At 38.1% G+C, this 72,089-nt stretch overlaps 1 protein-coding gene and 1 pseudogene across 1 annotated transcript; one reads left to right on the plus strand and one right to left on the minus strand.

Moving 5' to 3' along the window:
• The first annotated feature begins 31,861 nt into the window (after positions 1–31,861).
• Positions 31,862–33,532, plus strand: LOC132904248 (myb-related transcription factor, partner of profilin-like; annotated as a pseudogene).
• A 68-nt stretch (positions 33,533–33,600) lies between these two features.
• LOC132904246 (putative nuclease HARBI1) lies at positions 33,601–35,839 on the minus strand. Its single transcript, XM_060954170.1, has 5 exons — positions 35,329–35,839; positions 35,000–35,190; positions 34,775–34,907; positions 34,409–34,550; positions 33,601–33,988 (listed from the first exon to the last, which is right to left on the minus strand). The coding sequence occupies exons 1-5, from the start codon at positions 35,551–35,553 to the stop codon at positions 33,828–33,830; spliced, it is 852 nt and encodes a 283-aa protein (XP_060810153.1). The 5' UTR covers positions 35,554–35,839; the 3' UTR covers positions 33,601–33,827.
• Between the last annotated feature and the right edge of the window lie 36,250 nt (positions 35,840–72,089).

Here is a 72,089-nt window from a genome sequence, read left to right on the forward strand (position 1 = left end):
TAATGAGAAATAGTCCATCCATCCATATAATCACGTCTACATCCCTGGCGGGGTAGACAGAGCCAACAACCTTGAAAGGCTGACAGACCACGCTGAAGCCTATTTCTTACTCGCTTCTTGCGACATCCATGGGAAAGCGATGAAGAGGTCCTATTTTTCATTGGTGCCAGGAACCACACGGCGGATGAGAGATCGGTTTAAACAAAATAATTATGTATTTTGTTACAAAACTTACTTTGATATTCGATTACCGTCATTCTACAAAGCACATCCGCTAATGCTTAGGCATAATTTTTATTATATTGCATTTGCATGTCTGCATATTGTTATTAGGACGACTACACACTTAATTTACTTACAAACTCAATGTATGGTATTGATATTCTGTGTTACATACATACCTATGAAATCCTTAAGTAGGCAGCGGTTGTCCAATTACATCTACAAGTTTCAATAGGGATTCATGTTATTCTCTAATAATAATATCTCCATCCTACCACTGTTATCTAAAATCCTAGAACACCATGTTCAGCGGCAATTCTCTAGTCACTTGATAAGGCATAGATTGCTGAGTCCTGACCAATCTGGTTTTAGAGCAGGCCATAGTACAACCACAGCTCTCCTAATAATTACAGAGGACTTGCGTTTAAACATTGATAATAAGAGCCTCACAGCCCTAGTTCTCCTAGACTTTTCTAATGCTTTCAACTCAGTCGATTTTGATATCCTGCTGGCTGTTCTGGGTTCTTTAAAAGTTTCTTCATCTTGTCTTCTGTGGTTCCGCTCCTATCTTCAGGGTCGCCATCAGAAAGTTTACGCCAACCAGATTAGTTCTGACTGGTGTGGGCTCACTGCTGGTGTACCACAAGGAGGAGTTCTTTCTCCCATACTTTTTTCTATTTTTATAGATGAAATAACGGCCCTATTATCCTCCTCTTTTCATCTTTACGCTGATGATGATCTCCAAATTTATGCAGCTGCCCCACTTGATGAATTCCACAATGCTGTCGGCGTTATCAACGCAGATCTTATTTCAATTGCGAATTGGGCTCGGAATTTTGGACTTACGATAAACGCGAACAAATCTCAGGCAATTATTATCGGTAGCCCTCATTTTATTAGTAGATTAAATTTATCCTTGGTACCCAACATTTCACTCAATGGTGAAATTATCCCTTTTACTAATAAAGTTAAAAATTTGGGTATCATATTTGATCAGACTTTATCGTGGGCCCCTCAAATCAATGACGTAAGTCGAAAGATTTTCTACTCACTACACGTCTTGAAACGACTTCAAAACTTCTTGCCTCTTAAAACTAAAATTATGTTGGCCAGCTCACTCTTGCTACCTCATCTTGATTACGCTGACATAGTCTATTTGGATCCGTCTGAAGAACTTCTCAATAAACTCGACCGTTTACAAAATGTTTGTATAAGATATATTTTCGGTCTCCGGAAATACGATCATATTTCGAAATTTCGTGATCAACTGAACTGGTTGCCTATCAGAGCTCGCCGAAATCTCCATATTCTTTCTCTGCTCTTTAATGTTCTTTTCAATCGATCTTTCCCCTCGTATCTTCACGAAAAATTCTCTTTTCGCGAACCGGAAAATCGTCTAAGATCCTACAATCAACTTCTTCTATGTGTTCCTTTACACTCTTCCCATTCCTACTCTAAATCTTTCTCCGTAAAGGCTGCAAAGCTTTGGAATTCTCTCCCCTTGGACACTAAAAAAGCACAGACCCTCAACATATTTAAAAATAATGTATTTAAGTTCCTGTCCAGTTGAGCACCTAGATCGAATGTCAGGCAATTTATCTTAGTTTATGTATGTTTATTTATTAATAAGTTTATACATATATATTTATTGGATAGGTATATGTCTATTATATGTATTTCTGTTAGTATATTATTATATTGTTGCTAAAAACACAGTGACTTGCCGCTTTTTACTGAATTATCTAGTTCCTTTATTGTTTTGCCGGTTGACTGGAAGAGATCCCTTTATGGGATAAGTCCGCCATTGCTAGTGATTTGTTTATTTTATAACTTTGTACTTTTTTTCTTGTTACTGTGTAAATTTCTATGCAATAAAGATATTACAAACAATATTGATTACGTAGACTTAACTAACACGGTGCTTGATATAGCAATAGTACATAACCATAAGAAAGCTGGAATGTAGCCCAAATTCTAGTACATATACCTATGAGTACATACCTGAAAGTGCTTTTGTCTTAAAAAAAAATTACAATTGATATAAAAGTGTTTACTCAGTAAGTGTGTAAACACCCTTAATTACTGTGTATCTGCTTACTTAAGTTGTGATGTTGTGTTGTGTATGATAATTTATTAAGATTATTATGTCGGTCTGTTTATATATCATTTAAAGTTTCTGGCTATTATTGTTAACCAAAGTGAATTAGGAAGTGTGGTTGGTGCGTGATCTTACCACGGGCTCGCAGGGAGTTTACTTGCCACGGTACTTCCAGCCAATCATCAGTTAGGAATTAGGAAGTTTAGTCGGTGCGTGATCTTACCACGGGCTCGCAGAAAGTTACTTACTACGGTACTTTCAACCGATCATCAGTTAGGAATTAGAAAGTGTGGTCGGTGCGTGATCTTACCAAGGGCTCGCAGGAAGTTACTTACCACGGTGCTTTCAACCGAGCATCAGTTAGGAATTAGGAAGTGTGGTCGGTGCGTGATCTTACCACGGGCTCGCAGGAAGTTACTTACCATGGTGCTTCCAACCGATCATCAGCTAGGAATTAGGAAGTGTTATCGGTGTGTGATCTTACCAAGGGCTCGCAGGAAGTTACTTACCACGGTGCTTCCAACCGGTGAACAGTTATGTGTAAAAAGTGTGTTCGGTGTGTGATCTTTCCACAAGCTCGCGGGTGATTCTTATCAATTTTATAATGGAGTCAGGTAAGTGCATTCGACTAATGTTTTGTGGTTAGAATGAATCGAATTCCCAATAAACATCTACTTCCATCTCTCTGAGAGGTAGTCCTGGATAACCCGACGCAGGTAGGTCGGCACCCCATGATATCGGATAGCCTCCACAATACAAGACCAGGGGAGGGAGTTAAAGGCGTTGGCGATGTCCAAAGATACTGCCACGACCACCTCACCCTGGGCAACCGCATCCTGCGCCAAGGACTTCACCCTCAGCACGGCGTGAATCGTCGTCCGCCTCGGAACCCATATTGGCGATCCGCCAGGTCCGGCCCGACTCTCTCCAGGTGCTCGATGAGAAGGTCACCAATGACCCTTTCCAGCAATTTGCCGGCCTCATCGAGCACGACGAGGGGACAAAACCCGATTGGAGAATCCGCCGGACGTCCCTCCTTCTGCAGTAGGACTAGTCGGCCCACTTTTCACGCCGCGGGAAACCTTCCCAATTCGAAACAGGCTGTGAACAGCCACCTCGGCCTTTCCCCCAGAACGTCCAAAGCGAGAATTAGGACACTACCCGGAACTCCATCAGGACCCGGGGCGACGTTCTTCGCACGCAGCCGTGTCACAGCCGCAGCAAACTCATCCCGGGTCACCTTTGGGATTGCCTCCTCGCTCTCGCTTCTTTCCGCCAGTGGCGGTGTCATACTGGGGAGCTGAAAGGCCGCTCCTTACGGGAACAGAGTGGCAACCACCTTACCGAGGAACTGCGAATCCAAGGTCCGCGTCAGGGGGGCCCGCATACAGCCGGAGCTTATTCCGGACCAGCCGATATGGACGCCCCTAGGGATCGCGGACCATGGTACCCAGCAGCTCCTCGCGTGCTGCCTCTTTGGCTGAAGCTATCGCTGTCCTCAGCGATCTCTTCGCCTCCACTAGTGTCACGCACAAGGCGGCCTCTTCGGTCTCGTCCCTGCGCCTTCTCCTTCGGTATCGGGCGTACTAGCGTCTAGCTCTGAAACAAACTTCTCGCAGACGCGAGAGCTCGGGCGACCACCAGTACACCCACCTTCTAGGAGGAAGAGTACTTGCCCGGGACATCGAAGCGTCGCAGATTTCTGTCAACGCGCCCCGGAACCACTCGGTCTCCCGGTCCCGGTCCCGTGCGCCAGTGAATGTGGTGGTTTCCTCAACCACCACATTCACTGGCGCACGGGACCAACCTTTGACAATGGCCGCCTCGCGGAGAAACTTCTTGTCGAGGCGCTTCAGCTGCCACTTCGGGCCAGCCTCGTTCGGAGTTCGGCTTGGGCCGCTCGGAGCGACCGAGGACGCGGAGAGATCAAACCGTATGTAACGGTGATCAGAGAGCGTCTCCTCGATAAGTGCACCCCGCGCATCTGTTGCGGGGGATCCCCATGCCGTTGATTTGGCATTGAGACCAGAAACCAGAACGGGGAGAGGGTGACTCCTCAGGACCAGCGCACTGTGGAAAATATGGGTCCGTTTCGGATCAAAAATCTGTAGAACCATCAATTCAAAAGATAAACATGAACATGAACATGAACATGAACATTGGTACCACACCCAGCCAAGCAAAGCCTGACCCAGTCTAGCTGGATACACCAGCTGCTTTCTCTTTTTTCCGCATTGTTTTCAATATGAGTTCTTCCAGTTTGAGGTATTGATTCAGCTTGTAGTGTTGTTTCTAATGTGTCGTGTCTCTTTTACGTGCACTTCTAGTTGCAGCATTGGATGCGTCGTGTTTCTCCAGTTAGTAGCATTGATTCCGATGTTATTTTCTCTAGTTCGCCGCCCTAGTTTCAATGCCATCTGTATATTCTCTTGCCGTATTTTTCCAGATCTCATTTTCGCCTCCAATGCCCGTGTTTTCTCAGGTTCTTAGCATTGATTCCAATATGATATCCATCAGTTCGCAGCATTAACTCTAGTAGGTACATCATGTCTTCTCGAATTCGTACTCTTGATTCCGATACGTTGTGGGTGCTCAGGTTTGCAGCCTTAATTCCAAAATGACCTCTATTAGTTCGCACAATTAATTCCAATACATAATGTTTTCTCGAATTCGCCGTCTTGATTCCAATACGTCATGTTTCCTCGGATTCAATCCTTTGATTCCCTAACGTTGCGTTTTTCAGGTTCGCAGCATTGATTCCAGTATGACCTCTATCAGTTCGCAGCATTTATTCCAATAAGTCATATGTCCTCACGTTCGCAGCATTGATTCCAATATGACCTCTATCAGTTTACAGCATTAGTTCCAATACATCATTTTTCTCGAATTCATAGTCTTTTTACCTACCAATACGTTGTGTGTCCTCACGTTCGCAGCATTGATTCCAATATGACCTCTATCAGTTTACAGCATTAGTTCCAATACATCATTTTTCTCGAATTCATAGTCTTTATACCTACCAATACGTTGTGTGTCCTCACGTTCGCAGCATTGATTCCAATGTGACCTCTATCAGTTTACAGCATTAGTTCCAATACATCATTTTTCTCGAATTCATAGTCTTTATACCTACCAATACGTTGTGTGTCCTCACGTTCGCAGCATTGATTCCAATATGACCTCTATCAGTTTACAGCATTAGTTCCAATACATCATTTTTCTCGAATTCGTAGTCTTGATACCAATACGTTGTATGTCCTCAGGTTCACAGCATTGATTCCAGTACCTCTATCAGTTCGTAGCATTAATAATAATACATGATGATATGTCGAATTCACAGCCTTGATTCCAATTCGTCGAGTTTTCTCAAATTCGCGGCATTAATTTTAATAAGTCATGTTTTCTGAAGTTCGCAGAATTCGTTCAAATACATCGGTTTTCAATATTTCCTCCAGGTCATAGATCATAGCGTTGATTCTAATCTGACTTCTCCAGTTCTTAGCATTGATTTCAATACTCAATTTTTCCTACGTTTTCTTCAGCACTCAATTTCGATTCTAATAATGTCGTATTTCCTCCAGGTCCCAGCATTGATTTTGATGTGTTGATTTTCTTCAGCTCGCGCTACTTTTGCTTGCTGCGTGAGCTTGCGGCATTGCTCCCAATTAGGCATTGTTAGTTATGTCTTCTAGCTTCATCTCGGCAATAGAGGCCGTATTTTTGTGACGTGGTTCTGTTCTATTGCATTGTGTTTGCACTATTATAATCTGAGGTTATCGGTGAGATTGACGCGATCTGCCTTTTTGTGTTTTCTGTCGCGTTTTGCTAGGATTATACCTAACCATTTTGATATGTCTTTATCTTTTTGTTTTTCTAAGTAGTGGTTCTTTATTTCATTTGCTTTATCATCATATTCCAGATTATATATTACGTATGGTATGTCATGTTTCCATCCGCTACGGAGCGAACGTTGGTTTTGAATTTATGTAAAGGATCCATGCAGCAGATGGTCCAGATTAATTATTATTTTACTCGATGATGATGATGTGTGTGCGTTGTTAGTTTTATTTTATATGATGTGTTCTTTAAGGGTTGGTCAGATCTGTGGAAGGAAGGAACATAAGCCATGTTCAACGTTGTCTGAAAATATAAATGCATTAGTATCATTAATATTGTGCAACCTGAAAAACAATATTTATGTTAAACGCAATGTAGTGAACGGTCTAAGAGCTGATTTTTTGTAATGATCCCAGCTTCTATTGTTTTTGCCAGATGTGAATTTTTCGTCCCTTGGCATTGTGGAGCAGGTAGCTGGAATGGGATAGGAGAAACTTTATTTTTGACCAATTGCCCAAGCGCCCTTGTTTTTTAGTATTGTTTTGGATTTAGCAATGATTTTTAAATATGTAGATTTTAGGTTAATGAAGCCCACGTGGTAAAGGTATCAAGGAATTGGACATACAGAATTGTTTTTTTAAAGCTTAGTTAGTCTTAGTAATAATATACCCGTTAAGTGTCTTCAAGATAGAATAATAGAAGCGTATATGTATAGAAAAAGTATTTCTTATAAGTCCTTGAGTAGAATTACTTACACCCGTATATAATATATATCAGTGGTGATAATATTCATTTGCTTTATGCAGTTACAGATACATTTTAGATATTGTTAACATCTAACGCTTGGTTTTTGGCCGATTTGTACGACGAAAGCCAATAGAAAAAGGAAAGATCTCACCGGGTTTTCTGCAACACGAACGCACATATAGCTAATCTCACACATCACAACACAACACTTCACAATAGAGTTTATGCAAACCTTTATAGAATATTTTGAGGTTTGTAATTTCCCGCCAAAGTGGCCTAATTGCAACCGGCACTGCAAGTGGCCAACAGATGTGACAGTCTATTGTGCTGGACACGACCGCGTTCGTCCGATGTCCAAACAAGACTCCACCGTCAATTCAAAAGATAAAGCTATGAAATTTTGCACATATATAAAGTGATATACATGGTATTATATATGTAACTTCCATTAAAATAGAATAACGCATTAGTTTTTTATTTTTTAATTAAAAGTCGCGTCAATTAATATGTGGTATATATTTGATGATAAATTTTTTTAAACATTTATATGAGTGTATATTTCTTAAAACTAGTTAGGCTAACTGTTAAGCCTAGTATCTTATAATGATAAAAATTAAAAAAATGCAAGTTATTGCACGTATAGGAATAATAATATAAATAATTATTAGCTTAGAAAAAGTTTACATAAATATCAATGTCTAAATTTTAATAACAAATTCTGCACTTCCTTTTTATACCTGGCGAGCTTCAGGATCTATTATAAGCTCGTGAACTTTGAGAAGATGTAGAGTATCTTCATCTAACTTCTTTACATTTTTTACATATGGCTTTCTTATGCTCGTTATATACGGATCAGATGTATATAGCAGTGTATGAAACACATCTTCATATGTTTATATTTATATCCTATTATGCTCTTCGGAAACATTTTCGTGAATGATGAAGAAGAAATTTTTTATAGCCCTTATTACGGGACTCTTGGGCATCTTCAGAAAGCTGTCCGATAGGTAATACTGCAGAATTGTTTATAATACTTTTCCGTAAATTAAAATTTTGTGAACAGATGATGGCATATAATACCAACTATATTTACTCACATATATTTTTGCAGTTTCCAATGCATACTCACCAAATTTCTTAGTAGATGCTAAGAAATTTGGTGAGTATGCATTACACCAGGGGGGTCAGGGGAGAACGGAACTAACATCTTATCCGGCCCAACTGTCAACCTCACCTGCACGCACCGGATGGTGGCGGCGTCCAACTGGCTGCCGTGGTGCCCCCTGCTAGATAACAGACGAGGCAATGGCGACCGAGTCAGTGGCGGTATAACCATTCACCTAGGTAATTTTACTTAGAAGAAGCTCATCACCAGCCTTGGGACTTAAATCCCCTCTAAAAATGTGACCATGTCGTTATCGATTGGGTAAGCGTCATGTGTAACCCACCCATTCAAATTAATGCAATGAAAGCGAGATCTAAAACAGAACCCCAGGAGGGTACCGGCGGTGCCGGAGAATCCCTCACCGGGCATGTCCCGGACAGCCCCACCGTATCTGGGGGGGGCAAAATTTCGCTGCGCATGCAAGAAGATCCATTTGCAAGGAGAAGCTCAATTAATAGAACACCACCGAGAAAAGATGAGCAGAATACAGAGTCAGGAATAAATGCAACTCATTCCAATAACTGCACAGGGGTGGGTGACTAGGCCTCTGTGTCAGTGAATACTACTGGCAACAAAGTATTGGTACAACAAGCCTTCCATCCTAGCCTATTTACCTCCAGACCAAGATCTAACTCTTTAGGCAGCAACCCCAAAGGAGTTAATACAAAAAGCATCGAAGAAGTGACTGCATCTCAGTCAGTAAACCCACCTTGCCCACCAATATGGCAGAGAGTACCTTCTCACAGGAACAAAAAGAGGAAGCTTTCAACGAGTCCACCTAATGAAAATATTGCCTCTTCTAATCGGTTTACTGGACTTCCGATTGACTTAACAGATGACGATCCACTACCCAAAATTATAAAGCCACCACCAATTATCCTCTATGGAATTGAAGATGTTAATAAACTCACTGAGCTTCTAGAAACAGTAGCTGACAAAAAAAGTTTCTCATATAAAATTATTAACAAAAACCAATTAAGAATAAGTACCATAGATACAGACAAACATTAAAAACTCATTACCTTAGTTAGAAACAATGGCCTTATCGGACACACCTTCAACCCAAAAGACAATAGATCATTTAGAATTGTTATCAAGAACCTCCGTCCAACCACGCCTATAAGTATAATAAAAGAGGAACTGGATGCAACGGGTAACCAAGTAGCAGGAGAGATTATAAATGCTAGGTATGGTCCCGAAAGGAGACCTACCTCAACATTCTTTGCTAACCTTACTGCTGGACCAAACCACAAGGCCGTGAAGGACCTCAAATATATCTACCACCAATCTATCACTATATAAGAACCGAAAAAAAGGAAAACAATTGTACAGTGTCAGAGGTGTCAGCAGTATGGGCATACCAAAAATTACTGTATGCGCCCTTTTCGTTGCGTGAAATGTGGACAGTCCCACAGAACATCAGATTGCCAGAAAAGAGACCGCAATACGCCAGCAATGTGTGTTTTGCGTGATGGACCACATCCAGCCAACTATAAGGGGTGTGAAGGTTATAAAGAAATATTGGCAAGAAAATTAAATTCTATACCAAGTTCCAGAAAAATGCAAATGAAATCAATTAAGGAAAAGGGGGTACAAACAAATTATGTGATAACAAATACCATTGAAAAAAATAACACCAACGAAACATATGCGGAAAAATTAAAACGACCACCCAAAAATACAGAGATACCTGATACTAACCTGAAATTAGAACAACTATTAATAGCACAGTCTGAAAAATTTGATTTAATCCTCCAACAGATGAGTTCCCTCATGGTTCTCATAGTTAAACTAGTTGAGAAACTGACAAAATGACCTCATTAAGGTTAGCAACGTGGAACATCAATGGACTTGCTCCTAATGTCCAGGAAGTAGAGTTACTGCTGACTCAACACAAACTAGATATATTGCTTGTCTCAGAATCGCACTGCACTGCCAGAACATCTATATAATTCCCAAACTATCAATGCTACACAACTAACCATCCCGACGGCACAGCACATGGTAGTACTGCAGTGATTGTTAAGAACAGCCTAAAACATCACCAAATGCCACCTTATAGAACTGATCACATCCAAGCTTCCTCCATAGCTATTGAAGACAAAACTGGTAAAATTATTGTTTCAGCAGTGTATTGCCCGCCGAAACACAAAATCAGCGAAACAAACTTTTACTCATTTCTTGAACACTTTCAAGCATTTGATCCAAAATGGCATGACGATACACTCCAAGCAAAACTTGAGGCGCTTACGGCAACGGAAGCTACGGACTACTCACTGTGGAAGATCACTAAGGATTACGAAAGACCGCCTATTGCAAAACCTCCGATACGAAGTGGCAATGGCTGGGCAAGGACATCACAGGAAAAAGCAGACACATTTGCTAAGCACCTAGCAGGGGTGTTTACACCTAATCACACGGAGGATACAGAGTTTGAGTCAGAACACATTGACACGGTCCTTAATCAAGACCTGCAGATGGATAAACCACCGAAACCAGTTACTGCTCGCGAAGTATGGAGCGTTGTGTCGGAGCTGAAAGCCCGAAAAGCTCCTGGTTTTGACTTAATCACCAAACAGGTCCTAAAACAACTGCCAAAAAAGGCTATAATCTTTTTAACCTCCATTTACATTGGTATGCTTAGAGTCCAGTATTTCCCCAGATTGTGGAAAGTGTCACAGATAATCCTTGTTCATAAAGATGGCAAACCTCCAGATAAAGTTACTTCATATAGACCAATAAGCTTGCTTCTTATACTATCAAAAGTTTTCGAGAAACTTCTGCTCAGGAGAATTCTACCTCTACTTGAAAGTAGCAACACAATTCCAAGTCATCAATTTGGCTTCAGACAACAACACTCAACAATAGAGCAAGTCCATAGAGTCTGCGATAAAATCAGAAAAAGCCTGGAAGAAAAAGAGTACTGCTCTGCAGCATTTTTAGATATACAGCAAGCTTTTGACAAAGTGTGGCACAAGGGCTTGCTGTACAAAATAAAAAGTAATCTTCCACACAGCTACTACCTTATATTAAGATCTTATCTTACAGAGCGCATCTTTCAAGTTAAGGAACAAGAAGCGACCTCCGGTTTTTATGAGATACAGGCCGGTGTTCCACAGGGCTCGGTCCTGGGACCAGCACTATATACAATCTTTACTAGTGATTTACATGAGACAAAGGACACCACAATAGCTACTTTTGCTGACGACACCGCTATTTTAGCAAGTAACAAAGATCCGTCCATGGCGACACAAGTACTTCAAAAAGGCTTAGATGAGACAACAATTTAGTTGCAAAAGTGGCGCATTAAAGCTAGTGCTTCGAAGTCTTCCCATGTCACCTTCACACTACGAAAAGGCAACTGTCCTCAGGTGAAACTGGAAAATATTTTACTCCCACAACACAACAGTGTACGGTATCTGGGACTGCACCTAGACAGACGACTGACATGGAAAGATCATATAAAAAAAGAGGGATGCAGTAAACATTCGCTATGGAAGTTTCCACTGGCTGTTGGGGCGAAATAGCAAGCTATCAGTAGACAACAAACTCCTAGTGTATAAAACAATTCTCAAACCAATCTGGACTTATGTACTACAACTGTGGGGTAGTGCTTCTGACTCCAATATCTCATGTCTGCAAAGAGTGCAAAATAAAATACTCAGAAACATCAGTGGCGTGCCCTGGTATGTTACGAACGCAGATATCCATGAACACCTGGAAATTACTACAATAAAGGAAGAACTCCTAAATGTCGGCCTGAGGTACCGGAAGAGGCTCGTAAAGCACCCAAACATACTTGCACAGCAACTCACAAACCGCAGCTATACAAAGCGATTAAAGAGGAAAGACATCCTATAAATCGGAATGAGTAGATATCCTCACTGGGGGATACACTCTAATGTCAAGAGCTTAAAACACATTTGCTAAAAGTGGATGCACTGATCGCAAATATATACATATATAAAAAAAAATCATTACACTAGATGATAAAGCTTGCAAAATGATGTTTAACCGTACTATCAAATCAACGTCTACTCCTGTGATTTCGGCAGAACATGATGCATTGTGAAAAAATCTTCTGGCTGTATTTCCGTCATTGCTGTTTTCCGTTCCCTGACGTGGTTTAACAATGTTCAATCCCAGCTCTTCGCGAAATCGCTTTTGAACTTGAATTTTCTTTTCCTGCTTCATTTTTTTTTTCTTCACTTGTGGCGGACCACAGAAAGAAAGATAGATTATTATACATGTAATATCATTTCCATGCAACGATTCCAGGCATGTAAAGTGGATAGTCCGTATTGATAGGCATTTTTATGTTCAATCTTGGCTTTTACTTCAAACCTGATTTTTCGGTTTTGTTTCTTTTAAATATATTGATAGTGCCGCAATTGTTTTTCCGCCTTCTATGTAAGATATAATTAGCTCTCGTCTAGAACATTTAAAAGTAGACATCCATACATACATATAATAAAACTGTAACTGAACTTTGTCTGTACATTGAAGACATTTAAGAAAAAAAATTATAAGGGGTCTTTTTAGGGTCAGTAGTAGCCAAAACAATTTTTTTTAGAATTTTTGTCTGTCTGTCTGTCTGTCCGTCTGTCTGTCTGTATGTTTGTACGCGCATCACGCAAAATCTACCGAACGGATCTGAACGAAATTCGGCACAGATATAGTTAGTAACCTGGATTAGAATATAGGCTACTTTTTATTCCATATTCCATACTTCCATATATACATATAATAAAACTGTAAATGAACTTTGTCTGTACATTGAAGATATTTAAGAAAAAAATTTAAAAGGGGTCTTTTAGGGTCAGTAGTAGCCAAAACAAATTTTTTTAGAATTTTTGTCTGTCTGTCTGTCTGTCCGCCTGTCTGTCTGTATGTTTGTACGCGCATCACGCAAAATCTACCGAACGGATCTGAACGAAATTCGGCACAGATATAGTTAGTAACCTGGATTAGAATATAGGCTACTTTTTATCCTGAAATTCTATCCCAAGGGGATGAAATAGGGGGTGCAAGTTTGTATGGAATTTCGTCATTTTTGAATCGATATAAAAAGCTATAAATAATTATATATGTAATATGTATGGATAATGATTAAAAAAAATTATAAAAAAATAGCATTTTATTTATTTAATTCAATTTGCTTTGTTTATTTAGTTCCCGTGGTTTAGATATTTATTTTTTGACCACCCGATACGAGATGGCGCCTCATGAGAATTTAAGAAATAACACGATTGTAGCCGCTGGCAAATTTTTTAATTAATTAAAAATTCTTATGGAGATAATGTAACTGTATCTGATGAAAGAGTTATCAATCATTGCCTTTGTTCGCTTCAAGATGTTGTCTTATCAATTGATGGCCATTCTTTGAGTCACTACGGTCTTCCGGAACCACAGGAAACCTCTGACAATCCACAAGTGAGTCGCAAATATTCAGCAGATACAAGTTATGACGCTGTTGCAATGGCTGAGATCGTAAATAATGGTATTGGGATGATTTCCGATGAGCAAAAGTCTGTGTTTGACAACGTATTGAGAAGTGTTAACGAAGAGCAGGGTGAAACATTTTTCCTTGACGCGCCTGGTGGTACAGGCAAAACCTTTTTGACTCGCTTATTACTGGCTGAGGTCAGAAGGCAAGGAAAGATAGCGTTAGCTGTTGCGTCTTCGGGGATAGCTGCCACCTTATTACCTAGAGGGAAAAAATCGCACACTATGTTCAAGATCCCTTTGGACCTGGATATAAATGAGACTCCAGTTTGTGCAGTGCAGTGTCGCGGAACAGCGACAAAGCAAAAATACTAGCAGAATGTAGCCTAATCGTTTGGGACGAATGCACCATGGCTCATAAAAAAGCAGTGGAAGCAGTCGACCGTACGCTTAAAAATATCCGGCGAAACAATCACATTATGAGAGGTACCACTGTATTATTTTGTGGTGATTTCCACCAGACTCTACCCGTCATAAGCCGAGGTACTAGAGCTGATGAAGTAAGCGCATGTCTCAAACGTTCCATACTCTGGCCTCAGGTTAGGAAATTAAGTCTAACACGTAATATGGGAGAATATGGGTGGTAATCCTCGAGCGCAAGAATTCTCAGATGTGTTATTAAAAATCGGTTATGGTACGTTGCCTGAATCGAACGGATTGGTGACTCTGCCATTTGTTATTCATTTCGTTTATATCTCAAACCTATCCATCCATATCCATACATATAATAAAACTGTAACTGAACTTTGTCTGTACATTGAAGAAATTTAAGAAAAAAAATTATAAGGGGTCTTTTTAGGGTCAGTAGTAGCCAAAACAATTTTTTTTAGAATTTTTGTCTGTCTGTCTGTCTGTCCGTCTGTCTGTCTGTATGTTTGTACGCGCATCACGCAAAATCTACCGAACGGATCTGAACGAAATTCGGCACAGATATAGTTAGTAACCTGGATTAGAATATAGGCTACTTTTTATTCCATACTAGCTTTTGCCCGCGGCTTCGCCTGCGTTAATTTCGCTTCCATAAAAAGATTGCTTAAATAAAGAGCCTTGCATTGACATAAACTAATATTATGCAAAAAAAAAATAGATGTACCTACGTGAGTGCGTGTTTGAGGATGCTATTCAATCACGCAAATTCTACTGGATGGATTTTGATGAAACTTACGTACCCGGGAAGAATAATGCCTGGAATAGAACATAGTTTATTTTTCCTACAAAAGCTAAGTCCCGGGGCGGAGGTGTTAAAAAACTAATAAATTCTACAGACAAAAAAAGGAAATTAATTCCAATTTAATTCTTAAAGCCAAACAGCTAAACGTGGCCTGTTAGTCTTTACAAGACTGTTGGCTCTGTCTACCCCGCAAGGGATATAGACGTGATTATATGTACTATGTACTACAATATCTAATACAAGAAGAACAGCATCCGATGACCTCTCCCTTAATCACCTCTTATAATGCCCGCAGGCAGATATTGGGTGGTGTTATTCTACTCTGTCAGCACCACACGATTCCTGATATAAAATACTAGCTTTTGCCCGCGGCTTCGCCTGCGTTAATTTCGCTTTCATAAAAAGATTGCTTAGATAAAGAGCCTTACATTGACATAAACTAATATTATGCAAAAAAATAGATGTACCGACGTGAGTGCGTGTTTGAGGATGCTATTCAATCACGCAAATTCTACTGGAAGGATTTTGATGAAACTTACGTACACGGGAAGAAAAAAAAAGTCAAAAAACGCAGCTGTTAAAAAACGAATAAATTCTAAAGACAAAAAAGGAAATTACAATAATGGAAAGTTAAAGTATCTCTTTGTATACAACATTTGCTGTCTTGCCCATTGGAGACATCACAAATAAACTGTCACAGCTAGTGACCCGCGAGCAAGCGACGTAGAACTGTCCGTGTGAGAAGCAATTCGTCCTGAGGTCGACTCCGGCTGCTCCAAGCGTTTGATCTTGCGATTTGTTAATTGTCATCGCGAAACATAAAGCCACTGGAAACTGCACACGCTTAAATTGAAATGGAAAGTTGTTGGGAATGAGGGGAATGCGCAGTATAAAAACAATTTCACCAGCTGCACAACCAGTAAGTATTTCAGCTTCTATAATATTGTTCTGAAGCGACATCACTTTAAGACGAATCTCATTACAAAGTTTCGGCGGGGTTAAGTTGCGTAGCAACGTAATTGGAATGCCTACTTTTAGTGCAATTGTATACGCGGGCAGTCCAGATGCCGAAAGTGAATAAAGGAACTCTTCCGGATAAGTTGTAGCATCGGTACTATCTAAAACTGTATTTATGGATTGATATACCACCTCTCTCCCATCAATTTTTTCCAAAATACTTAAATTAATAGCAGCTGCTTGCTCATTTTTGGGTGTTAGGATTGCTCGCTCGCATATCCAAGAATCCTCGTGATGAATTATTTGAGATATAAACGAAATGAATAAGTTCCTCCACCGAAGTAACTACTTGACAGAGGTTCTCTGGCAGAGTCACCAATCCGTTCGATTCAGGCATCGTACCATAACCGATTTTTAATAACACATCTGAGAATTCTTGCGCTCGAGGATTACCACCCATATTCTCCCATATTACGTGTTAGACTTAATTTCCTAACCTGAGGCCAGAGTATGGAACGTTTGAGACATGCGCTTACTTCATCAGCTCTAGTACCTCGGCTTATGACGGGTAGAGTCTGGTGGAAATCACCACAAAATAATACAGTGGTACCTCTCATAATGTGATTGTTTCGCCGGATATTTTTAAGCGTACGGTCGACTGCTTCCACTGCTTTTTTATGAGCCATGGTGCATTCGTCCCAAACGATTAGGCTACATTCTGCTAGTATTTTTGCTTTGTCGCTGTTCCGCGACACTGCACTGCACAAACTGGAGTCTCATTTATATTCAGGTCCAAAGGGATCTTGAACATAGTGTGCGCTGTTTTCCCTCTAGGTAATAAGGTGGCAGCTATCCCCGAAGACGCAACAGCTAACGCTATCTTTCCTTGCCCTCTGACCTCAGCCAGTAATAAGAGAGTCAAAAAGGTTTTGCCTGTACCACCAGGCGCGTCAAGGAAAAATGTTTCACCCTGCTCTTCGTTAACACTTCTCAATACGTTGTTAAACACAGACTTTTGCTCATCGGAAATCATCCCAATACCATTATTTACGATCTCAGCCATTGCAACAGCGTCATAACTTGTATCTGCTGAATATTTGCGACTCACTTGTGGATTGTCAGAGGTTTCCTGTGGTTCCGGAAGACCGTAGTGACTCAAAGAATGGCCATCAATTGATAAGACAACATCTTGAAGCGAACAAAGGCAATGATTGATAACTCTTTCATCAGATACAGTTACATTATCTCCATAAGAATTTTTAATTAATTAAAAAATTTGCCAGCGGCTACAAGCGTGTTATTTCTTAAATTCTCATGAGGCGCCATCTCGTATCGGGTGGTCAAAAAATAAATATCTAAACCACGAGAACTAAATAAACAAAGCAAATTGAATTTTTTGAATTAAATAAATAAAATGCTATTTTTTTATAATTTTTTTTAATCATTATCTATATATATAAAACTCTTCCGTTACTGAGTGACTGACTGACAGACAACGCACAGTCGAAACTACTGGTCGTAGACAGCTGAAATTTGGAATGTAGGTTCCTTGGGATATGTAGGGGAGCACTAAGAAAGGATTTTTGGAAATTCAACCCCCAAGGGGGGGAAAAGGGGTAAAAACGTTTCTATGAAAAATCTTATTCCTTGGGTTTATAAACTTGAAACTAGGCATGAACACTTACATAGGCAAGTAAATATGTTTACTTGCCTACATTCCAAATTTCAGCTGTCTACGACCAGTAGTTTCGACTGTGCGTTGTCTGTCAGTCAGTCACTCAGTAACGGAAGAGTTTTATATATATAGATAGATTGATTGTAAAGTTGACGTTGTTGAAGAAAATGCTGCAGTGCAGTTTGTTACCGCTTCTTCTGCACTGACGCCTTGGAAGCGGCAGTAAACTTAGTTTTTAAGTAATTTATTTGACGTCAACCAATGTTGTTAAACCATACGACAATTATTAAGCGATATATAGTATCCTATAATAATGAATAAAAATTTTGAATTTGAATTTGAAATTGAATTCAACCACGCGTTCGACGCTGTTTTGTCGACGTTAGGGTTGGTGAGGTCGTGACGGTGTCTCCCGTGTAGGGATTTTTGCTGCCATGTCTCAATCTTTTCTTGCGGGGTAGTAATATTTTCGTCAGGTTGCTTGGATGAATCTCGAAGATTAAGGGGTGTGTATTTATCGTTTGCTTGAACTATGGCTTTGTGTAATGGTGAAATTTGAGAATAAAAGAATGAACGGAGTGTGGTTATTTGTTTGTTGTGCAAGTTTTGTATATCTATAATACCGCGGCCTCCTTCCTGCCTGGGGAGTGTTAGGCGTTGGATGCATGATTTCGGGTGATGTTTTCTGTATTTCGTTTATTGAGTATTAATTGTACGTTGGTGCTTTTTTAAATCAGATTGTGACCAGTGAATAATCTCGTATCGGGTGGTCAAAAAATAAATATCTAAACCACGGGAACTAAATAAACAAAGCAAATTGAATTAAATAAATAAAATGCTATTTTTTTATAATTTTTTTTAATCATTATCCATACATATAATAATTAATTATTTATAGCTTTTTATATCGATTCAAATTCAAAAAAATTCAAATGACGAAGTTCCATACAAACTTGCACCCCCTATTTCATCCCCTTGGGATAGAATTTCAGGATAAAAAGTAGCCTATATTCTAATCCAGGTTACTAACTATATCTGTGCCGAATTTCGTTCAGATCCGTTCGGTAGATTTTGCGTGATGCGCGTACAAACATACAGACAGACAGACGGACAGACAGACAGATAGACAAAAATTCTAAAAAAAATTGTTTTGGCTTCTACTGACCCTAAAAAGACACCTTATAATTTTTTTTCTTAAATATCTTCAATGTACAGACAAAGTTCAGTTACAGTTTTATTATATGTATGGATTTGGGAAAAGGAGTGAGAGTGGGACAGGAATAGGATTGAGTGCGTGCGTGAAAGAGTGCGTGTATGTAGTGTTTCGTTTATAAAAAATATATTCAAAAAAAATAATTGGCGAAGACACTATCCATCAACCATGGAGCAGGAAAATGCCTAACCTTAACAAGTTGAATACGAGCGTGTTTGTTGTAAATCCCTATAACTAGGTCATTAAATTTATTGACTTGATCATTGACGGAGTCGGTTTCAAACACTGAATCCCAATTACTTTCCATGGCATCTTGACGCAACATATCAAAGTTAATGGCATTAAAATTACGCTGCAGAAGAATTTTGGATTTTGGTTTCGGAAGTTTAATTTTGAAAGAAAGATATATGTCTTGGTAGGAGAATATATCCGCATTGCATTGACCATGTTGGATACAAGATCAGGAGAGGACACAAGAATGAGATCGAGAAGAGAAGGAACGCGACCGGGAAAATGATGCGTAGGAAGGAGTGGAAATATGGTCAAATTACAAGCATCAGTAATTGATGATAAGGAATTTGCACGGTTATTACGCTTGACTAAGCATGTGTTAAAGTCACCCAATATAATTGTGTGAATATAGGAGGGCATGATGTTTTCTAAGATAAAGGCTTGAGAAATAATTAATATTTGAAGAAGAACTATAGAAAACACAAAGAAGAACAAGAGTGTGTGAAAAAGTGATTTCAACAAAGAGATACTCGGCTTCAAGGGAGGAGTCAGTAACTTGAGATGCACGAATAATATTAAAAGGGGGTATAAGATCTTAAGTAGATGGTAACACCACCACCACCCTTATCAGGGCGATCATTGCGAATGAGTTGAAATCCCGGTAAGTAGTAAGAGGTGGAAGAATGACAAGATTTAAACCAAGATTCAGAAACTAATATGGCATGTACATGTTTACTGTCAAAACAGGTCAATAGATCAGGATAATGACCTGGCATGCTTTGTGCGTTAATATGAATTACGTTAAAGTTTTTAGGGACATCAGAAAAATACCCATCAATAGTCTCGTTAAGTGGAAGAGGGAAAGAATTAATACTATCATTTGTACTACACATCATAATTATTTCTATATATACCTATGAAATAATAATAAAGTGATAAGTATGATCCATCCATACATATAATAAAACTGTAACTGAACTTTGTCTGTACATTGAAGATATTTAAGAAAAAAATTTATAAGGGGTCTTTTTAGGGTCAGTAGAAGCCAAAACAATTTTTTTTAGAATTTTTGTCTGTCTGTCTGTCTGTCTGGCTGTCTGTCTGTCCGTCTGTCTGTCTATATGTTTGTACGCGCATCACGCAAAATCTACCGAACGGATCTGAACGAAATTCGGCACAGATATAGTTAGTAACCTGGATTAGAATATAGGCTACTTTTATCCTGAAATTCTATCCCAAGGGAATGAATTAGGGGGTGTAAGTTTGTATGGAACTTCGTCATTTTTGAATCGATATAAAAAGCTATAAATAATTAATTATCATATTTATTATGATTGAAAAAATAACATTTTATTGATTAAATTAATTATGCTTTGTTTATTTATTTAGTTCCCGTGGTTTAGATATTTATTTTTTACCCACCCGATACGAGATGGCGCCTCATGAGAATTTAAGAAATAACACAATTGTAGCCGCTGGCAAATTTTTTTATTAATTATATAATTAAAACTTCTTTTATTCATTGATTTAGTTTCGCCAGCACTTACCGTTTCACCACATCTTTGAGAAGATTTTTTTTTATGTAGGTAGTTTGACGCGCCCCGCATCGGCGACGGTTGCCATGCTCCTCAAGATTAGCAGGAATAACACACATGTAGTAACGCCGGTACTTACCATTTCACCATTGATTTTGTTCCCGTGGTTTAGATATTTATTTTTTGACCATCCGATATGAGATGGCGCCACGAGAATTTAAGAAATAACGCGATTGTAGCCGCTGGCAAAATTAGATAGTACCGATGCTTGCAGCATCGGTACTTATTCGGTAGAGTTCCTTAATTCACTTTCGGCATCTGGACTGCCCGCGCATACAATTGCTCTAAAAGTAGACATTCCATTTTGTAATGGGACTGCCTTAAAGTGGTGTCGCTTCATAACATTATAATAGAAGCTAAAATTCTTACTGGTTGTGCAGCTGGTGAAATTGTTTTTATACCGCGCATTCCCCTCATTCCCAACAACTTTCCATTTCAAATTAAGCGTGTACAGTTTCCAATGGCTATATGTTTCGCGATGACAATTAACAAATCGCAAGGTCAAACACTTGGAGCAGCCGGAGTCGACCTCAGGACGATTTGCTTCTCACACGGACAGCTCTACGTCGCTTGCTCGCGGATCACCAGCTGTGACAGTTAATTTGTGATGTCTCCAATGGGCAAGACAGCAAATGTTGTATACAAAGAGATACTTTAACTTTCCATTATTGTAATTTCCTTTTTTGTCTTTAGAATTTATTCGTTTTTTAACAGCTGCGTTTTTTGACTTTTTTTTTCTTCCCGTGTACGTAAGTTTTATCAAAATCCATCCAGTAGAATTTGCGTGATTGAATAGCATCCTCAAACACGCACTCACGTCGGTACATCTATTTTTTTGCATAATATTAGTTTATGTCAATGTAAGGCTCTTTATCTAAGCAATCTTTTTATGAAAGCGAAATTAACGCAGGCGAAGCCGCGGGCAAAAGCTAGTAAATTTATAAAATAAATCCGTGAAAATAAATATGGCGGCGATGTCGATAAATAATTTGACGCAAATTCGTAACAAAAAAATATCAAATTATCTCGAAAAATACAATTGAACGAATAGTTGTTATGCGTAATATATATTCTATTGTGAATATATAAGATAATAAATTATTATATATAAGGGAACCATATGAGTTGATGAGTTTTTAAGCGAATGAAAGTGTAACGTAATGTAGGTAGTTAAGTATGTAGTAATGAGATGCGTTGCGTGGTGCGTTGGAATTAAGTAAAATATACGATATTAATAGCGTGTGAGAAGTATTGCGTTGAAGAAGACTAATGTGAGGATAGCAGATAGGGATACGGCTCGTGAGGAACACTTGGTCTCGCGGAAGGATATGGACAAGGATTACCTTTGATCCGTAACTCGAGCTCTCGTCCAGCGCCGGTATCTTCCACGATCCAAAGGGTAGTTTTTGGGAAACACAAATCACTGCACTTCACAAATTAACCCCGGGGTGCGTAGTTAATAAAGTTTTAGCGTCTTTGATGAATTTTGCGAATATTCACAACCGATGCAGAGAGCGGTGCAGTTGCGCGCGGAGAGACGAATGGAACGTTTTTTTTAAAATTATTTTGACATTTGTGAAAGGAGTGAGAGTGGGACAGGAATAGGATTGAGTGCGTGCGTGAAAGAGTGCGTGTATGTAGTGTTGCGTTTATAAAAAATATATTAAAAAATAAATAATTGGCGAAGACAAGATATAAAATGTCATGGTAGGAGAAAATATCCGCATTGCATTGACCATGTTTGGATACAAGATCAGGAGAGAACACAAGAATGAGATCGAGAAGAGAAGGAACGCGACCGGGAAAATGATGCGTAGGAAAGGAGTGGAAGAATGGTCAAATTACAAGCATCAGTAATAGATGATAAGGAATTTGCACACCTTTGACTAAGCATGTGTTGAAGTCACCCAGTATAATTGTGTGCATATTGGAGGGCATGATGTCTTCTAGAAATAGGGAAGGTAGTTTCAAGGCTTGAGAAATAATTAATATTTGAAGAAGAACTATAGAAAACACCAAGAAGAATAGGAGTGTGTGAAAGAGTGATTTCAACAAAGAGATATTCGACTTCAAGAGAGGAGTCAGTAACTTGAGACGCACGAATAATATTAAAAGGGATATAAGATCTTAAGTAGATGGCAACACCACCACCACCCTTATCAGGGCGATCATTGCGAATGAGTTGGAATCCCGGTAAGGAGTAAGAGGTGGAAGGATGACAAGATTTAAACCAAGATTCAGAAACTAATATGGCATGTACATGTTTGCTGTCAAAACAGGTGAACAGATCAGGATAATGACCTGGTATGCTTTGTGCGTTAATATGAATTACGTTAAAGTTTTTAGGCAAATCAGAAAAATACCCATCAATAGTCTCGTTAAGTGGAAGAGGGATAGAATTAATACTATCATTTGTACTACACATAATAAATTATTTGTATATATACCTATATATATGAAAATAAAATAATAATAAGGTGCTTTATATAATATATAGTTATTTGCTAAATGAGCAATAACCAATTTTGAGCCACCCGCCAGCAGACTAGTCTTAGAGAAGAAAGAACACAATTAATAAATGAGACAAAATATCATAAGTAACATCTCGAACAGATGTTATTTAAAAAAAAAAAGAAAAATAAAAGAGTTACTGTCAATGTCAAGTGACGACAGATGACAGACTCATGACAGTTAGACAAAACAAGCAAAAGCAAACAAATCTGACATAAATTCCAACAACTACCGCATTTCACCTATAAATTATAAAAAGTAAATTAAAAAAGTAAGAAGGTAGTTATTAAACTACTTACAAATCACTTCGTAAAAACGTTACCGATGTTACATTCCGACGGAAACTACTTCTTGACAACGACCCGTTTCGGACGTGACGACGAGCCCCCGACGACCGCCGAAGCTGCAGGCACCACCGCAGGCTTTGTCGCTGGTATTCCACCCGCCGCCGGCACCACTTCTGCAGCAGGCTTCACGCTCAAGACCTCTGTTTGGAAGTAAGCTCGAAGCCTGTTGATATCCTCAATTGTGCAAACGCGATGTCTGGAACCATCATGCCCGATAATCAACACGCAACCATCTCGTGTCCAACATTTATTTACATCAAAGTGTTGACGAGCTGCCATGAATGCCTGGTGCCTGATCTTGGTCAAGTATTCCGAGAGGGCCAATTCAGAGCCTTTAAGTACTGTCTTAGCATGCCAGAATGTATCCTTATCTACACTAATATTATAAAGAGGAAAACTTTGTTTGTTTGGTTGTAATGAATAGGCTCAAAAACTACTGGACCGATTTTAAAAATTCTTTCACCATTCGAAAGCTACATTATCCACAAGTAACATAGACTATATTTTATTTTGGAAAAAAATAGGGTTCCGTAATATATTTGGATTTTTCGGACACAAACTGAAAAAAATCAACCAAAAAGTTACTTATTTTGCGTACGCTGCCTAAACTACAAAAGATAGAACCATAAAGTGTTTTAATTAATTGTAGATCTTATAAATATCTACAAAAAAGTCCGCGACACACTATACCTATCCATGTCGAGTGAGGCACAACAACCACATTTTTATTTAAAAATCTTGAATTTTTTTTTGTCTTCATTTAAACGTATTTTTTTTAATCATGCTATTAATCCTTATCAAAATAAATAATTTCATCAATAAGTACAGTTTATGTAGATAATATTTGGTCTTTGAATGATTAAAATTGGACGTTTAGTTTTGAAGTTGTGGTGAAATTATATTACGATTTCTGCTGCACGGCCCGGGACTGCAGGCAGAAGTGACACTTTTGCCGGGAGCAAGACTTAGCCGCTTTGCGGGCGGTCCTTTAGTTAGTTCTAATAGAGATATATTTAGTACCTATCGGCTGTGCATCCGTGCGAAGCCGGGGCGCGTCGTATGAAATATATGGATAAATTAATAATAAAATCCATACATATAATAAAACTGTAACTGAACATTGTCTGTACATTGAAGATATTTAAGAAAAAATATTGTAAGGGGTCTTTTTAGGGTCAATAGAAGCCAAAACAATTTTTTTTGAATTTTTGTCTGTCTGTCTGTCTGTCTGTGTGTTTGTACGCGCATCACGCAAAATCTACCGAACGGATCTGAACGAAATTCGGCACAGATATAGTTAGTAACCTGGATTAGAATATAGGCTACTTTTATCCTGAAATTCTATCCCAAGGGAATGAAATAGGGGGTGCAAGTTTGTATGGAACTTCGTCATTTTTGAATCGATATAAAAAGCTATAAATAATTAATTATCATATTTATTATGATTGAAAAAATAGCATTTTATTGATTAAATTAATTATGCTTTGTTTATTTATTTAGTTCCCGTGGTTTAGATATTTATTTTTTGCCCACCCGATACGAGATGGCGCCTCATGAGAATTTAAGAAATAACACAATTGTAGCCGCTGGCAAATTTTTTAATTAATTATATAATTAAAACTTCTTTTATTCATTGATTTAGTTTCGCCAGCACTTACCGTTTCACCACATCTTTGAGAAGAATTTTTTTTTATGTAGGTAGTTTGACGCGCCCCGCATCGGCGACGGTTGCCATGCTCCTCAAGATTAGCAGGAATAACACACATGTAGTAACGCCAGTACTTACCATTTCACCATTGATTTAGTTCCCGTGGTTTAGATATTTATTTTTTGACCATCCGATACGAGATGGCGCCACGAGAATTTAAGAAATAACGCGATTGTAGCCGCTGGCAAAATTAGATAGTAATTGCTCTAAAAGTAGACATTCCATTTTGTAATGGGACTGCCTTAAAGTGGTGTCGCTTCATAACATTATAATAGAAGCTAAAATTCTTACTGGTTGTGCAGCTGGTGAAATTGTTTTTATACCGCGCATTCCCCTCATTCCCAACAACTTTCCATTTCAAATTAAGCGTGTACAGTTTCCAATGGCTATATGTTTCGCGATGACAATTAACAAATCGCAAGGTTAAACACTTGGAGCAGCCGGAGTCGACCTCAGGACGATTTGCTTCTCACACGGACAGCTCTACGTCGCTTGCTCGCGGGTCACCAGCTGTGACAGTTAATTTGTGATGTCTCCAATGGGCAAGACAGCAAATGTTGTATACAAAGAGATACTTTAACTTTCCATTATTATAATTTCCTTTTTTGTCTTTAGAATTTATTCGTTTTTTAACAGCTACCTTTACAGCATCTACCGCGCACCGCGCTCAATCAGTTGACATCTGTTTAGCTTCCCTCGGTGATTTTTAATCGTAATACCTTGTATAAAGCTATTGTTTGGCATCGATTTGTATATCAGTAAATAGAAGAGTAATTGGGCTCCACGCTGGTGTCTCAGTGTGCAGTGAAGGATATTGCAATTGTGAGTAACAACAACAATTCATTTTAAAATATTTGCGGGCACTCATCAACGCACCGCGGTACCGGCCGTCGTCGAGCGGTGACTCGGTGACTCACTTTCGCCTCAAGGACACGCTCGCGTGCATCGCATCTTACGCTTACCTATTTAGCTTGAACCGCCCGATATTTATCAATATCTAATATTAGGGAGTATGGCAAATGCAAATAAAAAAATATGCGCTGGTTGTCGCAATGTCATTTCCACAAGACAATACCTAGTTTGTTCACATTGTGACCTAACTTACGATTTGGAATGTGCTAATGTCCCGGAAAAGCGATTTTTTATTATGACGTCGGACCATAAAAATCAATGGAAATGTCCAGAGTGTTGTAGTAAACAACCGAAGAATAATAACTCAAATACGCCGGTGCGATCAGCAGCATCAGACATCGCCACAAAATCATCGGCCAACCCCCCGTCATCCAGTCGTCATGATGATCATGTAAATGTAGCTAAACGCGGGAAGAAAACTGATGATTCAGGCCCTCCGTTGTCGTCCCCTATTTTAACAGAGGATAACTTACGAAATATATTAAAACAAGAATTTTTAACTATAATGCGAACGGAGTTAAGGAGCATTCGCGAAAAAATGGATAATTTTCAAACTGCTGCTGAATTTTTTAATAAACAATATGAGGATCTCAAAGCTGTGGTTGAAGAAAAATCAGTCTTAATTGATAATCTCAAGGAAGAAAATACTGCTCTTAAGTCTTCGGTTGTCAATCTTGCTACGAGATTGGAGTTGGTGGAGCAACAACAACGTGATTGTAATGTTGAGATCAATGGAATTCCCGAAAGTAGAACCGGCAATCATCTCACTGACACAATTATAAGAATTGCTAACACCGTGAAGTTCTCTATGGCGGATACTGATATATTACATGTTACGAGGGTAGCAAAAATGGACAAAACCAGTGCTCGTCCACGCACCGTGATCGCGAAGTTCCAGAGCATTCGTCATCGGGATGGCTTCCTTGCGTCTGTGGCATACTACAACAAAAAGAACCCCAAGGACAAACTGAACACCCGGCACTTGGGCCTTGAGGGAGCGAGCAGTCCGGTCTTCGTATCCGAGCACCTCACACCTGGAAATAAGTCTTTGCACGCACAAGCGCGAAAAGCGGCGAAGGAGGGAAACTATAAATTTGTGTGGGTTCGTAATGGGCGTATATTTGTGAGAAAAGATGAATATTCACAACCTATTCTTGTTAAGTGCGCTACTAGCCTGGCAAAAATTGTGTAACTTTTTTTTTGTTTATTGTGCCACATTGTAAAGTTTGTCACGCCTAATTGTCTAATTAATGGATTTAAGTATTTATTACCAGAATACCGGAGGTCTTAGGACCAAAACCACTGAAGTATATAATAATATAGCAATATGTAATTATAGCGTAATAGTTTTTACGGAAACGTGGTTCAATGACTGTATAAATAATAGGGAGTTTATAAATGATAGATACGTAGTATATCGCAGAGATCGTGATTTCTCTAAGAGTAATAAATTGGATGGCGGTGGAGTTCTAGTGGCAGTTTTAAGGAGTATTAAGTCTGCTCGTATGTACGCATGGGAAAGTGAATGTGAGGACTTGTGGGTTACAGTAGAAACGATTATGAATAACAGGTCAAAAACTATAGCAATATGTGCTGTTTATTTGCCGCCACCAATTAAATTGGATAACATTTCGATATTTTTTGAGAAATCAAGCTTAGTCTGTGAAACTTGTAAAGACGTTATTATCCTGGGTGATTTTAATATGAGGTTCATTGATTGGTCTCTTGTTGAAAAAGATGAGGGCGTTATACCAAGTAGTTTTCGCGCAGAAGGTTATTCCTTATTAAACTTCATATCGGTAAACAATTTGATCCAGGCTAATGGCGTCTGTAACGAGGAGGGGAAAATGCTTGATTTGGTCCTAAGTTCTACCCCAGATGTAAAAGTGTCGAAATCAATTGATCACCTTAGCAATATTGTGCCAAGGCATCCTCCGTTGGTTTTGTGTTTGACGACTCATACATTCAATAATTTGTCGCCTCTTAAACGAGTTGAATTTAAATTTTTCAAAGCAGATTATGCTGGTATAATTCATGACTTGAGCGATATTGATTGGTACACTAAATTGAATAACAAAGATGTGAACGCAAAAGTTTCAGCATTTTATAATATTTTGAGGCATTGCGTTGAAAAATATGTTCCAAAGCGTAAAACAGCGACTAAAAAAGCCCCTCAGTGGATAGATAAAAATTTAAAAAAATTACTAACAGAGAAGGAGAAAATTAGGAATAAATACTCAAAATATAAAAATCCACGAGACAAAATAGAGTATGAGATCCTGAGAGGTAGGTGTCAAAGATTGCAGCAATATAATGCAAAAAAGTACTAATTAAAAATAGAAGAAGAAATAGCTCATAACTCGGGAGCCTTCTGGCGTTTTGTAAATAATAGAAGAAAGGCCGATTCAGGCTTTCCAACTCAAATGAATCTTGATGGTGAAGTGGCAGAAAATGGTCAAGACATAGCGGATTTATTCGCTAAATTATTTAGTACCAACTTTACAGGGAGCTCCAGCGCTTCAGCTCACTTCCCTCCCAAAATGTGTCCAACTTTGTCTGGTATAACCATTACTCCAAGGTGCATCTTACAAAAGATACGTAAGTTAAGTATTCATAAAAGTGCCGGTCCAGATGGTTTCCCCCCCATTTTTGTTAAGAGTTGTGCTGCTGTTCTGAACTTGCCTCTTACTATCATATTCAACTTTTCCTTACAGACAGGGCAGTTTCCAGACGAATGGAAGAAAGCTAGAATAGTACCTATATACAAAAAAGGTGATCGAGGTGATATACGGAACTTTAGGGCAGTCTCCATTCTTTCTATAATTCCGAAGCTGTTCGAATCTCTTGTGGAACCCGTCATATCCATGCATCTTTCTGATCTGATAAGTCGGAATCAGCATGGCTTCATGAGCAAGCGATCAACGGAGACTAACTTAGTTTCGTTGGTTTCTAGACTGGCACGTGAAGTGGACGCAGGATTTCAAGTAGATGCGATATATACGGATTTCACAAGCGCATTTGACAGAGTCAACCATTCATTATTACTAGCGAGACTTGAAGCAAATGGTATTCATGGTTCGCTGCTGAATTGGGTCCGATCATACCTAGAACGAAGATCACAAGTTGTTGCGGTGCTTGGTTATGAATCTAAGATCTATTACGCTGACTCCGGTGTTCCTCAGGGTTCACATCTTGGGCCCATATTATTCTCTTTATTCATAAGCGACTTACCGGAAGTCATTTTGAGCTCGGAGTGTTCAATGTTCGCCGATGATGCAAAAATATATAGGGTAATAAAAAATTCCACTGACGCAGATCTTTTACAAAAAGATATTGATAGATTAACAGCATGGTGTCGTGTGAATGGCATGTCAATAAATACAAATAAATGTCATCATATTACATTTACAAGAAAAAGGAAACCTATTGACTCAGCGTATAAAATAGGATCTGAGGAAGTGCAAAAAGTGAAATTGATCAGGGACCTTGGTGTTTGGCTGGATTCCGAACTCAAGTTTGTTGAGCACATTGACAACATTATAAAAAAATCAGCCCAAATGTTAGGCTTCTTGAAAAGAAATTCGAGGGAGTTTCGTTTGGCTAAAACGAAAATTCTCCTTTTCAACACTTTGGTCAGAAGCAATTTGGAATACTGTAGTTCAGTTTGGAACCCAACATATGCTGTACAATCTCAGCGAATTGAACAAATTCAGAGGGTCTTCACCAGGCACTTGGCATTCGCGGAGCCCAATATTTCTCATCGTGTTCCGTACGACGAGCGGATGAAACATTTTAATATGGTCTCGCTTTGTGATAGAAGAAAAATACACGATGTGATGTTTCTTTATAAACTTCTAAATAACTTTTTGGATTCCGGGGACTTAGTGTCATTAATAGATATAAAAGTTCCGAGTAGACTGCCACGTTATCCTATAACTAAACTGCTGTCTGGTCCGGCATCGAGAACAAATCTGGGCGGCCATGCGCCGGTAAGGCGTATGTGCGATACATATAATTTCTTGGTTCGCAATTCAGAAAATTTGGACATATTTCACGATAGATTGAATGTATTTAAACATAGGATGCTGAAACTGTTGTAAATGTTTTGGAATTATTACTGAAAATTTTATATTTATTACCTACATATGTTACTGATATATGGTGAACGATGTGTATACCTGTAATTGGTGTTTTCACAAGAACAATATGTAAGTGTGTCCCTGTCATTGAATGTAATGTGTAAACACTGTTGGTGTACCAATTAAATAAATAAATAAATAAATAAATAAATAAACAGCTGCGTTTTTTGACTTTTTTTTCTTCCCGTGTACGTAAGTTTCATCAAAATCCATCCAGTAGAATTTGCGTGATTGAATAGCATCCTCAAACACGCACTCACGTCGGTACATCTATTTTTTTGCATAATATTAGTTTATGTCAATGTAAGGCTCTTTATCTAAGCAATCTTTTTATGAAAGCGAAATTAACGCAGGCGAAGCCGCGGGCAAAAGCTAGTAATTAATAAAATAAAATTAAAATATTAATAAAATAATATATTTCATATAAGGATAAATTCTGGCATGCTAGCCTTATATTATAAATGCAAAAGTTTGTAAGGATGTGTGGACGTGTATGTGTGTTTATTACACATAGAAACTACTGGACGGATTATTATGAAATCTGGTAAACGAGTAGAATATGACCTGGACTAACATATAGGGTACTTTGTATTGCAAAATTTTCACGGGAACGAAGCCCCGGGATGCAGCTAGTATCATATTAACATCTGTAACACAGGCGAGCGTTACCATCCCTGAAATCTTTTCACAACCTTTTCATTTTGTTGTCGACTTAGACCCTTCGCTTCGCGAAGCTACCTACTCAAAAATTACGGGAACTAGTCAGTAATTACAATAACAAACTAATCAGAAACTGTACTTCGCATACGGCGCTACTCAAATTGTAAGGTTTCTGTAACTTCTGCTAATTTTTCATTTTCAAAAAAAAAACGTTGAAACTCGAGTATCCAGTAGGACAGCGACTGGCACGACGACGCATTACTCGGGATCAGTTACTAACCGATTGGTGACTAGTTGCGTCGTGTGCGAACCCCAATGAGAAAGTATGGGCGGTGACGCTCAAGGAAGAGTTTTCTAAGAAGCGTCGTTATGCTGTTGATTTCTTTTTCTCTATATAAAATCAATTACTCAAGTATCAAAACGGTTTAGGTCAGGTTATATGGGGTGGCCATATGAAGAGAGGCAGTGCCCTCATTTTTTCCATTCACTTTTTTGCCAAGCTGTAACAATCAAATAATGGGATAATGTGATCGTACCAAATGAAGAAAAGTAAACCCTTTGCTGCGACGTCTTGCAGCTGAGGAGGAACCCTGAATAATACAGTTACCTAGGAGTTACCTAAAGAAAAAGACATAGAACAATCATTCAGTAAAATGTACTGTTTCCGTAGGCAAAGACGAGGGCAACAACTAGTGATAGTATAAGTACCTACTGCCGCCCCGCCACAAGCCGGTTTCAAATGAAATATCTTTCACCTTCAGTGAATGCGGAAAAAATCTCAGTAAGTGTAATTAGTACTAGGGTTGAAAAAAGCAGGAAATTTTCTGTAATTTTCAAATTCCCTCGTATATATACAAGTTAGTATTTATATATTTTTTTTTGAAAGTTTCAAGAAAAATAAGAATGAAATATTGCATGATCCATCCATACATATAATAAAACTGTAACTGAACATTGTCTGTACATTGAAGATATTTAAGAAAAAATATTGTAAGGGGTCTTTTTAGGGTCAATAGAAGCCAAAACATTTTTTTTTTAAATTTTTGTCTGTCTGTCTGTCTGTCTGTCCATCTGTCTGTCTGTATGTTTGTACGCGCATCACGCAAAATCTACCGAACGGATCTGAACGAAATTCGGCACAGATATAGTTAGTAACCTGGAGGCTTAGACAATGTAGTATCGCTTCTTAACGAAACGATGTCGAAGTTCTTTTTCGTCTTAGAGATAACGATAAACATTTCCTAGCCAATGTAACGCAATTGTCGCGATCGTTGTGTCGAACGGATCGTTCGATAAACAAACGAATATTGGCTATGGTAACGAAAATTTAGCTGTCAGTTTCAAATTGGAACAAACAAAGCGGGATTATTCTAAAGTTTAAGTGAGTGTTTACTGTGAGTGTGGTGAGTCGTTTTTAATTGATATTATTAATTCTTGACGCTTTTTAATAATCTTATAGCAAAACTTTGATAGTGTTAAATTATTAGAGTGTTTTTACATAGTTTTTACGTAGATTTCTTCAAAATTAAATAGAATCATTGTGATTGTAACTGTTCAAAATAAATATAGTTATTTTTTTTATTTTTAGTGTTAAAGAATGGATTCTAGGGTAAGGGCAAGTCCCGAACAACTCTCAACTCTACTGGAGTATATGGAAAGGTAGGTAAATCCAAGTTATTTTCCATTTCTTTTAAATTCAATCGTACAAAACTTTGGTACCACTTCAATCTCTAATGTAAACAATGACGCGATAATAACAATGAAGCATTTGTGTATTGAACCGTTGCTTATGTTACAGTCATGGGGACCTGGCTAGGCCTGTAGCAAGGGCACAAGGTCGAGTACGGTCAGACCAATTATGGTCTGATCTTACTAATATATAAAATTCCGTTGGTGGTGGTGTCAACAAAACAACAGACAAGTGGAAAAAAGTAAGTAATGACTAGCAATTCTATTCCAATAGCCGTATTTGAAGAGTCTTTGTGATTATAAGTTCTTTCTATGGAAATTACTCAGATATTTAGTTATATTTAATAATCTTTTCTACATATTACATGCCAAGCAATTTGGATGTGGATCTGGTATAGATAAAGTCACAAGTTACAATCTGCTTTGATGTGCAAATCAAGCACCTAGAATATCATATATTATTATCACATATGTGCAAGAAGAGGTAACAGGGATGTTAGGAATTTTTCGGTCCAGTGGAGTTACCAATTTTCAACTTATGTGGTTGTATGCATACTTATGACTGATAATTCCAAAAAGGTATGGGCCGATTTAAAATCCAAGACTAAGAAAAAAGGTCTGACCTTGCGGCAACATGCCAGAGGGACTGGAGGTGGACCGGCTAGCCAGAAATCCTTGTCGCATTTGGAGGAAAGGGTTCTGGCTATTATCGGCCCAACAGCAGTGGAAGGACAAGACTCTATACAAGAGCTTGGATTTAGTGTATGTATTAACCTTATTTTCCAGTACCTCATGTAACAAAATTATTAGCTAAAAATCAATACTAACTAGGTAAATCTTGTTGAATAAATATTGTACTTGAATATTAGAAATTAAAAATTTTAGCCATTACACATATATAATTAGATAAAACAGTATACTATTTAATTAAGTATCTACATATTCAATAAATATCACCATAATAACTTTTTCAGAGACCTCAATCTTCTGCACCTGCACCCTCTCAATCATCTGCAGTTGTTGCCCAAGAAGATGATCCAGTATATGTGGACTATGGTGGTGGTGTGGTTAAATATTAAAATAAGTAGATAAGTATATTGATAAGTTAAAAGACTGGATACTTATTAAAATTGTTATATTATTATTATTATTTTCTTTTTCATTTGATACTAACTTAAAAAAATATACTTAAGCTTAAATAAAATGAAACTATAAATTATATACAGACAGAATTATCACATAGCCCTTCCTCGAATTAACTCGTTTTGATTAGTGTTGGTTGTAGAGGTGTTATGCTGTATACTTTGATCTTCACTACCATCAAGAGCCTCAGCTGGCATATCTGTTGGAGCAGGTAGTTTAGCATGTATTGCAATATTATGCAATACACAACATGCGTTAATAATTCTGCTAGCCACGTAAGGCTGATAGTGAAGAACACGGTGTCAAAGCATACACCTCCAACGAGCCTTCAGTAATCCAAAACATCGTTCTATGCGAGATCTGGCTTGCACATGACGTCTGGTATATATTTCTTCTTGGGACCCTTGTTCAGCATCTAGTATAAGCGTCATCAACCAAGGTCGCTGTGGATATCCAGAATCCCCTGAAATTACATACTCAATAAATATTTTATCCTACTACTATTATAAAGGCGAAAGTTTGTATGGATGTTTGTTACTCTTTCACGCAAAAACTACTGAACCGATTACCATGAAATTTGGTATGTACGTAGCTGAAGACCCAGAATAACACATAGGCTACTTTTTATCCCAGAATTCCCGCGGGATTGATAGGGTTTCCATGCGGACGAAGTCGCGGGCGGCCTCTAGTTAAAAATAAATTGAAGAACTATAATGTATACTTGGGTGGCAAACAATGAATACTAATTTAATTTAGTTGATTTCCAATAGTTTATAGAAGTAGATGTATTATTTAAATGAAATACTTTACATATGTTTATTCCATATAAGTTTTTTATCTATTATGGTTTGCAATGAAATATAAGAAAAAATGTCTTACATACCTAATAACCAAACATGTTCACCACTTTCATGAAGCCCTCGCATGAAAGTCTCTACATGACTAGCGGACCATATGTGGGAGTCATGTGTAGCACCACCAAATTTTGAATTGACATTAACTATTTTTAAATCGAAATCGCATATCTGGGGAAAAAATATACAAAACAATTTGTTTTGGGGATATAACAATTGATAAAAAGTTATATAATACTCAATCTGTGTGATTTGTCCCTATATATTTATTTACATGTGATACCTTTGACAGGTATATTCAGGCCATTTGAATTGAATTAACACTTTATTGCACAACATATAAAGAGTAGTATATTTAGGTGTTTTGATAATAAAAATTAAGTCTAGTTTCTTACCACTTGAACATTTAATGAATGATATCCTTTTCTATTAAAAAATGAATATTCATCCTCCTCTGGTCTTACTATAGCTATATGGGTACAATTAATGCACCCAATAATTCCAGGCAAATTATGTCTTATATGGAATCTGGAAATGTTAACAATTTTATAACAAATACTGGCTGTAGGCCTAGGTGACAAATATTAAGAAAGGTTTTATATCTTTATAATTACACTTACTTCTCTTTGATTAAAGATCTCTCATGTGGTGTTTGTGGAAACACTATCCACCTGCTGACCAGCCAATTGTGATTTAAAGAATTCACAACCTCCCTGACACAGCGACTTGTAGTCCGCTGTGTCAAATATTGTCCCACACCTACAATTGTCTGGTATGACCCTGTGGCTAAAAAGCTTAGAGTACACAGCACCTGAAAAACAGTAATGTCTCTGCATACTCGTGTGGTTTTCTTTATAGGATTAGACTATAGAAATTTCTATAAGTATTTTAAGTTTAGAGATAAGTATACTTATTTCCCTATGAGGTTAATCCTTATGAAAGTTCTTACCTTCACTTCCAGGGAAATTTCATTGGATCCTTTCAATCCAGTATATCTTTTTAGTTCGTCGCATAATCGTCGAAAAGTTTTTTTATTAAGCCTGAAATGTTGTATAAACAACAATTCCGGCATATCTTCAATCGTTTCCATATGTCTTCTTGAAGAAAATCGCCTTTGACGCCTCACCCAGGTATTCTCATTATGTGCAGCCCACAATAAACGTAAAGCATGCATTTTTATATAAATAAAACTGTATTAACGCAACGTAGCCCTTGTACACAAATCACAGCTGACTGTAATTTTCGGCCATTTTGTAGCGATATCGACAGCCCCCAAGCTTTCGTTATTATGGCGAACACATGTCGAATCGAACGATCGCTCCCGAAGAGAAAGCGAACGTCAAAAGTGCCGCTTGGCTACGCATTTGTATTGAAATAGGCGAATAAACAATTCGCTAATTGACGATTTCGTTTCGTTTTCGACATGAATGTAAACATTGTCTACCAATTTTGTTATCGATCTCGATCGATCACGTGATTTAGCGAAGGCTTATGTCATCCCATACATTTTTTTATTGTCGAACCTCGTCATCGTTTTCAAAATGTTACTTTGTCTAAGCCCCCTGGATTAGAATATAGGCTACTTTTTATCCTGAAATTCTATACCAAGGGGATGAAATAGGGGGTGCAAGTTTGTTTGGAACTTCGTCATTTTTGAATCGATATAAAAATCTATAAATAATTAATTATCATATTTATTATGATTGAAAAAATAGCATTTTATTGATTAAATAAATTATGCTTTGTTTATTTATTTAGTTCCCGTGGTTTAGATATTTATTTTTTGCCCACCCGATACGAGATGGCGCCTCATGAGAATTTAAGACATAACACAATTGTAGCCGCTGGCAAAATTTTTAATCCATACATCCATACATATAATAAAACTGTAACTGAACATTGTCTGTACATTGAAGATATTTAAGAAAAAATATTGTAAGGGGTCTTTTTAGGGTCAACTAGCTGTGCCTGCGACTTCGTCCGCGTGGAATTGTTATTTTGAGCATCATTGAAGCCCACAAGGATGAATAATTTTCCCCGTTTTTTTTTCACATAGTCCATTTTTTGTTTTCTCGTTAAAGTTGCAGCGTGATGTTATATAGCCTAAAGCCTTCCTCGATAAATGGTATATTCAACGCAAAAATAATTTTTCATTTCGAATCAGTAGTTCCTAAGATTAGCGCGTTCAAACAAACAAACTCTTCAGCTTTATAATGTTAGTATAGATTATGCAAAAAAATTGATGAACCTACGTGAGTGCTTGTTTGAGGATGCTATTCAATCACGCAAATTCTATTGGATGGATTTTGATGAAACTTACGTACACGGGAAGAATAATGCCTGGAATAGAACATAGTTTATTTTTCTTACAAAAGCAAAGCTCGGAAGCGCAGCTGTTAAAAAACGAATAAATTCTAAAGACAAAAAAAGGAAATTATAATAATGGAAAGTTAAAGTACCTATCTCTTTGTTTACAACATTTGCTGTCTTGCCCATTGGAGACATCACAAATTAACTGTCACAGCTGGTGACCCGCGAGCAAGCGACGTAGAGCTGTCCGTGTGAGAAGCAAATCGTCCTGAGGTCGACTCCGGCTGCTCCAAGTGTTTGACCTTGCGATTTGTTAATTGTCATCGCGAAACATATAGCCATTGGAAACTGTACACGCTTAATTTGAAATGGAAAATTGTTGGGAATGAGCGGAATGCGCGGTATAAAAACAATTTCACCCGCTGCACAACTAGTAAGAATTTTAGCTTCTACTATAATGTTATGAAGCGACACCACTTTAAGGCAGTCCCATTACAAAATGGAATGTCTACTTTTAGAGCAATTGTATGCGCGGGCAGTCCAGATGCCGAAAGTGAATTAAGGAACTATACCGAATAAGTACCGATGCTGCAAGCATCGGTACTATCTAATTTTGCCAGCGGCTACAATCACGTTATTTCTTAAATTCTCGTGGCGCCATCTCGTATCGGATGGTCAAAAAATAAATTTCTAAACCACGGGAACTAAATCAATGGTGAAATGGTAAGTACTGGCGTTACTACATGTGTGTTATTCCTGCTAATCTTGAGGAGCATGGCAACCGTCGCCGATGCGGGGCGCGTCAAACTACCTACATAAACAAAATTCTTCTCAAAGATGTAGTGAAACGGTAAGTGCTGGCGAAACTAAATCTATATATATAAAACTCTTCCGTTACTGAGTGACTGACTGACAGACAACGCACAGTCGAAACTACTGGTCGTAGACAGCTGAAATTTGGAATGTAGGTTCCTTGGGATATGTAGGGGAGCACTAAGAAAGGATTTTTGGAAATTCAACCCCCAAGGGTGGGAAAAGGGGTAAAAACGTTTCTATGAAAAATCTTATTCCTTGGGTTTATAAACTTGAAACTTGGCATGAACACTTACATAAGCAAGTAAATATGTTTGACATTATAAGTTTTTTCAAACTACCCTCCAATCGTGATTTAGGGGGTGCGATTGGGTGACTGATTTATTAACGCACAGCCGAAACCGCTCGGTATAGGAGTCTGAGATTTTGAACAGAGGTTCCTGTAGTAACATAAGTGAGCACTAAGAAGGGATTTTTGAAATGTCAACCCCCAAGGGGGGGAAACGGGATAAACTGAGCCGGGGCTGCGGGAAAGTTCTAACGAGATGCCGTGGCCCCGGAACGCAAAGGGCAACTGAAGGAACGAGGTGGGTTTTAGTCAGCAAAAGTCTGACACTCCCTTCCGTTCCACCCAGAGCGGGAGAGGTCATTTGATGATTTCCCATCCTTAAAAAAAAAAAGACTTTGTATGACAACTTTCAGTCGTCTCTTTAACATACATAATAACATACATAATTATGTACATACATGCATAACATTAATAACATCACGCCTTTAAATCCCTATTTTGTGTTAACACTACCCATACAAACAGCTACGAAATTTGTCCGCATCCATTTTCACCTAAATTCTTAACGTTAATGAGATTTACTTTTCATTATCAGGTCAACCTAATAGCCTCACATGTACGTATAACTTCGTAAGAATTTTCTTTCAACTCCTAACCGTTGAGGAGTTGTACCTTCCATCATCAGCTCATTCACATGGGATGATGACTATCAGACGCAAATACTTAAACAGATCTTTGAAATTGTCAAAAACGTAATTGCCTGTAAATTTGAGGTTTGCCCTTGATTTCCCTGGAATACCATCATCAGATCCTGACTAGGTAACAACGGGACCAACTTGAAAGTATACTCTACCGAACAAAAAAAGAATCACGTAAATCGGTCCATAAATCTCGGCGTAATCGGTATGCATAAATAAAACACCCGAATTTTATTTTCTACTACCTGTGGAAGAAAAAGCCCTGTCGAGATCATAAATTACGCTAACGCATAAAAAACGCTATATATAACCGAATTACACGTGGGCGAAGCCGCGGGCGGAAAGCTAGTTAATTATATAATTTAAACTTCTTTTATTCATTGACTAGCTTTCCGCCCGCGGCTTCGCCCACGTGTAATTCGGTTATATATAGCGTTTTTTATGCGTTAGCGTAATTTATGATCTCGACAGGGCTTTTTCTTCCACAGGTAGTAGAAAATAAAATTCGGGTGTTTTATTTATGCATACCGATTACGCCGAGATTTATGGACCGATTTACGTGATTCTTTTTTTGTTCGGTAGAGTATACTTTCAAGTTGGTCCCGTTGTTACCTAGTCAGGATCTGATGATGGTATTCCAGGGAAATCAAGGGCAAACCTCAAATTTACAGGCAATTACGTTTTTGAAAATTTCATAGATCTGTTTAAGTATTTGCGTCTGATAGTCATCATCCCATGTGAATGAGCTGATGATGGAAGGTACAACTCCTCAACGGTTAGGAGTTGAAAGAAAATTCTTACGAAGTTATACGTACATGTGAGGCTATTAGGTTGACCTGATAATAAAAAGTAAATCTCATTAACGTTAAGAATTTAGGTGAAAATGGATGCGGACAAATTTCGTAGCTGTTTGTATGGGTAGTGTTAACACAAAATAGGGATTTAAAGGCGTGATGTTATTAATGTTATGCATGTATGTACATAATTATGTATGTTATTATGTATGTTAAAGAGACGACTGAAAGTTGTCATACAAAGTCTTTTTTTAAGGATGGGAAATCATCAAATGACCTCTCCCGCTCTGGGTGGAACGGAAGGGAGTGTCAGACTTTTACTGACTAAAACCCACCTCGTTCCTTCAGTTGCCCTTTGCGTTCCGGGGCCACGGTATCTCGTTAGAACTTTCCCGCAGCCCCGGCTCAGTTTATCCCGTTTCCCCCCCTTGGGGGTTGACATTTCAAAAATCCCTTCTTAGTGCTCACTTATGTTACTAAAGGAACCTCTGTTCAAAATCTCAGACTCCTATACCGAGCGGTTTCGGCTGTGCGTTAATAAATCAGTCACCCAATCACACCCCCTAAATCACGATTGGAGGGTAGTTTGAAAAAACTTATAATGTCAAACATATTTACTTGCCTATGTAAGTGTTCATGCCAAGTTTCAAGTTTATAAACCCAAGGAATAAGATTTTTCATAGAAACGTTTTTACCCCTTTTCCCCCCCTTGGGGGTTGAATTTCCAAAAATCCTTTCTTAGTGCTCCCCTACATATCCCAAGGAACCTACATTCCAAATTTCAGCTGTCTACGACCAGTAGTTTCGACTGTGCGTTGTCTGTCAGTCAGTCACTCAGTAACGGAAGAGTTTTATATATATAGATTGAAAAAATAGCATTTTATTGATTAAATTAATTATGCTTTGTTTATTTATTTAGTTTCCGTGGTTTAGATATTTATTTTTTGCCCACCCGATACGAGATGGCGCCTCATGAGAATTTAAGAAATAACACAATTGTAGCCGCTGGCAAAATTTTTAATTAATTATATAATTAAAACTTCTTTTATTCATTGATTTAGTTTCGCCAGCACTGACCGTTTCACCACATCTTTATAATAGAAGAATCATAACATTATAATAGAAGCTAAAATTCTTACTGGTTGTGCAGCTGGTGAAATTGTTTTTATACCGCGCATTCCCCTCATTCCCAACAACATTCCATTTCAAATTAAGCGTGTACAGTTTCCAATGGATATATGTTTCGCGATGACAATTAACAAATCGCAAGGTCAAACACTTGGAGCAGCTCTACGTCGCTTGCTCGCGGGTCACCAGCTGTGACAGTTAATTTGTGATGTCTCCAATGGGCAAGACAGCAAATGTTGTAAACAAAGAGATAGGTACTTTAACTTTCCATTATTATAATTTCCTTTTTTTGTCTTTAGAATTTATTCGTTTTTTAACAGCTGCGCTTCCGAGCTTTGCTTTTGTAAGAAAAATAAACTATGTTCTATTCCAGGCATTATTCTTCCCGTGTACGTAAGTTTCATCAAAATCCATCCAATAGAATTTGCGTGATTGAATAGCATCCTCAAACAAGCACTCACGTAGGTACATCAATTTTTTTGCATAATCTATACTAACATTATAAAGCTGAAGAGTTTGTTTGTTTGAACGCGCTAATCTTAGGAACTACTGATTCGAAATGAAAAATTATTTTTGCGTTGAATATACCATTTATCGAGGAAGGCTTTAGGCTATATAACATCACGCTGCAACTTTAACGAGAAAACAAAAAATGGACTATATGAAAAAAAACGGGGAAAATTATTCATCCTTGAGGGCTTCAATGATGCTCAAAATAACAATTCCACGCGGACGAAGTCGCGGGCACAGCTAGTAGAAAATAAAATTCGGGTGTTTTATTTATGCATACCGATTACGCCGAGATTTATGGACCGATTTACGTGATTCTTTTTTTGTTCGGTAGAGTATACTTTCAAGTTGGTCCCGTTGTTACCTAGTCAGGATCTGATGATGGTATTCCAGGGAAATCAAGGGCAAACCTCAAATTTACAGGCAATTACGTTTTTGACAATTTCAAAGATCTGTTTAAGTATTTGCGTCTGATAGTCATCATCCCATGTGAATGAGCTGATGATGGAAGGTACAACTCCTCAACGGTTAGGAGTTGAAAGAAAATTCTTACGAAGTTATACGTACATGTGAGGCTATTAGGTTGACCTGATAATGAAAAGTAAATCTCATTAACGTTAAGAATTTAGGTGAAAATGGATGCGGACAAATTTCGTAGCTGTTTGTATGGGTAGTGTTAACACAAAATAGGGATTTAAAGGCGTGATGTTATTAATGTTATGCATGTATGTACATAATTATGTATGTTATTATGTATGTTAAAGAGACGACTGAAAGTTGTCATACAAAGTCTTTTTTTTTTTAAGGATGGGAAATCATCAAATGACCTCTCCCGCTCTGGGTGGAACGGAAGGGAGTGTCAGACTTTTGCTGACTAAAACCCACCTCGTTCCTTCAGTTGCCCTTTGCGTTCCGGGGCCACGGCATCTCGTTAGAACTTTCCCGCAGCCCCGGCTCAGTTTATCCCGTTTCCCCCCCTTGGGGGTTGACATTTCAAAAATCCCTTCTTAGTGCTCACTTATGTTACTACAGGAACCTCTGTTCAAAATCTCAGACTCCTATACCGAGCGGTTTCGGCTGTGCGTTAATAAATCAGTCACCCAATCGCACCCCCTAAATCACGATTGGAGGGTAGTTTGAAAAAACTTATAATGTCAAACATATTTACTTGCTTATGTAAGTGTTCATGCCAAGTTTCAAGTTTATAAACCCAAGGAATAAGATTTTTCATAGAAACGTTTTTACCCCTTTTCCCACCCTTGGGGGTTGAATTTCCAAAAATCCTTTCTTAGTGCTCCCCTACATATCCCAAGGAACCTACATTCCAAATTTCAGCTGTCTACGACCAGTAGTTTCGACTGTGCGTTGTCTGTCAGTCAGTCACTCAGTAACGGAAGAGTTTTATATATATAGATTAAAAATTTTGCCAGCGGCTACAATTGTGTTATTTCTTAAATTCTCATGAGGCGCCATCTCGTATCGGGTGGGCAAAAAATAAATATCTAAACCACGGGAACTAAATAAATAAACAAAGCATAATTAATTTAATCAATAAAATGCTATTTTTTCAATCATAATAAATATGATAATTAATTATTTATAGCTTTTTATATCGATTCAAAAATGACGAAGTTCCATACAAACTTGCACCCCCTATTTCATTCCCTTGGGATAGAATTTCAGGATAAAAGTAGCCTATATTCTAATCCAGGTTACTAACTATATCTGTGCCGAATTTCGTTCAGATCCGTTCGGTAGATTTTGCGTGATGCGCGTACAAACACACAGACAGACAGACAGACAGACAAAAATTCAAAAAAAATTGTTTTGGCTTCTATTGACCCTAAAAAGACCCCTTACAATATTTTTTCTTAAATATCTTCAATGTACAGACAATGTTCAGTTACAGTTTTATTATATGTATGGATGTTTTTAATACTCACAGTGTCATATTCGTATTCTTAAAAGATGAAATAAGAAACAAAACGTTGCACTCGGGCGGGACTCGAAACAGCATCTTTTTGGCTAACCGAGCCAAATGCTCTTCCAATTGAGCTAGAGTGCTGTCGGCCCAACTGCGCGAAATTCATGGTCTGTTATTGGATACGTCACTGCGTTATGTCAAAGCCATCTACCCGCAGTAGATGTTTATTGAGAATTCTGGGACACTTTTGTGTCCCAGAATACTTAGACTCAGAATTCGAAGCCTCATCAGTGTTATCTGCTGTAGCTCCCCCAAAGAAAGCGAGCAAGAAAACGAGCCAGCGCAAAACCGTTGCTGCGAAGCAGACCCGAGACATACTACTCTGTCAAGAAAGTAGCAGGAAAAGATCAATAATACACAAACTGTTTGTTATCCATCCAAATTTATTTAATCACCTTCAAAATATGCTCCTTTAGAAACGATACACTTACGCCAACGAATAATCCAATCATCAAAATATTTTTTAAACGCTGTTTCCGGAATTGAGGTCAGTTCTCGCCGCGAATTCTCTTTTATGTCTTCTACCGATTGAAAACGGGTGCCACGAAGTGGTAATTTGAGTTTAGGAAAAAGAAAAAAGTCGGCTGGAGCCATATCTGGTGAATATGGTGGTTGCTCGATGGTATTTGTTGAGTGTTTGGTTAAAAATTCGTTCACAATGATGGCCTTGTGCGAAGGTGCATTATCATGGTGCAAAATCCAAGAATTTTCTTTCCACAAATCAGGCCTTTTTCGTCGGATTTGCTCTCTTAAACGCCGCATAACACTCAAATATTATTCCTTATTTACCGTTTGACCTTCCGGCAAGAATTCCGAGTGCACAACACCGCGATAGTCAAAGAAAACAGTCAACATGACTTTGACTTTTGAACGACTTTGGCGTGGTTTTTTCGGTTTCGGTTCAGTTGGAAGGCGCCACTCCGAAGCTTGTTGACTAGTTTGCATGTCAAACTCGTAAACCCACGTCTCGTCACCAGTAACAATGCGTTTCATGAATGTTGGGTCGGAATTGACTCGTTCTAGCATGTCCTCAGCGACTCTCATGCGATTGAGTTTTTGAAAAAAATTCAGGTCTTTTGGGACTAGCCGAGCGGCAACATGTTTCATACCCAAATTATTAGTTAAAATGGTACGGATCGACTCGTGAGATACAGAAAGTTCGGTGGCTATCTCTCTCAAAGTTGAATGAGGATTTTCAGTCACTATTTCCTTCACTTTTGCGATGTTAACTTCAGTTGCAGACGTTGATGGCCTACCAGAGCGAGGCAAATCTTCCATCACATCTCGACCGCTTTTGAACGCTTTGTACCACTCATAAGCACGAGTTTTTGATAAAGTCGATTCACCGTAAGCCTTCTGTAACATTTTCAGTGACTCCGAACACGATATTCCATTGGCAATGCAAAATTTAAGACAAACTCTTTGTTCGATGTTTTTATCCATTATGAAATTAGCAATTCACACTAGATATGATATAACTAAAAATAGCACTGTATTTAATGTAAACAACAGATGCAACTCAAACTCCGCACCAAAATGGAAAACAGTTGTGCCAATCTAACAACAAAAAAAAAAACAAAAATTTGAATTTGGAACCATAAATAAATAATCCATTCCCGATACTTTTCTGACTGAATGTATCGCCTTATCCAGAAATTGTTCGTAGCTTGGCTGCTGGATCGAAGCGCAAAGCTACGTCACCACCACCTGATTTTATCTCAACTAACAGGTAAATAATATAACTCCTTTTTTTTTGTCGCAAAAACATCAATTTACATTCTGTTCATCATTACTTTATTAATTTATTTTCTTGTTTAGGGAAAGAAGCCGGTCAAGGCTTGTTAACTCAACACAATTTTTCCTATGTCTCTTACTTGCAAAAAATAATTATTAAAATATATTACAAAATTAAACATATTTTTTATTTTTACAGAACAAAAAAGAACATTTTTAACATCCTCCAAGCTGAGGAAGCCGGTTGCAGCAAACCAAGGAATCGCGGTGGAGAAGTAACGTCAAGTTTCTCCAGCAAAGTTTTGACGGGGACCTCTCGACGTGCTTTGAAGACCGAGGGTGATTATTTTGTGGATCTTAAGGTCTACAAAACACAGGATTACGTGAACAACCCTGCTGATGCTCGGTATAAAAAGGCTCTTATAACGGTGAAGCTACAGTGTGATACGATGAATCCACAAAGTCTTGGGAATCACTACAAGCCTTCCTAGGACGAGCTTGGAGTCTATTTGAGGAGGTAGAACCCGTGTACTATAGTCACAAGGTTAATTTTAAGTAAAAAAATAAAACTCCTTCCTTCGGCATAAACTACCTATTACTTATATTTGTGTTAATTTACGTCTTTAATGTTTTCAATGTAAGTAGTGTAGTAAGAAATAAATCATTAATTATTCCTTTATTTTGGATTCAAGTTTAATCAAAAAATCCTTTACCATGCCTTTCTGTACTGTGTGTTACTCATCTATACACAATAAATCATGGGTTGGTCATTTGAGAAGCAATTTACATAAAAAGAATAATCATACTATAAAATATGATGATGGTATAGAAATGGTCAGCACTGCATTTCGAAATCGTATTTTAACTTACAAGATAATAGCGAATACTGAATCTCAATCATCCTCTTTAGATGTATTTTTTAATGAAATTCATGATAAGTTAAAATCGCTTTTAGATAAATACCTCGGACAACACACGTGTGTGAAAGTGAATTTTGATTTATTTGGTACATTCGTACAATTCAAAGATAACTCGCAATCAGTTAAGTCATTTATTACCAAAAACAAAATATTATATTTTGATTATGATTTCAACAAATTGTATTTAAAGACAGTTTTGAAATTTAAAAAAAAATATTGAGGAATTCGAACATCGCGACAGTGGGTGGTCATTTTTAAACATTTTATATATGGAGGTCAATCTTAATAAATACCAACCTCTAGCCGGTTCCAGTTTTATAAGTTTACCTAAATCAATTTAATCTAAAAAAGCATGTTTAAATATTATAAATAAGGATCAGTATTGCTTTTTATGGTGCGTGACAGCAGCTTTATATCCAACCAAGAAACGGCCTAACAGAACATCGTCATATCCACATTTTTACGATCTTTTTGATACAAGCGGTATGTCATTTCCTGTTACTTTTCATGACATAAAAATTTTTGAAAAAAATAACTCAAATATTAAGTTTATCATATATGGTTTAAAAAATAACAAATCTATTGTAGGCCCTTTATACAAATCAGAAATGGATAGGAACAGAAATTTCAAAATTATTCATTTACTCTTTTTAGAAAATAAAAATTCCTCTCATTATTGTTTAATAAAAGACTGTTCTAGACTTTTTAGAAGTCAAATCACATCACATCACGGTAAGGTTTATTTTTGTGATTTTTGTTTACTAAATTTTGGGACTTTAGAAGAAGTTGACACTCATCCATGTGGAGGTGTAGTGACCGTTTTGCCTGACAACGGGTCACTGATACAATTTAAAAATTATGAGCGTAAACAAAATATGAGTTTGTATTTATGCTGATTTTGAATCAATGCTCCAAACGTACGCTGACATAAGCTGCTCTTCTAATAACACCATGACTTTGAACAAACACACACCTATAGCGTTTGCATACCATATTGTTTGTTGTGACAATACTGACTATAATAGTTACGTATCATACCGAGGCCCAGATTGTGCTAGAAGGTTTGTAGAGTCTATTATCAAAGACGTAAAGAAAATATATGATATAGTTAACGAACCAGTCCCAATGATATTGACTGATGATGATGAAACGGAGTTTATCAAAGCAACTCGCTGCCATATTTGTAACAACTTTGTATTTTCGGACCGGGTACGCGACCATTGTCGTGTTACCGGTCGCTACAGAGGACCTGCCCACCCACAATGCAATTTGCAATTTAAACGTCCCTCGTTTGTACCCATCTTTTTCCACAACCTAGCCGGTTATGATTGTCACTTATTCATTAAAGCTTTGGCTGAAGTTCCTGGTGACATAAAAATTATACCCAAAACTAAAGAAAACTATGTTTCATTCACCAAATTTGTACCGGTTTCAAGTGATCAGTTTTATCAGCTTCGTTTTGTTGATTCATTTATATTTCTAGCTACAAGTTTAAGTAAATTATCAGATACTTTGAAACCAGATGACTTTAAATACCTTAAAAAATTTTACCCCTGTGATGAGAAATTTCAGTTACTTACTCGTAAAGGTGTATATCCGTACGAGTACATGAGCTCTTGGGAACGTTATTAAGAAAGTCAACTTCCACCAAAAGAATTATTTTACAGTTCGCTGAATGACGAACATATCTCCGATGAGGATTACAGGCATGCGAATTTAATTTGGTCAACCTTTAAAATTTCTGACCTAGGTTCATATACGGATCTCTATTTGAAAACTGATGTGCTATTACTATCAGATATTTTTGAAAATTTTCGTCGGACTTGCAAACAGCATTATCAGTTGGATCCAGCATTTATTTGACCGCACCTAGTCTATCTTTTGATGCAATGTTGCTTAAAACAGGCGTTCAGTTAGAACTTATCAATGATTTATCTATGATTCGAATGTTACAACAGGGCATTCGCGGCGGTGTGTGCCTATGTTCCCATAGACATGCTAAAGCAAATAATTCTTTCTTATCTGATTACAAACCCTTAGAGCCTATATCGTATATTACTTATATCGACTGCAACAATTTATATGGGTTCAGTATGTGTCAATATTTACCATTATCCAATTTTAGGTTTCTTAATCAAAATGAAATCAATACATTGGATATAATTCAAGTAGAAAATGATGCTGACTATGGGTTTATACTAGAGGTAGACCTAGTTTATCCTAAGCACTTGCATAATTTACATAATGATTTACCATTTTGTCCAGAAAAATGCATTCCACCTGGTGGTAAAAATCACAAACTCATACTCACAACTCTCTTATATGATAAATTTTATTATGTAATTCATTACATTCATTTAAAAACTTGTTTAAAACATGGACTGATTTTGAAAAAAATACATAGGGTAATAACATTTAGACAAAGACCGTATTTAAAACAATATATTGATTTGAATACTACTTTAAGATAAAAAAGTTCATCCGCTTTTGAACAAGATTTTTTTAAACTGTTGAACAATAGCGTTTTTGGAAAAACTTTAGAAAACAATGAGAAGCGAGTAAATGTGCACCTGGTTAATCAGTGGGATGATAATGAAAATCTTACTAAAAAAAGAAATTGTGCTCAAAAACTTATCGCACGTCCAAATTTCCACAGTGCAACAGTTTTTTCTGATAATTTAGTAGCTGTTCAATTAAACCATGAAGAAATTATTTTGAACAAACCCATTTACATTGTTTTTACTGTTTAAGAACTTTCTTAAAGTCATATGTATGATTTTCATTACTCAGTTATACAACCCCATTACAAAAGTCATGTTAAGATGTGTTACACTGATACAGATAGTTTTATATATCATATACAAACAAATAACTTTTATTATGATTTAAAAAAATACTTTTTACATTATTTTGATACTAGTAATTGTAAAAGTAATGAATATAGTTTACCAATTCAAAAAAAAAAAGTTCCTGGTCTATTTAAACTTGAAATGGGGACTAAAGTTATAACCGAATTTGTTGGACTTCAATCGAAGTTATATTGTATTAAAACCAATAGCACAATTAAAAAAAGCAAAAGGAATTAAGAGAAACATTGTGCGTGATTTTAATGTATCGGATTATGAAAAATCTCTGCATGAAGGTAACGTAATTCGTAAAACAAATATTTTATTTAAATCAATTAAACATGAAATTGTCCTATTTGTGTGATGATTGTGAAGAAGGTCTTAGACAAGTCCCAGATTTACGCAGACAAGTGACAATTCTCCAGCAACAGGTCCTAGACTTGCTGGCAAATCAAAACAACATAGTTAATTTGGACTCTGTTATTAATGAAATGGAGGATAGAAATAGCCGTAGTCGCAATCTCATTGTGTTTGGAATACCGGAATCTGAGGCAAGCTTGCCAGATGACCGGAAATGTCACGATAAAAATGAAGTTTCCAAAGCGCTAGCCTCGTTGCCGATTACTAACCCTGAAGTGGTCACCATCTTTCGTCTGGGTAAGCCAGCACCTAATAATACTGGGAACCCTCGTCCTCTAAAAGTGGTACTTCACAATAAACGCATTGTTATAAGTATTTTAAAGAATAAAGGTAAGCTACCTACCACTATTAAGGTCAAGGCTGATTTAACTCCATACCAAAGAGACCAACTTAAAAAATTGCGCGAAGAGTTGCCTGCCCGTACAGAAAAAGGTGAGCCCAACTTGACTATTAAATATATAAATAAGGTACCCAAGATAGTGCCAAATGCAAAAAACTAGCATATCAAAATATTTCAGAACTGTATAATGTACTCTAATAGTAATCTGACCCAACTTGTAACACAAATTACCAGAACACGAAAAACCCAAGAGTCATTATTGGATCTCATACTGTGCAATGATGATAACCTAATAAGTAATATACGGTATTTACCACCCATTGGAAAAAGTGACCACTTAGTGCTTTTGTCATACATACAGGTTATTACCCCCAACAAAAAGACCACCCCCATGAATTTCTCCCTTGACTATCGCAATGCTGACTATGATAAAATTAACGACTATCTGCGTCAAAATCCAGTAACAAGATACGAAAATTTAAATGATATGTGGATTTCCTTTAAAGATAATGTTAAAAGATCAACTGAAAGAAATGTAAAGTTAAAATGTAATAGAACTAGAAAAAGTCAAAAAACCTTGGATAAATAAAGAAATTTTAGAACTAACGCGAAAGAAAAAAGAGTTATGGAATATCTACAAAATTTGTAAAACTGATTCCGCATATCCTGAGTACAGAGATACGAATCATAAAATCATTAAATTATCAAAAACTAGAAGAACTTTTTTTGAAACCAATATTATTGATAGTGGTCCCAAGGCTTTCTATGGATACATCAGAAAGCAACTAAATTCTAAAGTGAGTGTACCCAACGTTCTCAGAGGGACATATCAGGAAGTAGTTGATGATCCACAAGAAATTGCCGAGTTATTTGCAGATCAATTTGAAAACAGTTACATACGAGAGCCTGATGGACCTATGCCTGATATTTTGATCCCAAGAGTCGATAATTGTATTGAAAACGTGGAATTCACTGCTGAATCTGTATCTGTCGCTCTTAAGACATACATACATACATACATAAAATCACGCCTCTTTCCCGGAGGGGTAGGCAGAGACTACCTCTTTCCACTTGCCACGATCTCTGCATACTTCTTTCGCTTCGTCCACATTCATAACTCTCTTCATACAAGCTCGGCGGTTTCGGGTACTTTTGACCTGACCCTTTACCAGGACGTCCTTAATTTGATCAAGATACGTTCGTCTAGGTCTTCCCACTCCGACCTTTCCCTCCACACTCTCCTTGTATATCTGCTTAGTCAACCTGCTTTCATTCATCCTCTCCACATGACCGAACCATCTTAACATACCCTTTTCTATTCCTGTAACTACATCTTCTTTCACATCACAACATTCCCTTATCACGCTGTTCCTTATCCTGTCACTCAATTTCACACCCATCATACTCCTTAACGCTCTCATTTCCACTGCATTTATTCTGCTTTCATGCTTCTTTTGCCATACCCAACTTTCACTCCCATACATTAATGTCGGGACCAACACGCCCCTGTGCACAGCCAGTCGAGCCTTTTTGGATAGTTTCTGACTGCTCATAAAGGCATGCAAAGCTCCATTCACCATGTTCCCCGCGTTCACTCTCCTTTCAATATCACTATCATACTTGCCATCTGATGTAAACTTTGATCCTAGATATACAAACTCTTTCACTTGCTCCACTTTTTCTCCTCCAATCAAAATATTACATGCTGTCATTTCTTTCTCCATTTCAAAAACCAGTGTTTTAGTTTTACTTACGTTCACTTTCATTCCTTTCTCTTTTAAAGCTTCATGCATACAGTTTACCATCTCCTGTAACTCCTCCGCTGATGACGCCAGTATAACCTGATCGTCGGCATAGAGCAGACATTTGACGAGTAACTCATTCATCCTTAATCCACTTTTAGACTCTTTCAAATCTGTCAAACAGCTATCCATAAATAGGTTGAACAGCCACGGTGACGCAACACATCCTTGCCTAACGCCTATCTCAATCTTAAACCACTCAGTGTGCGCTCCGTTTATCCTGACACAAGCACTCGAATCCTCATATAAGGATTTCAGTGCTCGTATTAAGAGACTGCTCACCCCATGCATAGAAAGTGCTGACCACAATTCATTCCTCTCAACTCTGTCATAGGCCTTTTCCAGATCTACGAATGTGCAATAGACTTTTTGACTCTTGGCCAAAAACTTTTCGGCTATGCACCGCAAGGAAAAGACCTGATCAGTACATCCCATTCCCTTTCGAAATCCCGCTTGAGCATCCCATATTTTGTCATCAGTTTCATTCCTGACTCTATTAATCAATACCTTAGCATACAATTTGCCGACGACGCTAAGCAGGCTTATACCACGATAATTTTTGCAGTCCAGCTGTGACCCTTTTCCTTTGTAAAGTGGCACGATAACAGCCTTACACCAATCTTTTGGTACTCGGCCGCTTCTCCAACACAAATTGAAAAGGCAGTACAACTGACTAGCTACTACGCCTTTTCCTGCTTTAAGCATCTCGACCGACACTCTATCACACCCAGCAGCCTTTCCCGCTTTCATACTCTTAAGTGCTTCCACAATTTCGAACATTTCAATTTCGCCTTCCATCTCATTCTCTTTTTCTTCGCTATAGCAGAAATCTTTCTTATTTCCTTCCTTTTTTTCAAATAAACTTTCAAAATAGTCCTTCCATATCTTTAGTACACATTCTTCTCCTTTCACAACGCTACCATCCTGGCATCTGATCCTAGTCAGCTCTCTGGTTATAGTATTTCCTCGGGCTGACCTTACGGATTTCCAGAATACTTTCAGATTTGACTGAAAGTCTTCTGATAGCCTTTTATCAAAATCCTCTTTATACTCTTCTTTCTTTCTAATCACAGCTTTCTTAACCAAATCTTTCATTTTCTTATATTCCTTACGTGCTTCATTCACATCTTCATCTATAACCTCTTGCATTCTTAAGTTAGCTTTTGCTGCTAACAAATCCAGCCATGCTTTCTTCTTAAATCGCACAAGTTCTTGCACATCTTTACTCATCCACGCATTTTTGTGATTTTTTCCTTTCCTTCTTCTACTTACACCACACACTTCAACAGCTACTTTCACAATTCTTTCTTTAAATTCCTTCCATCCATCTTCAATATCGCTCATTTCCTCTAAATCTTCAAATTCATCCTTCAGTCTATTAATATACTTCTTACCTACATCCATATCTTGCAAATTTTCTACTTTTACTCTTTCCAAAGCGCTGGTTTGCTCCCTTACCCTGTGCCGCCAGCGATTGAAGATACCCCTTATCCGGGATATCACCAGTAAATGGTCCGAGTCAATGCCAGCACCGCGATATGCACGGGTATCCAGCACTTTGTTCTTCAATCTTTCATCTACAATCACAAAGTCTATCATACTTTTTAAAATACCTTCCACTTTTGTGTAGGTGTGGATCTCTTTATGTTGAAACATTGAGTTCGACACAAAAAGATCCCACTCTAGACAAATTTCTAATACACTTCTTCCATTATCATTCACCTTTTCGTCACCAAACGCACCAAGCACCTTTTCATATCCATCACGCTTTACACCCACCCATCCATTAAAATCACCTAACATAATAATCTTCTCATTTGGCTTGGTAACTTTCAATACTTCTCTTACACTATTCCAGAACTCCTCGTTTTCGCTTTTTGCTGATGTTGTACCCCTCGAACCCACATCCCAAGGTGCATAAACACCTAGAACGAAGATCCGAGTGATTCCAACTTTCAGCCTAATCCATAGAAGACGAGGGCTGACACACTCATACTCATTCACGCACTCAGCCATTCGTGCAGAAAGAATTAGACCGACCCCTTGACAGCCTCGGCTGGTACTGGAAATTCCAGACCAATACGCCGTGTAAGGGCCGTGCTGCGTCGCGTCGCATCCTTTCCGCTTCGTTTCATTCACGCACAACACATCCAAACGTCTTTCATCCATTATCTGGCATACTTCCTCAATCTTATCCTTCATTCCTCCTCTTACATTCATCGTCGCAAAGCGGCTTTCAGCAGACCGCATACCGCTCCCGCCGGGAACGAGACGTGATGGGGTGCGGACACCATCGCCGCCATTTATATGCTTTTTAAGGTTCATAATGCGATTCCCACGAGACGCTAGGGAAAAATTTTGTCCGCCCCAGCAGAGCCCCGCATGCCAGGGTAAGGCTAGCCATTACCTGGGGGTCGCCCAACCCCATGGCGGAAGTGGCACGCTCGAGACTAGGCTCGCCCCTAGCCATGCATCCATCGGCGCGGCAGACCTTAGATTGGCTCTTAAGACATTTGATGATAATACATCTTCTGGCCCAGATAACATTCCCTCTATACTGCTTAAACGATGCTCATCAAACCTTGCCGAAACAAAAGCAGATTTAATGAATAACTCCATGGAAATTGGCCAACTACCAGCCGACTGGAAAGTAGCAACAGTTGTGCCTATCTATAAGAAGGGCGACAACTTAGCCCCTGCTAACTTCAGACCTATTAGTCTCACTAGCATTTTATGCCGGGCAATGGAAAAGATTATAGCTCAAAAACTTAGAGAGTTCTTATGTAACGAGCATATCATTATAGATGAGCAACATGGATTTGTACCTAGGCGATCAATTGTTACTAACCTTCTATTATGTGTGAACCAATGGATAGATAACCATAATAATGGTCAACCAACAGATGTGATATATCTTGACTATGAAAAGGCCTTTGACCGTGTACCCCTCAAGAGACTCATACACAAATTGGAACACCTAGGTATACGAGGGAGACTATTGGCTTGGATTAGCAATTTTCTTACAGGAAGAACTTTTTGTGTTAGAGTAGGAGATATTCTGTCTAGCCCAAGAGTAGTGCTAAGCCGCAAGGATCTGTTCTGGGACCTTTGCTCTTCATTTTGTACCTGACTGACTTAAAGCAAGTGTTGCAACTTGAATTTTCCTTGTTTGCTGATGACACTAAATTGTTCGGCAACCTTACCACCCAGTTCCAGGATATTCAAGAGGGACTTCAAGATATTATTGATTGGACTACAGACTGGCTATTATCCCTTAATACAGATAAATGTACTGTGCTACATATAGGGAAAAGGACCCTCGTAATAGTCCAAGAGCCCGTGAACGCCAGACATACCTTATTTTGTAAAAGCTGAAAGTTTCTGTAAATATGCCTCTAGTACAGGTAGGAACGATCCCCACCTATGATACTCAGGCAGTGGTTGCTTTGGCAGGTAGCAGGTAATAAAGGTATACTTTTTTCAACCTGAAATTCCTTTATTTGTAAAGCTCAATTTTTTGATATTTTATCCGTAATAATACACAAACTCGCGTTACTCATTGCCAGACACCTACTTTGGTTGCAACCCCTTGCCAGACACCCCTAAACTATAATATTTTGTAACTCTACTTACGTCATTTTGTAAAATCTGAATTTAATACATATTTTTCGGGGAATTATTCAAACAACGTTTCTGTAGTAGCCAGACATTTTTGAAGGTTCTATTATCCTGCCAGACGCATTGGAGTGAGCAAGAGTTCGGAGTATATGTAGTAACTGGATATTGGTCCAGTGTTTAAGTATGGGCCCATCCACCCTGCCAGCAATAACAGTGAGAAGGCTGTTGGAGCTAGCGTCCACCCTCCGCATCAGTGAGGCTACCCTCTTCCGCACTATGGCCTGGAAGGTGTCCACGCGCGCCTCCGCGAACATGCCTGACGCGGAACAGTGTTTCGGTAGCCCCAACAGCGCCCTCAAGCCGTTATTATATTGGACACGCAAGGCGCTGTGTGCTTTCTGTGTATAATCGACCCATAGACTGCATGTGTAAAACACTTGGCAGTATGCCTTAAACAATGTAAGTTTTACACTTTTAGTGTATTTGGCAAACCTACGGGCCAACATATTACACCTGACAGACAGCACCCTGCGCTCCCGTGCCATGTCCAGGTCATCACTCAACGTGTCCGTTACCCAGTGCCCCAGGTATTTGAACTGCGTAACTCTTTTTAGGGGCGTGCCTGCAAGTGATACAGGTGGCACCACAGAGTATGCCCTGCCCTTGGCTTTAAACATTAAAAGTTCGCTTTTCGTTGCATTATACCTGAGGCCATGGGTCTCGGCGTAACGCTCACAGACGGAGACAAGTCTTCTGAGGGCACTGACTGATGGGCTCAGCAGCACCATGTCGTCAGCGTAACTGATATTATTAAAAGATGTACCGCCTACAGAACATCCCAGCATAGTGCTGCTGAGCTCACGAATCAATTGGTCCATGTACAAGTTAAATAACGTAGGTGACATTAATCCCCCCTGCCTCACCCCGCACTCCATTCTGTACTCGTCAGATAAAGAGCCCGCCCATTTTACATAATTACGCTGATTACCATACCAGTACTTGAATATTTCAGTGACCTCACTTGGTATGTCCGTCTCCTCGAGTTTGCTCCAAAGCTCATCGTAAGATACAAGGTCGAAAGCTTTGGAAAGGTCTAAAAAGCAAGCGTAAACGGGCGTTTTCCTATCCGTGTAGTATCGGACGGTATGCTTGAGACAGAGAACTGCTGACTCAGTAGAAAGTCCAGGCCTAAACCCGAACTGGGCGTCATGAAGTGATATATATTTATTTAGCTGTTTCTCAAGCAGACCGTCCAACACTTTAGCAAGAATGGTTGCTAGAGAAATCGGCCTGTAGTTATTTTTATCCGACTTGTCACCCGTTTTATTCTTTAGGACCGGCACGACCAACGTCATCATCAACTCATTAGGCAAATATGAATGGCCCACGCATAGTGTGTATAGCATGGATAATACGCGAGGCAGGTGCGCACCCGCATGCTGTAGGTGTTCGATACTAAGTGAGTCATGACCCGGGGATTTACCACGAGTCATACACTTCACCACAGCTGCTACTTCTGTAGAAGAAAAGTGTAAGTAGGCCTGCCGATCCTGTCCATCAGAAGACAGACTATTTGGTCTTGTCGGTCCCAAAGGTGAGGAGACCTGGAACTGCTCTTTAAACATATTGGCCACCGCGGCCGGCTCACTAACCCCTCCAACGCTAGCAGGTAAACTCGAAAGGTGATTAAGTCTATTTGTTTGCTTCCAGAATTTATCAAAGCGCTTGGATGTATGGTGAGCGGCTAACATGTTCATTTTAATATTTTCCTGGTTGTTTTGGCACCATTTTAATTTAGATTTAAACACCCTTCGCGTCTCACACATGTCATAGTAGATGGACCCAGATCTAGGTTTATTACAAAATACCCAATTATTAAAACTATTTCTCGCCTCACTGTGGGCATGTCTAACATGTTTATTCCATCCAATAATACAGTTTCGTCTATTTTTATTAATGCTTTCATACGACAATGTGGATGCGTCAAAAAGGACTTGAACAATTTCATTATATAAACTAGCTTATGCCCGCGGCTTCGCCTGCGTTAATTTCGCTTCCATAAAAAGATTGCTTAGATAAAGAGCCTTGCATTGACATAAACTAATATTATGCAAAAAAAAAATAGATGTACCTACGTGAGTGCGTGTTTGAGGATGCTATTCAATCACGCAAATTCTACTGGATGGATTTTGATGAAACTTACGTACCCGGGAAGAATAATGCCTGGAATAGAACATAGTTTATTTTTCCTACAAAAGCAAAGTCCCGGGGCGGAGGTGTTAAAAAACTAATAAATTTTAAAGACAAAAAAAGGAAATTATAATAATAGAGAGTTAAAGTATCTCTTTGTATACAACATTTGCTGTCTTGCCCATTGTAGACATCACAAATAAAACGCGAAACATATAGCCACTGGAAACTGCACACGCTTAAATTGAAATGGAAAGTTGTTGGGAATGAGGGGAATGCGCAGTATAAAAACAATTTCACCAGCTGCACAACCAGTAAGTATTTCAGCTTCTATAATATTGTTCTGAAGCGACATCACTTTAAAATGAATCCCATTACAAAGTTTCGGCGGGGTTAAGTTGCGTAGCAATATAATTGGAATGCCTACTTTTATAAGATAAGTTGTAGCATCGGTACTATCTAAAACTGTATTTATGGATTGATATACCACCTCGCTCCCATCATTTTTTTCCAAAATACTTAAATTAATAGCAGCTGCTTGCTCATTTTTGGGTGTTAGGATTGCTCGCTCGCATATCCAAGAATCCTCGTGATGAATTATTTGAGATAGGTTTGAGATATAAACGAAATGAATAAGTTCCTCCACCGAAGTAACTACTTGACAGAGGTTCTCTGGTAGAATCACCAATCCGTTCGATTCAGGCAACGTACCATAACCGATTTTTAATAACACATCTGAGAATTCTTGCGCTCGAGGATTACCACCCATATTCTCCCATATTACGTGTTAGACTTAATTTCCTAACCTGAGGCCAGAGTATGGAACGTTTGAGACATGCGCTTACTTCATCAGCTCTAGTACCTCGGCTTATGATGGGTAGAGTCTGGTGGAAATCACCACAAAATAATACAGTGGTACCTCCCATAATGTGATTGTTTCGCCGGATATTTTTAAGCGTACGGTCGACTGCTTCCACTGCTTTTTTATGAGCCATGGTGCATTCGTCCCAAACGATTAGGCTACATTCTGCTAGTATTTTTGCTTTGTCGCTGTTCCGCGACACTGCACTGCACAAACTGGAGCCTCATTTATATCCAGGTCCAAAGGGATCTTGAACATAGTGTGCGCTGTTTTCCCTCTTGGTAATAAGGTGGCAGCTATCCCCGAAGACGCAACAGCTAACGCTATCTTTCCTTGCCTTCTGACCTCAGCCAGTAATAAGCGAGTCAAAAAGGTTTTGCCTGTACCACCAGGCGCGTCAAGGAAAAATGTTTCACCCTGCTCCTCGTTAACACTTCTCAATACGTTGTCAAACACAGACTTTTGCTCATCGAAAATCATCCCAATACCATTATTTACGATCTCAGCCATTGCAACAGCGTCATAACTTGTATCTGCTGAATATTTGCGACTCACTTGTGGATCGTCAGAGGTTTCCTGTGGTTCCGGAAGACCGTAGTGACTCAAAGAATGGCCATCAATTGATAAGACAACATCTTGAAGCGAACAAAGACAATGATTGATAACTCTTTCATCAGATACAGTTACATTATCTCCATAAGAATTTTTAATTAATTAAAAAATTTGCCAGCGGCTACAATCGTGTTATTTCTTAAATTCTCATGAGGCGCCATCTCGTATCGGGTGGTCAAAAAATAAATATCTAAACCACGGAAACTAAATAAACAAAGCAAATTGAATTAAATAAATAAAATGCAATTTTTTTATAATTTTTTTTAATCATTATCCATACATATAATAATTAATTATTTATAGCTTTTTATATCGATTCAAAAATGACGAAGTTCCATACAAACTTGCACCCCCTTTTTCATCCCCTTGGGATAGAATTTCAGGATAAAAAGAAGCCTATATTCTAATCCAGGTTACTAACTATATCTGTGCCGAATTTCGTTCAGATCCGTTCGGTAGATTTTGCGTGATGCGCGTACAAACATACAGACAGACAGACGGACAGACAGACAGACAGACAGACAAAAATTCTAAAAAAAAATTGTTTTGGCTTCTACTGACCCTAAAAAGACCCCTTATAAATTTTTTTCTTAAATATCTTCAATGTACAGACAAAGTTCAGTTACAGTTTTATTATATGTATGGATATATGGATCATAACTTGTATCTGCTGAATATTTGCGACTCACTTGTGGATCGTCCGAGGTTTCCTATGGTTCCGGAAGACCGTAGTGACTCAAAGAATGGCCATCAATTGATAAGACAACATCTTGAAGCGAACAAAGGCAATGATTGATAACTCTTTCATCAGATACAGTTACATTATCTCCATAAGAATTTTTAATTAATTAAAAAATTTGCCAGCGGCTACAATCGTGTTATTTCTTAAATTCTCATGAGGCGCCATCTCGTATCGGGTGGTCAAAAAATAAATATCTAAACCACGGGAACTAAATAAACAAAGCAAATTGAATTAAATAAATAAAATGCAATTTTTTTATAGTTTTTTTTTAATCATTATCCATACATATAATAATTAATTATTTATAGCTTTTTATATCGATTCAAAAATGACGAAGTTCCATACAAACTTGCACCCCCTTTTTCATCCCCTTGGGATAGAATTTCAGGATAAAAAGTAGCCTATATTCTAATCCAGGTTACTAACTATATCTGTGCCGAATTTTTATTTATTTATTTATTTATTTAAACTTCATTGCACAAGATACAAATGTATAGCACAATTGGCGGACTTAATGCTAGAAGCATTATCTACCAGTCAACCATTGGGTCTTACAGAGAACTTCATGTGGGGTTAAACTAAATAAATATATTTATACCTACACAAAATATAAAATAAAATAATTATAATATACATACATAAAAAATACAATAGATAAACAATATACATACATAAAAACTACAATAGATAAACAATATACATAAATAAATAGGTGCAGCGATTACCGAAATGAGTGAAAAGGCGATATTAAATACCCTCGCGACTCAGGAAAAACCCGTTTACCCGCGATTTGAAACTAGAACGACTTGGGGATGTCCTGATGGACTCGGGAAGTGAATTCCAGAGCCTAACAGCCATAACGGCGAAAGAATTGGAGGCAATACCTGTACGGTGAAAAGGGATAGCAAGAGTTAACTTATTTGAAGAACGAAGGATTTTTTCGTGAGTAGAACTTAATAGTTGGAAGTCTTTTTTAAGATAGTCTGGGGCAAGCTGATTGTTGAGAATGGTATAGAGCTGACATAAAATGTGAAGATTTCTACGGTTACGGATGGGGAGCCAATTTAGCTGAGAACGGTATTCAGAAATATGATCGTACTTCCGAAGGCAGAATATAAACCTAATACAATTGTTTAGAAGACGTTCTAATTTGTTGAGATGCTCTTCAGTTAAATCCAGATAACACACATCAGCATAATCAATTATAGGCAGAAGAAGTGCTTGGGTAAGCATAATCTTCGTCTTTGTTGGAAGAAAATGTTTTAAGCGTTGCAGATAATGCAGAACACTGTAAACTTTCCGACTGGTTGCAACAACGTGTGAATCCCAATGTAAGTTGGTATCAATATGTAGGCCAAGGTTTTTAACCGTCGTACTAAATTCAATAATAGTTCCGTCAAAGATCAGCGGTGGCAAGGTGTTAATGTCAATATTATTAATCTGATAGAAACTGCCAACTACTATAGCCTGACACTTTTTAACATTAACAGAAATGCCAAATCGATTAGACCAGTCTAGAACTCTATTTAAGTTATGATTCAGCAAATCAATGGCCTGTTCCATGTTATCAATATTCGTCTGTACATAAAGCTGCAAGTCATCAGCATAGAAATGATAGAAACAGTTAATATATAATGAAAGCAAGTTTATGAAAACTGAGAACAAAATAGGAGACAAAATACCGCCTTGTGGGACGCCAGCTTTCAATTCGCACCAGTCTGATTCATCCGTACCGTTACGAACCTGTTGCCGGCGTCCATGAAGATAACTGGAGAACCAAGAAATCACTGAAGAAGAGACGTTGCAACGGGAAAGGGTGGCTAAAAGGATATCAATGTCAACAGTATTAAATGCGTTACTAAAGTCTATTAATACTAATATTGTGACTTGTTTATGTTCCATGCCCGTTCTAATGTCTTCTGTAACTCGAAGAAGTGCAGTGATGGTACTATGCGCCGGCCTAAAACCAGATTGATATTTGTTTAAAAGGTGGTTATCAAGTAGATGTTTTGATAACTGGTTAAAGGCAGATGCTTCTAGAACCTTCGATAAGAATGAAAGTATGGAGATAGGACGTACTTCATTCAAATGAGTTGGATCTGGGATTTTTGGGAGAGGGCGTACATAGGCCATAAGCCATGATAGAGGAAAGCGATTTTCTGAGAAACTGTTATTAATAATATGGGTGATGATAGGGAGGATATAAGAGAGGATTGGAATTAACATCACACGACTTATTTGATCTGGACCAACGGCATTAGAGGAGATGGAATGAATGATTTTGTATACGTCGTCTTCAGTGACAGCTGAGAATTCAAATGGCCTACCGTCGGGAGAAGGCAAAGCAAGAATGGAAGAGATCGAAGCTAATTTTGTATTTTCATCTAAAAGAGGAACTGAGGCAAAATGATTGTTAAGCTCATTCAAAGTGAAAGGGAATTTTGAACATGATTTCTGTACTTTACCTATACCCTGAGAATTAAGAAATTTCCACATATTAGCTGGAGAAACATTTTCTATGTTGTCGGAGAAATATTGGCGTTTTGCATTTCTACAAAATCTATTGCAGAGATTCCTTGCAGCCTTATATAAGCACCAATTTTCGTTAGTACGATCCCGTTTAAACTTTCTAAAAACACGATTTCGTTTTCTCATGGCGATACGTACCGCCTTCGTGATCCATGGTGCAGGAGGGCGCTTTATTTTGATGGCACGTACGGGAGCATGTTTATCGTACAGTGTTAATACTTCATTATTAAAACTAGCAATTTTTTCATCCACTGCATTAGCCGACAAAACCGGAGACCAATCTATCCTAGCTGCATCAGATGTAAGAGCATCATTATTTATTTTGGAAAGGCAACGGAGTTTCATTATGGTTGGTTTTGGTCTTGGAACTTTAATTTTATAGGAAACGTAAATAAGATCGTGATGAGAGAATTCAGGAGCGGGCGCTTGACCATGATTGGCAACAAGACCAGCTGAAGAGGTAATGATCAAGTCAAGCAAAGAGGGACCATGTTCTGTGAAGTGTGTTGAACCGGATGGTAAGATTGAGAAATTGACCGACTTGACAATACCCCGCAGCTTTTTGGCCCTGGAGTCATCCTTCATCAGACACGTATTGAAATCTCCTAGGATCAGATGGTGTGTGTAATCTGGAGAAACAGACTCAAGGAGAGATTCAAAAGCACTGAAATCTATATATATAAAACTCTTCCGTTACTGAGTGACTGACTGACAGACAACGCACAGTCGAAACTACTGGTCGTAGACAGCTGAAATTTGGAATGTAGGTTCCTTGGGATATGTAGGGGAGCACTAAGAAAGGATTTTTGGAAATTCAACCCCCAAGGGGGGGAAAAGGGGTAAAAACGTTTCTATGAAAAATCTTATTCCTTGGGTTTATAAACTTGAAACTTGGCATGAACACTTACATAAGCAAGTAAATATGTTTGATATTATAAGTTTTTTCAAACTACCCTCCAATCGTGATTTAGGGGGTGCGATTGGGTGACTGATTTATTAACGCACAGCCGAAACCGCTCGGTATAGGAGTCTGAGATTTTGAACAGAGGTTCCTTTAGTAACATAAGTGAGCACTAAGAAGGGATTTTTGAAATGTCAACCCCCAAGGGGGGGAAACGGGATAAACTGAGCCGGGGCTGCGGGAAAGTTCTAACGAGATGCCGTGGCCCCGAAACGCAAAGGGCAACTGAAGGAACGAGGTGGGTTTTAGTCAGTAAAAGTCTGACACTCCCTTCCGTTCCACCCAGAGCGGGAGAGGTCATTTGATGATTTCCCATCCATAAAAAAAAAAGACTTTGTATGACAACTTTCAGTCGTCTCTTTAACATACATAATAACATACATAATTATGTACATACATGCATAACATTAATAACATCACGCCTTTAAATCCCTATTTTGTGTTAACACTACCCATACAAACAGCTAAAAGGAAACAAGTGAAGAGACGAAATTTGTCCGCATCCATTATCACCTAAATTCTTAACGTTAATGAGATTTACTTTTTATTATCAGGTCAACCTAATAGCCTCACATGTACGGTCGCGTTCATAATTGCAGTCATAGTTCGCAAAACTTTATAGCTTGCACCGCTGCTATCACTCACACATTCACACAAATAACACAATAAACAACAAGCGGTGAAACGTTGGGTAACGCGCCATCAAGAAGAGGGTAGTGTAAAAAGTCGACCGCGCAGCGACCGTCGTCCGCTAATAATCAACACAGCGACACGCCACACAGCGGAGATCCATGGTGGAACGGTACGAAAATAATGGCTTCATACCGACCAAAATATTTGCGGAACAGTTCGATACATCAGTGGTTACTGTTCGTCGAGTTTGCACCGTGAGGGACTACACCACAAACAGCCAGCACGAAAGCCGTATTTATCCGAAATAAATAAGCAAAGACGTTTAGAATTTGCTCGGCAGTATTTGGATTTTGACTGGAAAGAAGCGATATTTACGGACGAAAAGTTATGTCATCACAACACGGTAGGCTTCATTTATGGCGAAGAAATGCAACTCGGTATGAAGAAAAAAATATTGTGCCAAATATGGAGTCTGGACACATATCTGTAAATATGTGGGGCTGGATGTGTGCTGCTGGACCTGGGGAACAGGTGTGGATAGCAGGACGCGCTACAGCTCCTCATTATATGCAAGTGCTGGAAGAAACCATGTTTCCAACTGTGCGGTATATTTATCCGATTGATGATATGCCAACAATATCATTTGTGCCCTGTGCATCGAGTCCATATAGTGCGTGAAAGTTTCTGCGAGTTTATATTAGAACTACTAATTACTTAGATAGTATTTAAGGACAGCTTCAATATCTTTTCTTTATGAAAACGAATAATTAAGCTGTAACCTTAATAACAGGAGATAAGTAGATGATACAATTAGTGTAATATGCTGTATGTATAGCTTTATATAATCATCAATATGTAAACAAAACTATAGGTAAACTGTTTCAATAAAATTTACTAATTTTAATTATTGAATGTTTTATTTTCTCCCTCTTGTTTAATATTTCTTGCTGATTTCCGTGTTTGAAGACAACTTTCCGTGTTTGTAATTCTTAGATATCAGTTAGTTAGTCAGTCAGTTACTTAGTTCAAATGGCACCTTGAAACATTAAAAATTGTCAGTAACACTAAATTTTTTTTTTTAATAGGCAAAAAAATCCTTGAATAACTTCGGAATCCAAGTAACGCTAGTAACTAGATCAAGCGAGTGTGAGCAGGCGAGATTATCTAATATATCTTAGATCTCACTTGCTCACACAAGTAATAAAATTGCTACCCGATAACTTTCAAAGGAACCACTACCTATGTTAGGGTCGTGTGCAGATAAACTTTCAACCTTATTGAAATGTCATAAGTCTGGCAGTCGCAGGCTTCCCTCTATAGGCAAATCTTATGCAAATAATGAGAGACGACGAAATCTCGATCGACAATTATCGGGCCCAGTTCGGCCATCGTTGGATTACCGTCTCTTTCTGTTTTGTTATGTTATATGTCATAGAATAATAAACTGTTTTACTTAGTAATCATTGGTATTAAAGACCGTATTCATTTAATAGTATATTTATTCTTTTTAAATATGCATGTGTGTGTGTGTCTAGTGGAACCACAGTGCACGCTATTTTAACCCGTAAGAATTTTAAAACTATGACTGCAGATATGAACGCGATCGTACGTATAACTTCGTAAGAATTTTTTTTCAACTCCTAACCGTTGAGGAGTTGTACCTTCCATCATCAGCTCATTCACATGGGATGATGACTATCAGACGCAAATACTTAAACAGATCTATGAAATTGTCAAAAACGTAATTGCCTGTAAATTTGAGGTTTGCCCTTGATTTCCCTGGAATACCATCATCAGATCCTGACTAGGTAACAACGGGACCAACTTGAAAGTATACTCTACCGAACAAAAAAAGAATCACGTAAATCGGTCCATAAATCTCGGCGTAATCGGTATGCATAAATAAAACACCCGAATTTTATTTTCTTGTTGAGTTGTCTCGATGCTCGATAGATGGCGTTGGCATCGAGATAGATCGCGCTATGATTTTGTCTCGCTTTACTTTTTCTATATAGATTTGTATGTATACTAATATTATAAAGAGGAACAATCTATTTTTTTATATGTTTGTTTGTTTACACATGTAATCGATAAACTTCGAAACTACTGAATCGATTTCAAACATTCACCATTAGAAAGCTACATCATCCCTGAGTAACACAGGCTATATTTAATTCCAGTTGTAACAAGATTTCAGCCTGTGGAAGAAAAAGCCCTGTCGAGATCATTAAAAAACGCTATATATAACCGAATTACACGTGGGCGAAGCCGCGGGCGGAAAGCTAGTAATTAATATGTGAAGAGGGGCAATAGAATACTCCCAAAGCGGCTCCGACTCCCTTAAACGAAACCTCAAGAAATATATATTCGCTGCTGGCGGTGTATTCAGAAGGTGACATAGCGAGCACACGGTAATGTATATCACTTCTTAAATAAATGGCAACACCGCCTCCCCGGGATCCGACACGATCGTTTCGTATTAAGATAAAGCCAGGTAGCGAATAGCTAGTCGAAGGTAAATTTGGTTTCAACCAGGTTTCGGACACAAGAATTGCGCCAAGGTGCACGGAAGAAAACGTTTCAATAAAGTCTGTGTAATGCGCAGGAATGCTTTGTGCATTGATATGACACACATTAAAATTATATGGAAAATTGTGGAATGTATTATCAACAAAAGCCCCCAAGGTCATTGTAGAATCACAGGAAACAAAACTTGAGTCACCAGATCCCTCAGCAGAGCAGAAGGTTTCGGATAAAAAAATATTATCACATTGCTGCATTGTATATATATAAATAGGTTAATTTAAATATAATAAATAATCAAATTATAAAAATATATATATTAATATATTATGTATGTAGGGTGTAGTTTTAAGTCTGTTCCTGCACAACCTGCCGGCCGGACCTGATAACTGATACAGATACAAATTTTATTATAAGGTCTATGACACAAGCAGACAAAGAAAAATAAAGAAACTCAAATATGAAACAAAAAAAAAATATTATGTACACACCAAAAGACAAGTCTCGAGTGTATGGCGGGCTTTATAGCGATTGGATTCATTCCAAAGTATATGACGGTTACTTTAAAAAGAAAATTGACAACTGACGCCTGTCATTAAGACAGGAAAACGACGGCTGTCAGATAAAAAAGAAAAACAAACAAAACTACCTACATCAGTCATCAGTAACTAAGAGAAAACTAGGAATTTACCCACTCGCACTTAACAAAATATAGTGGACCAACCAACGAAATACAAAATTAATAAGCACCGCGTGAAAACATACACAGGGAGATGGAAGTGAAAGAAGCCAACAGACTCAATTTGTATGCGGAGGTGGTGGCAACTTAGATTTGACCGCCTGTGTCTGCCGTCGGGTCACATTCCTTTTATCGACTACAGCCGCGGTCGTTCTTTTTGGGGGTGGACGCTTGTCTACTGCCGTCGACGAGCCCTGGTCACTGCATATGTCCTCTCCTGGAAATCGCTTGATTAAAGTATTTAGCTCACCTTCGGTTGCGATCTTAACACGCTCACCAGTTGGGATCTTAATATTGATAACTCCATCGAGAGTCCAACAGTGCCTCATACCGAAATGTCGTCGAGCCGCTAAGAACACGCTTTGCCTTGTGTGTGTGAGCAATTCGGCAATACTAATTTTGGTACCCTTTAGTGCTGTTTTCTGATTCCATATATCAGATTTTATCTTCTGAGAGCGGAGACTCACTAATACTGGACGAGCTCGGTCTGGCCTTCTGGTTCCAATGCGGTGACAGATCTTTATTTGTGCGCTTGAATCTGTTAACTTGAATTTATCAGCAAGAAGATCACTCACTATTACCTTGATATTTTCATTGGGATCTTCCGTGACACCATTTAGCACCAGCACTTTCCGTCGCCCTCTCATCTCCAAGGAGTCCACTCTGCAGCCTAAATCCTTTATTTGCTGTTGCAAATTTTGAAAAATGGAATAAACACACTCCTTGAAGTCCCGGAACTCCCGTTGCAACTGACCTATATCTGCTGATGGTGCTGCAGTAAGCCTCTTCTCAAACTCTGCCATGCGACAAGCTAATGAAGTTTCCAGTTGCCTCTGCGTCTGTTGGACTTGCTCCAGTTGTAAATTTCGCTGTGTGTCCATTTCGTTTGTGTAATAAAAGAAAATTTATCCACAAGGCAGGCAGGTGGGTGCAGGTATTCCTTTTATTATATCATTAACTTAATGATTGTAGTATTAGTTGTTGTATAAAACTAATTAAAAGTATTAAAAATAAAATAATAAATAATTAAAATATAGGATCAGCTGTTTTAATGTTTTGCCTGCAACTACCCACAGGAAAAAAAAAAAAAAAAAAAAAAAGAATTTCGTTCAGATCCGTTCGGTAGATTTTGCGTGATGCGCGTACAAACATACAGACAGACATACGGACAGACAGACAGACAGACAGACAGACAAACAGACAAAAATTATAAAAAAATTGTTTTGGATTCTACTGACCCTAAAAAGACCCCTTATAATTTTTTTTCTTAAATATCTTCAATGTACAGAATATCAATTAGATTTCTATGCATTAAATTATGGCATTTATTATGAAAACAATTTTTTAATTCTAACGGAAAGTCAATATTTCTTAACCTATCATTACAAATTTCGTTGTACACGTCAATTTGGTGAGGTTTTCTGTTCCCCCAGATTATTTTATTAACAGGGCAATTACTACCTATTTCAGACACTGTTTTAATTAAATCACACTTTATTTCTATGCATATGGGAAAGTGATCAGACCAGAAAGTGAGAGTGTTGTTACTGCACCTTCGGTCAACAGTTTTAAGAATAGATTAGATAAAATCTCTAAAGTTTTGGATACACACGCATCAGCTTAATAAGCTGCTAGTCTATCTATATATATAAAACTCTTCCGTTACTGAGTGACTGACTGACAGACAACGCACAGTCGAAACTACTGGTCGTAGACAGCTGAAATTTGGAATGTAGGTTCCTTGGGATATGTAGGGGAGCACTAAGAAAGGATTTTTGGAAATTCAACCCCCAAGGGGGGGAAAAGGGGTAAAAACGTTTCTATGAAAAATCTTAATCCTTGGGTTTATAAACTTGAAACTTGGCATGAACACGTACATAGGTAAGTAAATATGTTTGACATTATAAGTTTTTTCAAACTACCCTCCAATCGTGATTTAGGGGGTGCGATTGGGTGACTGATTTATTAACGCACAGCCGAAACCGCTCGGTATAGGAGTCTGAGATTTTGAACAGAGGTTCCTTTAGTAACATAAGTGAGCACTAAGAAGGGATTTTTGAAATGTCAACCCCCAAGGGGGGGAAACGGGATAAACTGAGCCGGGGCTGCGGGAAAGTTCTAACGAGATGCCGTAGCCCCGGAACGCAAAGGGCAACTGAAGGAACGAGGTGGGTTTTAGTCAGTAAAAGTCTGACACTCCCTTCCGTTCCACCCAGAGCGGGAGAGGTCATTTGATGATTTCCCATCCTTAAAAAAAAAGACTTTGTATGACAACTTTCAGTCGTCTCTTTAACATACATAATAACATACATAATTATGTACATACATGCATAACATTAATAACATTACGCCTTTTAATCCCTATTTTGTGTTAACACTACCCATACAAATAGCTACGAAATTTGACCGCATCCATTTTCACCTAAATTCTTAACGTTAATGAGATTTACTTTTTATTATCAGGTCAACCTAATAGCCTCACATGTACGTATAACTTCGTAAGAATTTTCTTTCAACTCCTAACCGTTGAGGAGTTGTACCTTCCATCATCAGCTCATTCACATGGGATGATGACTATCAGACGCAAATACTTAAACAGATCTATGAAATTGTCAAAAACGTAATTGCCTGTAAATTTGAGGTTTGCCCTTGATTTCCCTGGAATACCATCATCAGATCCTGACTAGGTAACAACGGGACCAACTTGAAAGTATACTCTACCGAACAAAAAAAGAATCACGTAAATCGGTCCATAAATCTCGGCGTAATCGGTATGCATAAATAAAACACCCGAATTTTATTTTCTATTAACTATCACGAGTTGTCTCGATGCTCGATAGATGGCGTTGGCATCGAGATAGATCGCGCTATGGTTTCGTTACCGTCATTTAGCTAGGTAGCGTAAAATATTTTAATTTATCGTGTAATTTTAGCAGCGCCCCTAGCGGACATACGCGAAACTACATATTACACACTACAAATATTTTGATTTCAAATTATTATTCGTTTGATTCATTAACTTTTAACTTGACTTATTTAACTTATTTTACTCTCTATTTCAGTTAATTTTTGATTTGTTGATTAGATTTGATATTTTTGATAGTATAATTAGTTAGTGTTGGATAAGTTTTATAGTGTGAGTTGATTTTTTAATATACTACTCTGTCAAGAAAGTAGCAGGAAAAGATCAATAATACACAAACTGTTTGTTATTCATCCAAATTTATTTTATCACCTTCAAAATATGCTCCTTTAGAAACGATACACTTACGCCAACGAATAATCCAATCATCAAAACATTTTTTAAACGCTGTTTCCGGAATTGAGGTCAGTTCTCGCCGCGAATTCTCTTTTATGTCTTCTACTGATTGAAAACGGGTGCCACGAAGTGGTAATTTGAGTTTAGGAAAAAGAAAAAAGTCGGCTGGAGCCATATCTGGTGAATATGGTGGTTGCTCGATGGTATTGAGTGTTTGGTTAAAAATTCGTTCACAATGATGGCCTTGTGCGAAGGTGCATTATCATGGTGCAAAATCCAAGAATTTTCTTTCCACAAATCTGGCCTTTTTCGTCGGATTTGCTCTCTTAAACGCCGCATAACACTCAAATAATATTCCTTATTTACCGTTTGACCTTCCGGCAAGAATTCCGAGTGCACAACACCGCGATAGTCAAAGAAAACAGTCAACATGACTTTGACTTTTGAACGACTTTGGCGTGGTTTTTTCGGTTTCGGTTCAGTTGGAAGGCGCCACTCCGAAGCTTGTTGACTAGTTTGCATGTCAAACTCGTAAACCCACGTCTCGTCACCAGTAACAATGCGTTTCATGAATGTTGGGTCGGAATTGACTCGTTCTAGCATGTCCTCAGCGACTCTCATGCGATTGAGTTTTTGAAAAAAATTCAGGTCTTTTGGGACTAGCCGAGCGGCAACATGTTTCATACCCAAATTATTAGTTAAAATGGTACGGATCGACTCGTGAGATACAGAAAGTTCGGTGGCTATCTCTCTCAAAGTTGAATGAGGATTTTCAGTCACTATTTCCTTCACTTTTGCGATGTTAACTTCAGTTGCAGACGTTGATGGCCTACCAGAGCGAGGGAAATCTTCCATCACATCTCGACCGCTTTTGAACGCTTTGTACCACTCATAAGCACGAGTTTTGGATAAAGTCGATTCACCGTAAGCCTTCTGTAACATTTTCAGTGACTCCGAACACGATATTCCATTGGCAATGCAAAATTTAAGACAAACTCTTTGTTCGATGTTTTTATCCATTATGAAATTAGCAATACACACTAGATATGATATAACTAAAAATAGCACTGTATTTAATGTAAACAACAGATGCAACTCAAACTCCGCGCCAAAATTTCTAAAAATGCTCAATTATCGGAACAACATAACAAACCTTTCATATGACGACTCTCTTGGTTACTATAAAATCCTCTCGCTTCAGAACCGCAGGACCCAATTCGACATAGCACTTTTGCATAAAATAATTAATAGCCTTATTGACTCCCCTACACTACTATCAAAAATTAACTTCCTAACCAAAGCTCGACTTCCGCTTCGCTCCTCTCGCAAACTTAACATTTTAGTACCACCTCAGTTTCGCGGGAATTATACTCGAAATAACTTTTTTCATCGCTGCATTGTAAATTATAACAAATTTTTCTCAGACATAGACATATTTTCCTGTTCTCTGTTGTCCACTAAAAACAAAGTGTGTACAAAATTTATCTTGAAACAGATTTCTTAATATTGTTTTCGGTTTTATTTTTTATTTTTATACTCTTTACGATTTTTGTGTAATGCTAATTGTATGCATGCATCCCGTTACATACTTTTAATTTAAATAACACAAAGTTCGTTAACACGCGTAGTTTTAAGTTATTATAATTCATATAATATTTACTTAATCGGCACTGTTTGGTCTATAATACTGTATACTGTTCTATAAGATATTTTATTTTGTACTTATGACTGTTTGTGCCAAAATAAATGAAAAAAAAAAAAAAAAAAAAAATGGAAAACAGTTGTGCCAATCTAACAACAACAAAAAAAACAAAAATTTGAATTTGGAACCATAAATAAATAATCCATTCCCGATACTTTTCTGACTGAATGTATTCTTCATTTTTTATTCATTTCTTTGTTACTTTATTAGTCTTAGTTAATTTCCATAGATATAGTTTTAGTTAAAAAATTTCTAATTAAAATGGTTCAAGAAATTTTGTTTGTTAATGGGAATTATATTCCTCATGCTGTGGTAGATATAAAAAAGATGGAGCCTGTTTATATAACCGAATTACACGTGGGCGAAGCCGCGGGCGGAAAGCTAGTAAAATAATAAATTGTTTTATTAATTCATTTTTTTTAAATAAAAAGTTTTATAACGAAACTAATGACGAAAGAATACTATGAACATGCTCACAAGGGATAAATTACATAAATTGAGCCTTACAGTAAGTTGTAAACTTGAGTCGCAAAATACTAACTCAACAATACTATATTTTATAGATTCACGAATAGAAAACCATACTCGGGACAAACTGAAAAAAAAGATCGTTTTACATCTTGACCCGGTCGGGGATCGAACCCAAGGTCTCCGTGTCTCAGATCAGCTTGATAACCGCTGAGCCACAGAGCTCGTCAAACCGCTGTGTGGACGAAGCGTCCTGTGCATGTATTTTTTGTTCATTGTAATAA

This window comes from Amyelois transitella, chromosome W (genome assembly GCF_032362555.1).
Source record: "Amyelois transitella isolate CPQ chromosome W, ilAmyTran1.1, whole genome shotgun sequence".
In the NCBI taxonomy this organism is placed as follows: Eukaryota; Metazoa; Arthropoda; class Insecta; order Lepidoptera; family Pyralidae; genus Amyelois; species Amyelois transitella.

Bases quoted from the DNA above. Each gene is read 5' to 3' on its own strand.
- LOC132904246 (XM_060954170.1), bottom strand. From the start codon at position 35,553: ATGCATGCTTTACGTTTATTGTGGGCTGCACATAATGAGAATACCTGG. The intron at 34,551-34,774 runs GTAAGAAACTAG...TTTTTTCCCCAG, and splicing joins ATTCATTAAATGTTCAAGTG to ATATGCGATTTCGATTTAAA. The intron at 33,989-34,408 runs GTATGTAAGACA...ATGTAATTTCAG, and splicing joins TGAACATGTTTGGTTATTAG to GGGATTCTGGATATCCACAG.